The 72,089-nt window shown below is 33.4% G+C and overlaps 4 protein-coding genes and 1 pseudogene across 6 annotated transcripts in view; 2 read left to right on the top strand and 3 right to left on the bottom strand.

Moving 5' to 3' along the window:
- Nucleotides 1–2,128, bottom strand: part of LOC145594323 (protein FAR1-RELATED SEQUENCE 8-like) — a 5,673-nt gene extending 3,545 nt beyond the window's left edge. The window contains exon 1 of the mRNA XM_081650656.1: nucleotides 1,898–2,128. Within this exon, the coding sequence (XP_081506782.1) occupies nucleotides 1,898–2,128 (231 nt within the window). The remainder of the gene's footprint in view (nucleotides 1–1,897) is intronic.
- An 8,659-nt stretch (nucleotides 2,129–10,787) lies between these two features.
- LOC145595406 (homeobox-leucine zipper protein HAT7-like) lies at nucleotides 10,788–13,939 on the bottom strand. The gene is made up of 3 exons (XM_081651813.1): nucleotides 13,751–13,939; nucleotides 12,812–13,296; nucleotides 10,788–11,344 (listed from the first exon to the last, which is right to left on the bottom strand). The coding sequence occupies exons 1-3, from the start codon at nucleotides 13,905–13,907 to the stop codon at nucleotides 10,922–10,924; spliced, it is 1,065 nt and encodes a 354-aa protein (XP_081507939.1). The 5' UTR covers nucleotides 13,908–13,939; the 3' UTR covers nucleotides 10,788–10,921.
- A 19,460-nt stretch (nucleotides 13,940–33,399) lies between these two features.
- LOC145595404 (F-box protein SKIP23-like) lies at nucleotides 33,400–40,870 on the top strand. Its single transcript, XM_081651812.1, has 2 exons — nucleotides 33,400–34,602; nucleotides 40,176–40,870. Exon 1 carries the CDS (start codon nucleotides 33,436–33,438, stop codon nucleotides 34,594–34,596), a length of 1,161 nt encoding a protein of 386 aa, XP_081507938.1. The 5' UTR covers nucleotides 33,400–33,435; the 3' UTR covers nucleotides 34,597–34,602; nucleotides 40,176–40,870.
- Nucleotides 40,871–47,508: 6,638 nt separating this feature from the next.
- Nucleotides 47,509–50,220, top strand: LOC145595403 (uncharacterized protein At3g28850 pseudogene; annotated as a pseudogene).
- Nucleotides 50,221–56,111: 5,891 nt separating this feature from the next.
- On the bottom strand, nucleotides 56,112–64,516 carry LOC145595401 (binding partner of ACD11 1-like). 3 transcript variants are annotated; one of them, XM_081651811.1, is made up of 6 exons: nucleotides 64,362–64,516; nucleotides 63,089–63,234; nucleotides 61,670–61,836; nucleotides 59,947–60,022; nucleotides 57,291–57,404; nucleotides 56,112–56,770 (listed from the first exon to the last, which is right to left on the bottom strand). In XM_081651811.1, the coding sequence occupies exons 3-6, from the start codon at nucleotides 61,783–61,785 to the stop codon at nucleotides 56,351–56,353; spliced, it is 726 nt and encodes a 241-aa protein (XP_081507937.1). In that variant the 5' UTR covers nucleotides 61,786–61,836; nucleotides 63,089–63,234; nucleotides 64,362–64,516; the 3' UTR covers nucleotides 56,112–56,350. The 3 variants fall into 3 exon arrangements, with proteins under 3 accessions (XP_081507937.1, XP_081507935.1, XP_081507936.1); XM_081651809.1 differs by having other exon boundaries at nucleotides 56,112–56,779; nucleotides 64,362–64,514; XM_081651810.1 differs by lacking the exon at nucleotides 63,089–63,234 and having other exon boundaries at nucleotides 56,112–56,779; nucleotides 64,362–64,498.
- Nucleotides 64,517–72,089: the final 7,573 nt, after the last annotated feature.

Below are 72,089 nucleotides of genomic sequence, written 5' to 3'. Positions count from 1 at the left end.
GAAAAGTAATTTAGGTATAATCTTATGTATCTTTGATTTCTAACTCACAAAACATAGCCAACATAGGTTTAGTCACGTGGTTTTAGGAAACACTCATAAAATCAAGCTACAATATATCCAATTACCCATACACAATTTTTACAAAAATTCGGATGTACAATAGAAATTGCACATATGATGTAAAGTTGTCTAGGAAAGATTAAAAGTTAATAAAAATATATATACCATATCAATATAATTACCATATTTAAATGAATAAAACTCAAATCACAAGCAATGAAAATAAGAATATCACCCTTATAAAACTCATTCAATTGTCTATCATGTTTGAAATTATTCCAAACAAGGTTTGAATTCATCTCATACAAAGCTGAAGTTCTGGGCCTCCAGCTTTGTGGAGTTAGGGATTAATATGGTCATTTACCTAAATAATAAGGTAGCGGATGAGTTGGCTAATGTTGGTGTTGTCCTTTAAAAGAAAATTGGTTGTTTTGATTGAATTACCAACTTTTTCTATGAAAGAAAAAAATTACTATCTTTTGCAGAATTTACATCTAATCCGTACAATGAGTAGGGCCTACAATCTAGAGTGTAAGAAATTGAACTTTGAAGAATTTAAAGAAAATAAAAACAAAAAAAAATTAAAAGAAGAATTATCGATTTAGAGCCTATTCACATTTACTGAACTGAACTGAACTGACTGGAAAAAACTGAACTGAACTGATTGAAAAAAACTGAACTAAACTGAATAGAGCTGAAATGAATATTTTATGAGAGAAGGAAATTAGGAGCTAAACTGAACTAAACTGAACTGATTGGAACTGAACTGAACGGAAGTGAACAGGCCCTCTGAATTTATATATCTCAAACCTTGCATCGCATTGTTAATCTGCGCATCTGCGCCATATCATTTAAGATTGTATTAAGTTGAGTGCGTAAAACGAACCTCCCACCCAAATCTATATCTATACTTAGTATTTAAAAACTATAACCAAGAAACTAAGAAAGACACATGTCCTCATCCATTCTATTACACTTCTCTAACCATAGTGCCACATGTCATCTTACACTATTAAATTTTATTGCACCATTTTTTTTAATTCTTTCATTAAACTTATACTTAATCTTTCATACACACTTCCTCTCTTCATCTTCATCTCTCCCATTTAATTCAACCTTCTCCTATTCTCTCTTTAATTTTAGCCCTTCCACCTTCTATTTAAGCCTCTTTTTCGATTAAAGTTCCATAATTTTAATTTCTTTAATCATGTTTCCGATTACATATTATACCCTATAATGACTTACTGATATTTCTTCACTTATCTCTCAATACAATTTTATATGAATAACACGTGCATTGCACGGGCCAGAAGGCTAGTTATAGTTATAAGTGGTTTTAAGATGTTAAAATAGATCAAATTTAGAATATGTATATATATTTGATGTAAAACAAAAAAAGGTTAACCTTTACAATTTGAATTTATATATATTAGATGTTAAGATAACTTTATTTATAATTTGAACTTTTATTATGAGTTAAATTATAATTCTCTCTTTTTCTTTTGGGAGAAATTATAATTCTCTCTTTTATTCTTTGATGTTTTGAATGAATTTTATTTTTTTGATAATAATTTGTTTAAAGTAATTTTAAAATTGTGATGATTGTATGCTTACATAAACTAATCCTTATCAATAGTGACATATGATAATTTTCATTGATTAATTTTACCTGTCATCAAAATATCTTTTGTAGTTTTTATTCCTACATAACACTTGAATATATCTCTTAATTTTTTTATTTTTTTTTTATAATGAAGGGAAACGTTAACAGGTTTTTTTATTTCATGTCAAGTTTTGCTAAGTCTAGGAGACCTTGCGGGAAAGAGTTAAGACATACAAGTTCCGAACAATTAGGCGTGTCCCATCTCTCAACAAGATGATCAAACGTATTTCCTGCTCTACGTACAAGAGAAGGCTTAAAAGCATGAAAAGTATTAGCTAGACCACATGCATCATCAAAAACCAGCCATAGCGGAGAGTAACCAAGTTCGGCCTTATTTACTTTGCAAGTGATATTTGCAGCATCGCTTTCTACCCAAATCTGCTCGTGCCCCATCCTCTTCGCCATTTTACAGACAAAGCGCAATGCAGCAGCCTCTGCAGTCTCAACAGGTAGATGTGTAGGGGTCGTCTTCGTTGCAGCTCACAGAACAGCTCCAACTTCATTCCTTGCAATCGCACCCAAACCTTTCAGCACTACCTACACCTATATGGGCATCAACATTTATCTTGATGACTCCAGCTGAGGGCAGTACCATTTAGGCCATTAGTTAAAAAATGTAGAAAATGGGTAAAGTAGAAGTCATTTAGGACTTATTTAAGCCATTTAGGATGAAAATGCGTCCTTAAACTTAGTAAGTTGCTCTTTTTCTGCGATTTCAAGGCTTATGCACCTAAAACTAATTATAATTGACATGTTATGAGAAAGAATTAGCTCATTAGTTAAAAAATGTAGAAAACGGGCAAAGTAGAAGTCATTTAGGACTTATTTAGGCCATTTAGGATGAAAATGCATCCCAAAACTTAGTAAAATGCTCATTTCAGGTGATTTCAAGGCTTAGCCACCAAAACCTAAGTATAATTGACATGTATGAGAAAGAACTAGCTCATTAGTTAAAAAATGTAGAAAATGGGCAAAGTAGAAGTCATTTAGGACTTATTTAGGACATTTAGGATGAAAATGCATCCTAAAACTTAGTAAAATGCTCTTTTTCTATGATTTCAAGGCTTATCCACCTAAAAATAAGTATAATTGATATGTTATGAGAAAGAACTAGCTCAATAGTTAAAAAAATATAGAAAATGGGCAATGTAGAAGTCATTTAGGCCTTATTTAGGCCATTTAGTATGTAAATGCGTCCTAAAACCTAGTAAGTTACTCTTTTTATGTGATTTCAAGTCTTAGCCACCAAAAACTAAGTATAATTGACATGTTATGAGAATGAACTAGCTCATTAGTTAAAAAAAGTAGAAAATGGGCAAAGTAGAAGTCATTTAGACCTTCTTTTGGCTATTTAGGATGAAAATACGTCCTTGAACTTAGTAAAATGCTCTTTTTCTGTGATTTCAAGGCTTAGGCACCTAAAACTAAGTATGTTTGACATGTTATGAGAAAGAACTAGCTCATTAGTTAACAAATGTAGAAAATGGGCAAGGTAGAAGTCATTTAGGCCTTATTTAGACCATTTAGTATGAAAATGCATCCTAAAACTTAGTAATTTGCTCTTTTTATGTCATTTCAAGGCTTAGCCACCTAAAACTAAGTATAATTGACATGTTATGAGAAAGAACTAGCTCATTACTTAACAAATGCAGAAAATAGGCAAAGTAGAAGTCATTTAGGCCTTATTTAGGCCATTTAGTATGGAAATGCGTCCTAAACCTAGTAAGTTACTCTTTTATGTGATTTTAAGGCATAGCCACCCAAAAAATAAGTGTAATTGACATGTTATGAGAAAGAACAAGCTCAATAGTTAAAAAATGTAGAAAATGGGCAAAGTAGAAGTCATTTAGGCACTTAGTAAAATGCTCTTTTTCTGTGATTTCAAGGCTTAGGCCCCTAAAACTAAGTATAATTGACATGTTATGAGAAAGAACTAGCTCATTAGTTAAAAAATGTAGAAAATGGGCAAAGTAGAAGTCATTTAGGCCTTCTTTTACACCGTTTTGACCTAAGTATTTAATTTTTTGCATATTTATTTACACATGTTTAACTTAACTAATTAATTCTAACATAATTTATATATATTCTAAGTTTTGCAAGGTGCAAAAGGGAGATCCGTTAACAAGCAAGGACCTTAATGAAGTTCGAGACATATTGGCATCTTTCATCACCTTCAATTTGTAAATGTCACATCATTTTGAATTTATACTTTGTTAATTAACTTTTAGACTACTTTATTTATTGTTTGTATAGTTAGTATTGTTTGTATTTATGTATATGATACTTTATTTATTGTATTGCATTTGGTTTTTAATTATTAATGTCTAAATATATATTTATAATTCTTGTTATATATAATTATTAATAATAATTATATTATGGCAGAATTTATAGCAATAATATGGCAGAATATTATAGCAGAATTATTGCAGGAATAATTGCAGGCAAAACGAAGAAAAAAAAATCATATATCCCTATTATTGCCACCGGTTAACCGGTGGCAAATGTCAGATTTCCACAAAAAAAAAAGCCGCGCACTTAAATTGCCACCGGTTAACCGGTGGCCATAATAATTAATACCACCGGTTAACCGATGGCAATAAGCCTTTTTGCCACTGGTTTTGAACCGGTGGCCTTGCTTGGGTTTATTGCCACCCTCCAAATGACCACCAGTTCAAAACCGGTGGCATAGGGGGAGTTTTGAACCGGTGGCTAATTCATATTTTCGCCTAGTGTTCTAATTTCCTCCGCATGCTGTTCTTCACATAGGCTTACATTCATGTCATCAAGCAGGTTCAAAATTCATGGGTGAGCAAGAACTAAAGAGGGAATTAAAATATTGAGCCATTGTACCTTCCATTTCAATTTTTCTGCGTCCTCCAAACCCCCTCCTCATCGAACAAGCCCAAAATTCTATTCATACTCCTTTGACAACTTGCTTTTTGGTGGAAGTATGAAGTGTTTTTATCGTTGTATTTAAGTTCATTTGCTCTAGCATGAGCATGCCAATACGATTCTTCTAGACGGTGCAACTCATCAGATCAAGTTGGCTCGTGAGAGTCCTACATTGTTCAAACATGGCAACATTAGGCATTCTACTTTGAGCTTCTTTGACAGCACTTTCAGCTTTCTTGATCTTCTTTTTTATATCCCCAAATCTCAACAGCCCACGAGGATAACAATTCAGCACACATCTTGATTTGGTTGGCAGTGTGTTGACCCGAGCTACCCACCCACGCCTCCTCCACTACCTGACTACACTCTTCATTTAAAAGCCACAATGCTTCTAATTTAAAGGGTTTTTTCCCACCTCCACTTTCGTAGTAATTCTCAGTGTTCAACATAATCGGTGCATGATCAGACCGATATATTGGATAGTGTCTCACCCCAACAGAAGGGAATAAATTACACCATTCATTATCCGCAAGAAAACGATCAAGTCTCTCTCTTTTCAGAGTAGTAAATAACGTGCCCCTTTTCCATGTAAAAATGCTCCCTCTATACCCCATATCTCTCCCAAACCACATTAATCAATGGCATTGCGAAAAGCGTCCATTAGGCTCTCACTCCGCGACACACCCCCCTCCCCCTCATCATGGCTAATGATCTCATTGAAATCTCCGAACATCACACAAGGAAGGGTACTACTAGCCTTTATCCACCTCAACATAGCCAATGTTAACTTCTTGTTCTCCTGTTCCAGCCAACCATACACCCCCACCGCTCTCCACGAAGGAACATTGTTATGATCACACACATCCACAAAAATATGATGCAAAGAATAAGTGCTTGCTTTCTCATTAATGTCCTTCCACCAAAAACCCATACCTCCGGAATTGCCCCTACTACTCACACAAATACCATCCACAAAACAACATCTATTGCGGATTCTAGCTAATCTAACATCATCAATCATTGTCTCCAAAAGAAAGACAATATTTGGCATCTCTCTCCAACACCAATCTTGGAGAGCTTTAACTGACCAAGGGTTGGCCAACCCTTGGTAGTTCCAATTCAAAATTTTCATTACTCTTCGAGGGTTTGGATTGTACCACACCCCTCTACTTGATTTACCCCGTCACCGACATTATGTTGCACTTCTTTAATCTGTATTTTTTGAGCAAGAACTGTCCTTTTCACCTATCATAGTACTACCAGCCTCTACATAAGCTCACTTTGCATTCCTACTCTTCTGACAATTAACTCCATCATCATCTAACATAGATTGCCCCCCCCCCCTTCACTTCTTGTTTTCCTTTTTCATTTTCCCCCATCCCCACTCAAATTATTTGTGACATCCCTCCCAGAAACAACAGTTTCTCCCATATTAAAAATACTAGGTACTCCCTTCCCACTCACTGTCTCGTTAATTACGATCTCCTCCCTCCACTTTATTGTCTCCCCTAAAACACTTACCTCGATCTCTCTCTCCTTCCCACTCCATCCCCGTCCTTGAAACACCCTCACTTACACCCATTGGCCTCAAAGCAGTCTTGTTTGTTTGGGGATCAGTAACAAGCACAAGTTGAGCTTCCCTCTCCTTAGGGTTAGAATCCATACATGGAGAAAGAGGAGAAGAAAGTTTAAGTTTTCTTGAAGCACCAACAGGGCCAAGGTTGATGGTTTCAGGATCATTGTAAGCAAGGTTGCGACTTGCTTTACCATAACCCAGCTTTGCACATAGTTTTTTCTCCTTCTCCTTTATAGATTGGGTGAGTTAAGACGCCTTTAGCGGAGACGCCCTCGGCCACAGACCGTATTGATAAACAATCTCACAGCATCTTTCATCATCCACCTCTTTCTTTGCACATTCTTTATCTGTATGGTCAAGAATCCCACAATAGAAACAAAAGTCTAATAGCCTTTCATATTTGATATTGATCCACCTTGACTTCGAATCACCCATTGCCAAGAACAATTCCCACCGCAGTGGTTTAGAGACATCAATTAGAACTTTGATTCGAACATACATACTCCAGCCAAGGGGGTCGGACTCATCCATCTCAATAAAATCCCCAAGAAAATCAACAATTTCAGAAAGCGCTTTATGAGATCGCTTATTGAATGGCACATCCGCAAGTCTCACCATATATGAGTATGCTTGAACTCCATCTCAGATGGATGCTCTTCCCCGTTGATATCTCTTAGAAAGACAAGCTTTCCATAAAAAAACCAAGGCATTCCGTCAATTACCCTCTGTTTATCTTCCATGTTAAAGAACTGGAAGATGAATAAATTTGTGTCCACCATATGAATAATAATATAACTAGTGTGTGGCTCGGGCGATGCCCCGAGTTGCTGGTTTGTAATCAACATTCGATTAATTTTTGCTTAATATATTGAAAATCATCTTCGAAATTTAATAATTTGAAAAAAGATTTATGTTAGAAGAACCATATTTAATATTTGTAACAAAATTTAATACAAGTTGTTAAATTATCCTATGATATGTAACGAATAGTACAATTAAGGACTAATTATCTTATCCAAGTTAATTATAATTTTGTTAAATAAATTTACACAATATATGTATAGCTAAGGCGGTAAGCCTTACATAGTAATACTTGTTGGTCTCAAGTTCAAGTCTTGCTATAGACATTTTTTAGAGTCAAATCTAATTCTTGTTGTGGAGGTGACGTGACATATATTGATGACTTGACACGTTTATAGAGCTTAAAAGGGTGACACGTGACACATATTCTGTTTTAGAAACGCTTTTTAATATATAAGTATAGATCTTTCATTCTCCAGACATTCGTTAGGGTTTTCTTCATCGCTTCAACATTAAATGGTTTTACAGTGCATAATTTCCCAACAAGGGCTAATTCAAATTGTTCTTTCTCTGCTTCATAGACACCATGTCACCATCCTCTATCGAACCACCAACCACCACACTTTCATCCTCAGTCAGACGCAACTTCTCCCACTCCTTGATTATGTCATCTGCCATGAGAAACAAGATTAAACACATAAGGGTTAGAATTTAGGTGTGGAATTCGAAGAATAAGAAATTTGAGAAGAGAATCAGGAAAATCGTCACTTGCAAACCTTAGTCAAGGACAGAGAACCCTAGGCCTATATGATTGATTTTTTGAATTCTAAAAAAAAGAAATTGTAAATCTCTTTTTTATTCATTGGATAAAATCTTATCTATAACTTTCCTATGTCGCGCTCTATTACGAATTGTTTCATTAAATCTATCATTGGCATTTGTCAAACTAACTTTTTCACTACTCCCTCCAGTTTTAAGTGTTAGGGCCCGGTTCACTTTACCTAATTTTTGTTGAAGTGAAATTATTTTTATTAAACTTAAATTATTTTCATTGATTCCCTATTATATTTCTTCTTTATGATTTTTACCTAATTGAATTTTTTTTTACTGAACTGAACTTAATTTTACTTAACTAAAGGGCCTTACACTTACTCAAATACGATCAGTTTTTTAGATGTCGCACTTCTAGGTTTAGCAAATTACTCCATTTTATATTACATCTCTCTCCTTCAATTCATGGTCTCATTCAAACTCATTATTACTTTTTTTTTTCCTTTTTATGTCCCTTACTATTTCAACAATGACTCCGCTATCTTTTCTCGATTTTTTAATGCCCCAATAACCCTACTTACATTTCTTAATTTTTAAATTACTTAATTTGTTTATAATTATGTATCGGTTAGTATAACACTTAAAAAAAACGGATTAAATAAAATTCAAGTGGCCACAGAATATGTTTGGCACATATTACATCATCAAAAAAAAAATTGTTTGGCACAAATTAATTACATCATAAACAGCCAACCAGGCAGGTCTCTTTAAAACTCTGCCCACCTTCAAATCTTCCTGCAAAAGAACTTTCTCTCAATCAAAGAACTTTTAATCAAATCATTTTAATTTTTACAATAAGGTTGCAAGTACATACATGATACATGGCATCTTACTACGTATTACATTTATTATGTAACACTGTAACAAGAATTAATATTATTTTATATTTTATGAAAAAGAACGTAACTCAGAGAATCTTTTTCAATTTCATGCCCCCATTCCACATGTCAGAGCTGGATCCCACCTGCTGACAGATCTGCCTTTTTTTCCATTTTAAATTTCTTTTTTCTCTCTTTTTAAAAAAAATTGGTTAATTAAAAAGAGACCTTATGATTAAAAGTCGTTGACATTAATTAATTTTATTTAAACTCTACCAATGAATGAGGGGTTTATCTATTGATTTTAATTAATAAGGCATACATTGTCCATAATTACATGTGATTTTAGTACACGAAAAGTGTTAATTTTATTTATATCAAACTTTAACTCTCAGCTTAAATAATATGAAGTGTTATAATTGAGGACTAGATAAACATTTCACAATGCTATTTTTCTTGTTTTGTTGGTCTGGATTCACATTACTCCCTTTGATCCTTATTTATCTTCTCATTTACTGATTTCTTGTTAAAGTTTAGAAACTTTGACCACTTTAATAGTTTTTACTATTTTATTTATTTTTTAAAAATAAGACATTTTAATGTAAAACCTTGTTACTTGTTTTAATTTATGTGTAATTTAGTAATTAGCTTGTTATTAACATTAATAATGTGAAACTAGAAAAGCATACTCCGTATTAGATAATACATTTAGATGAAAAAAAATGAAAAGAATGACTCGGTAGATTCTTATTTTATAAAGTATATCTAAAATTTAAGACCGATTCTCATCTATGGAAAGGTAAGCTTATAAACTATATACTTATTTCACTTTTTTTTTATTTTTAATTTCACTTCTTTTCATTTGTATTCATATACTTTTTTTACAAAAATTACTTGCAAGGTTATAAGTTATATTACAACTAGAGAGTGTTTAATTGTTTTTAATTCATTCTTTTAGCATATATATCCTTTAATTTTTAAAAATCTGCATAAGAAGTAGTTTGGTTGTAATTTGTAAGAATATTATTGAAACAAAAGCGCTCATCCCTTTAATTTCTTTTCCTTTTGTGTTGTTCAACTCGTTTTCATAGAAGTGTTTTTGTTTTTTCATTGTTCAACGCACTTCTATTTTTTTTCAAAAGGTTTTGTGTGAGACCAGACTCACGTGAGACCGGGCTCAATAACAAAAGTCCAATAAAAAGGTGCGGGCTAACTAAACCCGATCGCGAGGCCCGCAACACCAAAAACATGATAGTGGACTCACGTGAGTCCGTCTCACCCAAAACTTTTATATTTTTTTTATTTGTGGCAAACAACTCTTTATCATCTTAATTATTTCACAATATTAATGCATTTTCACTCTCTTTTTCTTACTTCATCAACTTATTTCTTACACTCATCAGCTCTTAAAATTTATTCTCTCTCCAACTTTACACTCATTTTCCTACGCTCACCAACTCATCTAGAAACAAAAATATGCTCTGAAAAAACTTGAAAACATATAATATTGAGATACGAGTAACGTTTACACTTTTAAGTCATTAAAGGTCCAATTTGAAATAACAACATGAGTTAACCAAGTAGTAATAATTAATTTAACTTTATCTCATTGACAAAGAGTGATACAATAATATAAAATTCACTGCTGATTGAGAGTCTGTTTTGTACACCCAGGTGTACCGCACTCTCAGGATTATTTGCTCATTAATTTTTGCTCATTTCTCCCAAGTGTATGGTACACCCGGGTATATATGACAAATTCTACTGGTGATTGGAGTTCCGCGATTATTCTACCAAATAATAATCGTTATTGATAATAATTATGAAAATATAAGACGAGATGATGAGACAACAAAGAGGCAATATTATTTAGGTAAATATCCCATGCAAATTTGCAAATATCATAGAAAAATGAGACTTTTTATTTGTAAACCTTGTAAGGTTAAAAGAAAGAGTGAGATTTACTATATAGTACGTACTATACAACAATTATCAAAAAGCAACAAATAACATACCATAACACAAAAAAAAATATCACATATATAAATTTAAAAAAATTCTAATTACACATATATAGTAAAAGCTAGAATTTCAGGGCCAATAATTTAACGTTTGATTTGGAAGGCTAAATTTTTTTTTTTAAAGTAATATATTAGAAAATCTAGCTTAGCATTAGCAATTATAAGACTTTATTATATATAATAAAGAAATTTTGCTTAAATCGCTTGCATTTTTTTTGCATGCCTTCCTTGCATACATTGCATTGTCTTGGCTTACTTAATTAAGATTTTGTTGTTGTTCTGGCCAAGCCCAAAAGGCCGGTGGTTGATTCTCGATACCGCCATTTCCGCCACCACCACCACCACCGTTACCGGCACCGTAGATGGTGCAAAAGGTATCATCATGAAGTTGTGGGTCAATTTTGGGACATTGAAGGTCCAATTCTGGCTTAGGAGAAGAGGTTTGTAGGAATTGGGTTATACTTGTTGGCATGAAGGAATTTGGAGGGAATTGAAGTTTTGTTGATGGGTTCGTCGATAACGGACTTCCGGTTCGAGGCGTGACGGTTCTTGAGGCGTTGTTTAGGTTCATGTCTGAGCTTATCTCACTACCATTGTTGCTCCAGTAGCTCTTTGTGTCTGCATTGTTTAGGTTAATTGCTCCATAATCTGCTGGTTCTCTGTTTCTTAGTGTTATTAACTGCATGAAATATTAACAAAATACAAATTGTCAATAATTAATTAGTAATCTAGGGTAATTCTGTTAAAAAATTGAACCAAATCAAGTCAGAACAATATTTACTCCTATAACCCTAATTATGGGGTAAAGAGTAACATTTCCATTTTAAGTTGTCTAAATAATTAGTCACTTTCTAAATATAATTATATATTAAGTTTTGAGTTTTCATCGTGTTAATGATACCTTTAGCGTACATACATACCATGAATAAGAAGGAATGACGAACCATTTCATTGGTAACCTATAGATACAAGCATATATGATTTTAAATTGAAATTTTCTTAAAGACGACCCTTGCTTCAAATTAGTGATGATGAATTAAAGGAGCATTAATTAGTTGTCGTTTTAAAATAAAATTTATCTTTTATGTTAGTTACGACTCATCTCCGATCCTGCAGTGTGGATCGATGATATATACATAATCATCCTCTGGGAAGGGAAGAAGTACTTCGCATTTAAAGTAAAAAAATTAAGAAAAACCATACATATATACCAACACAATCATTTTGATACTACTAGACAACATATACAAATACTTTTGTTTAGACATGCAACATTATTCCTCATAACAATGTTACTATAACAGGAAATGATTATCAAAAAAGGAATATAATTCATAAACAATGTTTCCATATATAACTGAATTATAATACTTTAACCATTAATCAAATTAATTGTCTGGTTTTTTTGCCATTATAAAACACTACTTATTATACAAGAATTTCACAATGTTAATTGTAAATTTGTAATAGACAAAACCTATTATACTATAATTTACTGTACTTGTCTTCACAGCAAAAAAATAAAAAATAAAAAATAAAAAATAAAAAATAAAAAATGAAAAAAAATACAGTATATTCTATTCTTTGGTTTCTAAAGTTTATGATATTATATTAGATTGGTGGCGGCGCATTTTAACTTTAAACCCTTCCACTCGAGTAAGAAGATACTTTTGATATTTGGATTTTGTGATATTTAATTATAAAAATACACTAATAATATTAGGTTTGGTTTTCTGGCCATGTTGAATGCACATGGAAGTTTAATCATGCAAGCTTATTATATTAATTAACTAAAACAGTCACACTTCATCCACAACAAAGAGAAAATCTTAGGTCTTCTTTTCTATAATCTTTTCCATAAACATAATATAATTGCAAAATTTATATTTCATATTTATATAAACATATGATAAACCGAGTTGACCTAATTTTAAATTTGGTATTGACAAATTAGAAGAATTACATAATTAAATCCGAATACTTATCGTTGCATTATAGCAGAGTAATTTGAACTACTAATGATATGACTGCTAAATTTCAAATCGAGTTAGTATCATGTCATGTTATTACAGCAGAGTATGTAATTTTGAACTAGTGATATGACAGCGAACTAAATTTCGAATTGAGGGTTAGAATTATGTATTACCTCAGCATGTAACTTCTTGTTTTGAGAAAGGAGAGAATCATTATCAGCCTTAAGAGAATCAAATTGTCTCTTCAACACACTATAATCTTTCTCAAGTTGCTTTGTCTTCCATCTTGCCCTTCTATTTTGGAACCAAATTGCTACTTGTCTAGGCTGCAATCCCAAAGCCTTAGCAAGCTGCACTTTTCTCTCTGGCTCAAGTTTATTAGCTTGTTCAAAATTCTTTTCCAATGTTTTCACTTGCTCCATGTTTAGCCTCTTCTTCTTCTCCCCTCCTCCTGGCCCTACCACCACCACTTGCGACCCGTCATCCGACATCTCGTCTTGATCTCCCCCTCCGCCGTGATGATCGTGTTCGTGCTCTTCGTGACCGCCTCCTCCGACTACATCGTCTTGGTGTTGAGTGTGGTCTATTTGATGTAGATGGTAGCCGGAAAACGACATCGATCTGTTCATCATGGCTAGGGATGGAACTCCAGGAGCACCTGTAGTTAAACCATAATAAATATATATAATCAGAATTATGGCTAACTAGCTATGCTACTCTTGGTTAGAAATTGTTGTTTGATTTTATACTCCGTAAATGAAATGAATGAGTATTAGTAGCATACTCGGAGTATGCTACTAATACTCAATAGAACTGCACCGTACGATATGAATATAAGTACAACAATCAATCTTGGCTAATAGCGGATCATACCGCTATCATTGCCCAAGATTGGTTGTTGTCACTACTACAGTATTAGATACTGTAGATCATATGTAGGTGCAGTTCTGAACAAAAATTATCCATCTGACAACCCACATAAAAAGTATACCACACTTATTATTATGAATAATGTCATGTACGACAGTACAAAAAAGTAGGGAGTCGACGACAATGAACTTTGAACAATAACTAACGAATCCAATGTTAAAAAAAAAAGAGAGGGGATCGACCTTGGAATTCCTGATGAGGAGGACAAGAAGAAAGGATGTTAAGCGAAATCGAAGGATCATGATGTCGATCATCATCCTCGTTATTGAATTCATGATGATGATTATGATGTGGTTGATACATCATGTAATCCTGAGAGAGAAATGCCATCTCTCTCATTTTTGTGAGGGGAGTCGCAGCAGCTGAAGACAGCAGGTGCGGTCCAGACTCGTATTTAATAAAAACGAAAGGGAGTGGAGAAGGAGAGAAAAGTGAAGTCTAATAAGCAAAGGAATTGAAAGAGGGGGTGGTGAATAAGAGGGATGATGATGATAGGAGTAGTGTCTGACTTTTGCATGTGATTGAAAATTTTTGGTGTGGAAAAGGATGTGTTGTGTGCAGCGAAGCAGAGAGAGAAGAGGAGGTGTATTTTTAGAGGAGAGAGAAAAATGACGTTAAATTAATTTTTTCAGAAGATCAGAATTCTAAGTAGTGGATGTGACTTGTTATACGTTGTAAGAGTTGTTTGCTACTAGTATTTTTATTCACAATAATATGTACGAGTAATTATTATTTTTCAGCATAGATCTAGGAAATATCTTGCTATATATGTTCAACTTGGACCTGCCATTACTTTTTTTTTTCTTTTCTTTTTTTTTCTTTTTTTTTTTTTACATTAACTATTTTTCTTTTTATTTATGATAAGTAGACAAGAGGGGAGAAAAGACACTGAATTATATGATTGGTATGAGATAAAATGGAATGGATCTTATAAAGGTCTAGCCATGATTGAAGTTCTTTGGGAATTATGTATAAGATTTCCAATTTTTGGGAACATATGTTATTAGATCATACAATTGGATCGGAAGTGAAGAAATTCTAATCACCATGCAGTAGAAATTATTGCCGACGTAGTGTATGTTATCACACATATATTACACTTACGGAGTATTAATTATTTCATGCACTCGTATGTAATGTGTTGATAAAATGATTGATTTGCGGCATATAAAAAATTTAGATTATAATATTTTCAAGCAAAATGATAAATTTGAAAGAGGTAATTTCAAAAAGAAAAACTAACCTCCTTTAATGAAAACCATTTATATATGTAGTATGTTAATTTTGAAAATTTTAAAAATGTTATCTTATTAATTAATCTGTTTGAAAGACACTTTAATTTAGGAATGAATTATTTTATTCTATTATCAACAAGTAATCTGTGAATTCGGTATGAAAACTTATGGTACTATCTTTAATTACATGCTACAAAGTAATGATACAACTAAGATTTGAGAGATAATTGTTCTTAAGAAGTCATAAATTTGTAATTTTAATTAACATCTTATTATATGAAAATTAAGGATCTAATAATAGATAAAATAAACAAATTTTGATTCCCTAATGAAACAAAAGTAAAACCTAGTACATACTCCCTCAACCTACAACAAATAATATAACTCTACATGGATAACTTAATGATGATTTAGCTTAGGTTGACAAACCTAGCTTAGCTAAATAAAGGCTTATTCATAATTAACATGCATTAATTCATTCATAACACAAGTCATTAAGTCAGAGTATGTTTTGCATGCTATCCAATTTTACCCCTACTTTAATTTAATTTCATCCCACAAAAAAATAAAAATATAAAAAGAAAAATAATAATTGTGAAAAAAAATTAAAGAAAAGAAAAGAAAAAAGTCAGAGCATGTTTTGCTGTGTTTTAAAGGAACCCCATAAAAATTGGGACATGCAGGCAAAGGCAATATCGTAGCACATGAAATATTAATGTGGGTATCAAATTTATAAATTAAAAAATAAAGTGCATGAGATCAATCGATCCCATGTTTCGTCACAAACCACTTCCATTAATCGTAGAGTTATCAATTTATAGCATTTTTTGCATCATATCATGTGTTGTTGTGAGTGGAAGTTTTTATTTAATTTTAATTATAGAATTCTATGTAAACCTACCATGTGATGGGGTACACCTTCATTAGCTTCATCTTAGCTTCACCTTTTTTTTTTGGTGAGGGGTTTATAAGTAATGTTATAGGCTAGGGCATTGATGACTTGATGTATGTATGCAGATGAAATTTGATCAATGTTTGAGTATGATTTGTAAGCACTTTTTTGTTTATCTTAGTAGGATTCTATTGATGTGAAATAACATAACGTGTCGTATGTAGTTTCACTTTTTTATGAACGGGTTGAAGAGTGATTAATTGCATTGCATATAAAAGATATAAACCATAATATCATTGAATGTTTTACATCCTTGGTTAGGTTTTGTGACTTCTTGATGCATGGTTCCTCTTAAAAAGACATGTGCGTCATGATGGGCCAAGCCGGTTGTTGGAGTCATGTCACGTCGACCATACCAAGAACACAAGCTATGGAATAAAACAATTCGTTTTCATTCAAAAAAAATTTGCATATACTTACGAACCACAGTAATAAGCATTAATTTTTATTTAGTTGATTATGTTTGTATTGGTCCACGGGAGTCTCATGTTGAGCCATTTTATGCTTTATAATGCACCCTATGCACCGCTCACATAAAAGTCGTTTATGGCCTATCAGAAACGAATCAGGTCATGTCGTGTTGGATAAAGTGAAGTCGTTTTGGCCCATTATAAGTTCTAATCAAAGCCATGGTGCCCCAAATCTGGTGAAATAAGGGAACTCCCCACCCCTCCCTCATAAATATGGACCTAGCTAGGGTTAGATTAATAGTTATTGGTGCAACGCAATTAGTGGCATTGTGAATATGTTTAAGGACTTTGTTGGGTGATCTGATCATCAAATTCTTTAAAAGAAAAATTAGGAGTGGTTATAAAAATGTATATTGCATTACCAATTTTGCTGTAAATAATATTTTATAGGAAATTCTAGGAAAATTTGTGCAGAGACTTTGTGCAGAGACGCAAGCTTGCCTTTTCTTTTTAAAAGTTGTTTTTTTTTATTTCAGTAAAATAGGAGATTTATATCAAAGGAGATTTTGAGTTTTGACTTGAAATAACATAACCCTTTTAGCGTGTTTTTTTCAATTGAATCTCCCTAAACTTAATTATTATGGCCATAATATAATTATAAAACTTATCTAATTTATGATTCCTATGGTTTTTGAAGGGTGTTTTATTAAATTTTGTAAGCATATATGGAGTACTTAATTATTTTGTATCCATTGAAATTTTTACTCATTCCCTCAAACTCATTTAATTACCTTCACCTAACTAATAGTCCTTATTGCATAAGATGGGTTTATTAAGGAAAAAATGTAATGCGGTATAAATGTCATGTTGTTAACTATAACAAAAACAGCGGTCACCATCATTTTTCAGGTGTAAAGCTTGTCTTTTGGTAATTTTATTAAATTATTCATCCGTATACATTGCATGGTACGTACATTGTTACACATCATTATGTTACCTGCAAGGCTGCAACATACAATTCCCTTCAATCATAAGAAAGTAGTTTTATTTATTAGATTTGATGTCATTATTACAATCTTGAACAGTAATGGATAATTATTTTAATTAGTTTACTACTATAAACTAAACTTATAGATCAAACCCTTTATGTAGTTTAAATTAGGTGTGCATTAAAGTTATAATGTATATCATTAGTAGTAATGTAATTAGTAATTTAATTAGCAATGTATCGATATTACAATTAATGTTAGATATACAAATTTGATTTTACAAATTACTATCGTACATATACGACTTGACACATGATTGTTGTTGAGAAGATGGTAAATATGATTTGACATATGATTGTCGTTAAGAAGGTAATTAATGTTGATTTTTTTAAAAAAAAAAAAAATTTATCCCCGAGGACACACTTTCTCTCTTGTAAGTTACTTAACAATTCTACCTTGTAATTAATCAACTATTATTCTAATTGGTGAATACCTAGAACAAATTTCTCATTTAAAAGCTTGGGAATAGAAATAATCAATTGAAATCAAATCCTTAAAGTTAAAATTGTAAGCAGGCTCACCAATATACAATTTTAGGTATCCATTTATACATTTAATTTTTAATTTATTTAGGATTCAAGGTATGTTCTATTCAGCTTAATTTCAGTTCAGTTCAATTCAGCTTAATTTCAGTTCAGTCCAGTTCAATTCCTAATTTCCTTCTCTTATAAACAATTCATTTTTGCTCTATTCAGTTCAGCTCAGTTTAATTCAGTCAGTAAATCAGAACAGACCCTCAATACTGATGATTAATTTTTTGGGGTTTCACTAACTAAGTACGGAGTACATACAACTAGCTAAAACCGAAAGCACCGATTCCAATTTCGGGTACACGACACAAACATAAACAACAGACTAAGACCCACATCATTTTCCTCGAATTCAGAGCATTCAGGACGTAGGATGAAAGAATGAGGTTAAGGATGGTCCTACGTCTACAACTTCATAGTTTCCCAAAATACCCTTGTAACCATCACATGCCACTGTTCAATTTTATAAATCACTAGGGACGTTCAATCCATTTTGGTATTGGTTGGATCCTTGCATATATTGCTTGCTTGCTACTTATTGCAACTAATTATTAATTATAATGAAATAAATATTACATACATGTTTTTTTATTTCTTGTAATTTTTTCACTAAAAAAGATGCTCTGGATCTCCTCCACTATCCATATGCTGTCGTTGTCCCATGTGCTTTCCTCCTCCAATTGTTATTTGTTCCTGCAACCCCGAACTTTCTATTCCTAAACATTTCATTAATTAATTAGTGATTACTTTTTTGTTTAATTCTATTAATTATTTATGTAATCTATAATATAATAATAACAACTCAAGTCTAACAACATATTCTTCCACTATTCCTGATTATGTTTTTTGTCATGTTAGGAGCGGTGGCCTACTATTGGTTACACTATTCCTAGATTTCACACTATAACAACTTATTGATTACATCGTGTATGATGTTCTAAGGGTGTTACCTCACCTTTACATCAATTCGGATTTGAATCAAGTCAGAATACTTCAATTGAACGTACATCTTTCTCTACAAAATAGTGTTGCATGCTTTTATGAGGTTTAAAATTGAGACCTTTAGGTTAAATTGGAACATCTACCATATTGGTTATTCTTGGACTCAACTCAAATAAAAATTGAATCAATATTGGGTGATTTGGTTGAGTAGATATTGGATCAGATAAGCTCACAATCAGGTTGTGTCAAATTTTGAAAGAACAAAAAAAAAATCTATTTATGAAAAACTATAAAACATTTTTATGATTACTAGTTGTTGCACCCGCGTTTACCCTAAGATTTTGTAATTGTAAGAGTCAAATTTTTGTATATTTATAATTGTCATGATTTATGTGTTGATAATAAGTGATTTCAGCAATCACCAATTTATTAAATAAGAAATAATGAAAGGCAATAACAAACTAAAAACTAAGTCTTATAAGCCGGAACCATTCAAGGCCCTTATTTAAACCAAATTAGTCGACATTATAACCAATGTCAGAGCAAACTAAATACTTCGTACAATAAACTCCCTTGATAGCAATAACCAAGCTTAAGTCTATCTCTTCATTCATTTCCTGTCACTACTCACTACGATGTAAATTCACATACACCATGTCAGTCAAATACCTGCTGTGAGGAAACTGCTCCCCAATAATACAATTATAATAATTGGATCATTACATGGTTATTTAAAAGGTGAAGGTCATAACTAAGAAAACACATGCACCAAGTTAAAGTATGTAATTAGCGATGATGAGTACTTACAAACTACGTACAAAGATACATTAATATAATTTATCTTTCTAATATCTATTAATTATTACTAAAACAAAACATGTTGATGTCATCCTTTTTTGAAATGTCTTACGTGTCAGACTCTTATCATACTCTTATTAAAAACTAGATAATATCCGAGCCATGCTCAATTTTTAAAATTATTGATACTTGAAATGTAGAAGTTTCTAGAGAAATAATATGAGTATAACATAATAGTCAATGATAATAATAACATCTGAAACAATTATATTAGTAAATAAAAAATACTGAATTTTCTAGGTAAATGAATGACAAAAAAAAAAATAATAAAATAAATAATAAAATCAAAAAAAAAAAAAAAAAACTTCAATTTAGTATTAGTGTAATAGATAATTTATAATATAATATAGTAATCTAAGGTTAAACATAAGATTAAAAAAAAAATATATGATGGCAGCAATTGATTTAGGTGGGAAGATTTTTTATCATAACTTTACAAGTGTACAATTTGAAGAAAGTATGTTATCAGCGGTTGTTACTTTATTAATATTTATAGATTTTCTCTATAAATTTACATATGATGTCATTATTTATGTATTTATTTATTTATTGCCCTTTCATTTTACTTGTTAGAACCTAAGACCAAGTAGGTATGAAACTAAATTTTAAAAAAGGATTATGTACATGTTTATTGAATATTAATATAACAAACTTTTTCTTCAAAAAAATTTTTAAAATTTAAGAGAAAAAGTTATTAACAACAAAATAAATGAAAGAAATTTGAAAAAAAATACTTATCACTACCGTGCAACGCGAGGGTGCTAATCTAGTAATTCAACATAATAGCTTCACTAATAATTAATCTTTATGTGTCCAAAAAATCGTTAATCATGCAAGGCATTCAAGACACACTTAGGCCCCGTTCTTTAGAGCTACTTTGCTCTGCTCTGCACTGCTGAAATCTGCTCTGCTCTGCTCTTCTTAAAAATAGTACTTAAAAATAGCTGCTTCAATCTGCTCTGCTCTGCTGAAATCTGCTTTGCTCTGCTCTGCTCTGCCCAGAAGCTCTAAAGAACAGGGCCTAAGACTTGTTCATAATATGACTTAGCTTAGTTCAATATATTTATTGGTCTAGATTAAACAATAGACAAGGTTGTAATATGTTCATCTCATATTCTCATTTAAGAACATCATATATAAAAAGAGATGGTGAACAGGCGTGATTCCGTTTTCATTGCTAGTATGAGATCTCAATTCTCAAGTAACAATTCAATCAATATATTTCACATACGTTTTTGCCTCCAAATCATCCTTGTTTGCATATTAGTACATACACATAATCACAAGGTAATTTCTACATACTTGAAAATAGTGAATAACCCTATTTTCTCATTATTGGAGTTACCCCATATTTGTCAAAGTAACCTTATTTACTATACCCATGTATCGGCGTGACCTGTATTACTAAAATAATAACCTTAATAAATAGGTATATGTGAAGTAGTCACACTATGTGGTTAGCCACATATAAGATCGGAATCTGTGTATAGCTATCTAGTAAATATAAAACCCTATAATGAAAAGGTTTAAGCCCAAAATCAACACTTTACATAATTTGAAATAACCACAAATAATAAAGCTTTAACATCCCAGATCATAAAATACGTAATATTATTAGTTAATACGTTTAAAACCCTAAATACTTAATCAATAACTATATACTAAAGGCGAATAAAAAATGATACGTGGCAAAATTTGGTTAAATAATTTCCCTCCTGTTTTTTTTCCCCTTTTTTTGTCAAATTATCTTAGGCAATTTTAATACACTATAATATATTCTTTCCTACTTAAACGCGATCTTTCCGTCCCAAATTCAATAAAACATTTTTGTAACAACTTATAGAAATTTAAGCATAATAATATTATTTAAAAAGATATGCATAATCTTTAAAATAATTAGTAGAATATTGAATTTTTTCATACTTATTAAAAAAAAATCATAAAAAGTTCTTGAAATAAAAATATTTATAAATTTTGGTAAATTCGTGCATTGCACGGGACCATAAGCTAGTTAAACCTACTTTTAAACCCTTACTTCGTATTTTATACAGTGTCGGCCCTGAGGGTAGGCGAGGAGTGCCTAGGCCTAGGGCCCAGCCAAGGATGGGGCCCATTTTTTGTTTCCCTATTATTTAATTTAATTTTGGTAAGAAAGTTTTCCACAAGCATTAAGCAATACGAAATACGAAGTATTAATGTAATTTTTTTTTTTTAAACAAGTATTAATGTAAATAAGACTAAAGAAAGAAAAAAGGTCTTAATTCATTTTAAACGCTTCACCTTTTTCTAGGAATATGCAAAGTTTAACCTCGTTCAATGAAAATTGTTGGTTTTAACCAAAATAATTAAAAGCTATGGAGTACTTGATTAGTTGATATAGTTTACACCCAAACACCCAATATTATTTCTTCTTGAGTAAAACTGATTAAACATATTCTAACTAAAATATCAATTCACATGTTAATAAATTTGTAATTCTTAATTGAAATTCATCAGGTTGAGCAACCACCCATTTGATTATATGCATCTGCTAAGTGTTTACTACTTTACTAAAGTGGCTAAGTGCCTAAGTGGCTTTGCATTGCTACCTCTTTCATTCCATTAGGTAAGTTTTAGAATTTTTTTTTTCTAAAGTTTAATTACCTTTCAAGCATAAGTCAAATGAAAATTAAGCTTTTGATAATCTCTAGGCTTCTTTTTTAGTGAGCTCCATTTATAGAATTATTTCTGTTTATTTGCATGTTTTAATATTAGCATATAAACCTCACATCATGATTAACATTGATATGTCATACTTTTAACTATTCTAACTTTAGCTAAATCTTAACTCTGTTGGATTTAGATAATTATGACTACTTTATGAAATTATAAGTACAGTTTAGTCAACTCCCATATGCAGATGTGATATTGTTCATTGACAAATGAATATACCTTAAATTATTTCATTAATAAATTTTTTGATGTTGTAGTTATATAGCGTTAATTTGCAATTTAAAATGCTAATGAAACACATTGGATTTAAAAAAAATGCAAAATTAAAGTTAATTATTTGTAAGTGAATCAACATTAAAAAAAAATAAAAACATATACAAAGTATAAAATACAAAATATTATAGGGGCCTTTTTCTATTGTTTTGCCTCGGGCCCATAAAATGTCAGGACCGGGGCTGATTTTATAATTTGAATAATATGATGTTATCACATTCTAAATTTAAACTAAAATCATATGTATATTGACGTATAAACATTTCTTTGATTTTTATTTATACTAAAATCATATGTATATTGATGTATGAACATTCCTTTGATTTTTTTAACAATGGAAATAGATTAATTGCATAAAGATTAAAACCTTAAAAAAAAAAAAAAAAAAAAAAAAAAAAAAAAAAAAAAAAAAAAAAAAAAAGGAAGGACTGCCTGGCCCTGGACTGGACTGTGCTCTGTGCGTTCGTGAGAGAGAGACTTTGTAATTTCTTTTTTTTTTTTTTTTTTTTTTTTTTTTTTTTTGTAGACGTAGAATTGTGAGGGTTTGGGGAGCTAATGGTATTTGGGCTTAGGAGTTTCCTAAGATAACTATTTGGGCTCAAGGTGGGCCGGGTGAGATTTTAAAGGAAAGAGAGAATTGTTTTTTTTTTTTATTTTTTTTTTTTTGGTAATAAAGATAAGGTGATGAACTCTACTTAACCCGTATCTTTCACTGGTAAAGTCAATCCAGCTCTAAAGACCAACGCTTAAAACTAGAGGAAAAAGGTAGCCGAATTCTCTACTCCAAAGTAATTTTAATTGATGGGACTTGAACTAGTGATTTTAAAATCGTAAGGTAAGTACCCCTACTAACTCCACCAAACATGTTTCGTTAATAGGTTTAGCAACATTAGAATGAGCTTGCAAACACTTTTACTTACTCTAAATCAATATTATGTACTCTGTAGTACATAAAGTAATTTATTGGAGAAAATTGCATCAAAGTAGTTAAATTCATAGTTCCTCCATTCCAAATTAGATGACATGTTTCTTTTATTATGTTTTGACATATACTATTGTAAAATAATAATAATAATAATAATAATAAATATTATTGTTTACAACAATTTCAGAGTATACAATTGTGTGATGTCTTATTTTATTTATTTAATTTGTCTCAATAAGTACTTAAAATTTATTGGACATTTAATTTGCTAAATCAAAGTAGCTCTACTAAAGTTTCGAACATTGCTCAGCTACACAACATCTAACATATTTATCGTCTATATGCAAATAATTATAATAACATACGAGTATCATACTAACAAGCATAGGACAATAAGGTCACCAGTAATAATTCTTCTCAAAGGACTAGTCATACCGCGGGCATTGGAACCCATAGTATAGTTGTGGTACCCATTTTTTGACTGATTAAAATTAGAAGTCAAAATCCCACGTAAGTCGATAATTTGACTAAAAAAGAAATTAGAGTCGCCACTCTATTTTTGCCCGAATAGAGATGGTTTTTTTTGTTTATGATCGTTTTCAAGTAGAAAACGACATTGACTCCATTAGGTGAGGCACTATATAAGTATGGTCTTTTTGGAAAATTAGAGATCTAAATACGGGGTATAAGTTAGGAAGATTGAACGTTTGGAACTCGTCTCTTCCTCTGTTCTAACGAACAAGCTCTTACTAGTACGTTGTTAATTGGTTATGGTTATTCACATACTTTTCCTTAGGCTTATGCATAAAAACACGAAAATTTCCACATTGTCAATCACACTCAAATGTAAAATAAAAGTGAATTAAACCTTACGATATATGGTGGGTTTGAGCATTAAAGTTGCCCTATGTACCGTTCATATTTGAATCCACTCCCGGATCAAAACCCTACGTAGTTCTTACGAACGTCCATTTATACATGGTCAAAATTTCATACGAGGTTATAAGAAGGTTTATATTTTTTGGGAGAGGTGATCAATCCGTATAGGGTCATTTGAATGAGACTGAGCAATTTTGCTTTCAAGATGAAGGTCAATTTATCAAGGTTAAGGAAGTCACTAGAATCAGCGACACCATAGGAGTTTCTTTGAGGAGAATGATTTTGTTTGTAAAATGCGTTTCAATTAATGACTTTATTTAGGGTTGACCAACTTCCAAAAAAAAGATTGTATGGGCTTATTTGAGTGTGCTAAAAAGGAAATTTTATTTGGTATGAATCGAGAAGAATACAAAGGAAACGTATTTGGATTGTATGAAATTGACTTATGCAAAATGGACATTCCATATGGCTTAAATCTGAATGATAGGTAGTATATTGAAAACCTTAATCATGTTAGATTACGTAAGCGATCTATCAGAGATAATAAAACTTTAAAAGTGTAATTCTCTGCGGCAAATAGATCATCTTATAACCTATCATGATTGAATATCCAATTTTACCCTCTTATTTAAGTATAAGCCATAAACATAACTCGAAAGATTTTTTTATTAATAAAATGATACAAGCATGCAAAGCCATATTTCACTTAATTAAAAGTTAGTCGTCTCTTTATTAAGAAATGCATGAGGAAATTTTGCTCTTCCGAATGGTGATGGAATTAAAACTTAAACAAGATTAATTTAAAAAGTATGATAAATTTTATTCCAAAATAAATGAATTATTTATAGTGCTCCTTTCATATAGCCATAGGATGAATAAGACTTTTTTTTTTAAAAAAATGTTAGTCTTAAAGCGATACATCTATGTCTCTTTATTATATAAGATTAATATTAACTTGAGGCATGAGTAATTTATAGCTTCCTTAATTTAAAATATATTAAAAAAAATACCAGAGGTATATAGGGTGACACGAATTATATAATAATGTTCATTCTTTTCTTCCTTAAAATTCTTAAGGGTTTAAAGTTTCCCTAATATTTCGAATGCCGTAACTCATGTTTTAACGGTCAGATTTGAGCATAAGATAGGTCTTTGGAAAGGTCTTCAAGTATTCTATAACATATCAAAAATTGGGATTCATCCAACGGTTGAATTAAAAGATAATGATTTTTCTTTAGAATCACTCCAGTTTGGGACGTTCATGGGGAATTGGGTGATAATGGTCAAAATACTCCTAAATTGGCATGATCCTTTTAATGGTATGTTAAGGACAAACATGTAAATTCTCTGTAGAAAATTCTCCCTTTTTAGAAGTCATTTGATATGCCAAATAAAAAAAGTATTCTTGGTTGGGAAAAACAGCCTCAAATCAGTTTGACATTTTAATACCTTGTTTTGTAAAAATCATAAAAAAAATAAAAAAATAAAAAATAAAAGAAAAAAGAAAAAAGAAAAAAGTATTCATCCTATGATAACGTGTGACCCCAATTTACAAAGCTTAAGGAATCTACTTTCTAGGTAGTCAATTCAAATTTTATTAATAAAAAAGGATATAAGTCGAAATTGGAAAACGGACAAACCTGTAGTAAGAAATTTGTGGTGTTTCTAAGCCTTAATGTCTGATTTTTTGTGGGTTGGTTAAAATTTATTTTTATAAAATTCCAAGTCTCATACACTCCTAAATACATAAGCTTACTATGAAAATTTTATCTCTTAATTTTATTATGAAAAACGATTTTTTACATAAATAAAAATAAAGTGGTTGATTGTGGTATTTTGCTAGAGTTCCATCATTCATTCTTTAGAGCTTCCTTATGCATTTTGTACAATTATCATTGCTTCCATTTCGTAATCTACATAATGATGATACATACAAAAAAAAAAAAAAAAAAAAAAAAAAAAAAAAAAAAAATCAAACAAACCATGTATACTCACTCTCAAACTCGCTCGCAGTCGGTCAAATCCTACTTGGTTTCCAAATTAGAAAACCGGCACGTATAGTGCCCTAGGAGGTTATGGAACACACAAAAGTAGAAAAGTTAGTAAATGTATGTAAAAAATAATATAAAATCACAAATAAAAATAAAGAAAATATTACCTTTGACTTTGAGTAGCTATCTTGAGGAGCTAGTAAAAGTAGTGTAAAAAAATGATCGATTTAGTTTTTAGGCCAAGTCTTTCTACAATATTTTTTTAATATTTTTTGAACTGAAAATAAAAATTTTTGATTACTTTTTTTTTTTATATCTAATTATAGTGATGAAATAATTTAGACTTCTTTTATGAGTTTTTTTTTAACTGCTTTTTTTGATTTTTTTTCCTCCCCCTTCTCGTGAAGAGTGGGTGGTATATATATGGGAGCAAATGGAAGCTAAGATACAAAATACAAAGAATATACTGTTATACGAAATAAATACTTAAGAATACAAGAGTTAGGTATAAATTGTGACCAAAATTTGTCTTAATGAGGTAGAGAACAAATAGAATTAGCCTACTACTTGGACAAATAGAATTAGCCTACTACTTCATGCAAAACTTAATTACATATTTGACTGAACAAATGACAATATTATTAATGACTAAAAATAGTTAAAAGTACTAATATAATTTTAATACAATTGTTAATTAGTACTACTTTCCTTCAAAGAGTGTATTTACTCTTCGTATTTCAAACTTACCATAGCTAAACAAGACTATTACAAAACTCACTTATCAGAAAATAACAAGGAGAACTTGTTGTTTACCATTGATTGTGGATGGTCATATCACCTTACCGTTTGGGAAGAAACACAGCTCAGTGATACAACGTATTGTCATATCACACCATTTTCTGATTTTCGTTGCTAAATTACAACTACGGCTTACCATTTTCTTTTTCCGTAGGGATTTGACATATCAAGTAAGTGGTAACGACAAAGGTATCTTTGCTTAGAGCCACTCTTTCACTGTCAAATATTGTCGTCATTGCAATAACCAGGAAGAGAAATAGCATGCGTAATTACACTTTGTTATTTCTGAGTGTATAAAACATAGGAAAAAAGTGAGTCATGAAAGTATAGCGGTAATGGTGTTTTGGTGGGAAGTTGAAAGGAAAGAAGAAGATGTAATATGAAGTAGTAGTATGTTATTAACAAAGTAAAATGGTAGGATTAAAACAAGTCAAAATTAAATAAGTTAAACAAAAGCAAAAAAAATAAAAAAAAAATAAATAATAATACAAATTGGGGGAGCCGTATTACATGCATGCATTGGAATTGATTTTGTATGCATGCATGAATGCATGCGGCTTTTCCATTTATCAAAATATGCTAAATTGTCTTTTGTGATTTGTATTTTCCTTTTTTTTTTTAAAAAATGATTGAAAATATTAGAATAATAATAATAATAATAATACTACCTCCGGTCCAAATTACTCGCAACTTTGGAATATTTGATATCTCACAAAAAATACCCCAAAGTTGCGAGTAATTTGGACCGGAGGTAGTAATAATAATAATAATAATAATAATAATAATAATAATAATAATAATAATAATAATAATAATAATAATAATAATAATAATAATAATAATAATAACAATAGGATACATAAAATCAGTAGCATTAAACTTTAATCTGGGGTCAGAAAATGATACTATAGAAACGGTCACGGTTTTAAAATTGTACAGATTAAAGGGTCAATATTTGATACTCTTGACCAGGATATGTCAAACGACTGATTATTACATACGTCAGTGGTAACAAGATTGTTTTTATTTTATTTTATTTTTAAAAGATATACGTACTACTATTATTAGACTAAACGATTACACAATTGGGATATGATAAAAATACGGATAAGATTTATTCCATATAAAAGGGAGATTCCCCTTATCCGAAATCACCCTTACCTAAAAAAACACACCCCTTGCCTTTTCCTCTTCGGTTTCCATGGCTCCCGGCAATCAACACCGTCAAGCTCCATCTCCGTTCGACGAGCATTTTCAAGTGCTAAATTTATATTTAGCTTTGATTATGGCATTAGTGGTGCTACGACGTTATGATTTTCATAATCATGAATAAATGACGACTTGAAATTTCCGGCACGGAGTGTATAAGGTTCGAGTTGTGCTACAAATTAACCTCGTGTTTCTTTCGTAAATTAGGAGTACAAATTGTAAGGGTTTTGTATACTCCAAAATTATAAATAAACACTACTTGAATTTGTCTTTTATGTCTAATTATTACGGTTGTCGTTAGCAAAATTAAATTTGTTATTATAATTATGAAATTACTGAAATTACATAAAATTTGTTAGTTAATTGAAAGTAAAAAAAAATAAAAAAAATAAAAAAAAAGGAAAACAGGGGATCAAAATTTGGTGTCTACAATAGTATAATAATACTCTCCCGTATTTTATTATGTACTCCATTTTTTCGAACATGGAGTTTTAAGAGAAATAGTAGAAAGTATTATTTTACAAAGGAAGTGGGGTTGATTGAAGAATTTAAAAAAATCTGAAAAAGAAAAAGTGAGTATAAGTAGGGAAAAGAAAGAATATGAAATTATCACATAAGAGGACCACTAGTAGAGAAGGAAAATAATATTTATTACTTGCTCCACTTTCTTTTTGTAGTTGTATTTTATTACTTGCTCTATTTTCTTTTTTGAAAACCTTCTACAATATTCTCTTTACCTATGAAGAATTGCTTTCCAAAAGTACTAGTTGCAAAGTTTGATAATGCTTTTACCTATGAAGAATTGATTCATTGACGATTGCAAAAAATACACATTTAATTACTAAGGTGATAAACTTGGATTTTCGAGCTGATTCTTACAAGCTGACTCGTCATTGTAGAACCACATATTTGCGTTTAACGCCATATACTGATTAGTAGAGGTATTTAACTTCTATTTTAACAACGTTAAAGCTTCACTAACATCTTCTTCATCCCCATCCACCATATTTTTCTAGCACCATTCATCTCCACCCACTACCATTTCAAAGAAAACCCTATGAACAAATGGAGAAATAAGGGGCATAATCAACCCCAAAAGGTAAGTAATAGAATGTAGAATAACTATTCTAGATATTTTGTTACCGTTGGATATATTTTGTATATATTTTGTAATTATCTCTTGAGATTTCCTAACGAGATTCAGACTCATACTTGTAACCCTATATATTGAGATCAATGGAATTGACTCCAATATGAGGAGTTTTACAATATCTAACATGGTATCACAGCCAAGGTTACAATCCTAATGACAGGCTAAAGTCGTATCACCTAATCAAAAATAATTACCTAAGTCCACTAGCTTATGTAGATAGGGAAGTAGGGTCGAATCCACAGGGAAACAAGTTTTTCTACTCCTAATTAATTAATATAATCTAAATTATTAAAGTAACCAATATTTGTTTGTGATAATAACCTATACTACGAAGATTATGAGTAAGGAAAGTAGTAGGGAAGAAATCAATAATAATAAAACCTAGGGCATAGGTTCACTAATAAACAATATTCCAGGGTAATACATAACAATCAATCATCAATGCATCAATTAATCAGATCATAAAGGGCTTTCGCTACGTATTACAATCACAGAATTAATTTACCGGTATTAAATCTCATCTCTCGAATCTCGACCTAACCATTTATAAATTAATCTGCTTATTGAAACTAGGCCTTAATATTAATTCTCATCTCTCGAATCTCGAATCAATATTGCGTAACTCATACAATTAAACCAGTGCTAATTTAATTGCATAGTATTAAATCAATCAATAGGAAATTAATCTAGCATTGACAATCAATAATAATAAATTACCCCTTCATATTATTTATTAGATCCCCATAAACCCTAGAAAAAGAACTATTCAGACATGATTAAAACTAAACCAAACATAATAATTAAACAAGACATGAAGAAATTGAATGAATAAAATACTGAGATTAATTAAGAGAGAAATCGTACCAAGACGGCGGAATTACAATGGAGTTTTAGGAACAAGAGAGAAATTAAATCTAGAGAGAGAAAGTCTAAGTAGAGAGAAGGAAAATAAAAACTAGAGTAAGAGAAGTGAATAAGAGGTCCCTAATCTTGCCTAATAAAATTACATTAATACTAAGCAAGATTATTCGCTAAACAAAACTGATCGGAAATAAACAAAGTCTCAAAGCAACTCGCGCCCGGTCGGGCAGTGGCTCGCCCGACCGGGCCCGTCCTTTTCATCTGTGAAGTCTTCTCGCGCCCGGCCGGGCGCGTGCTCCGGGCGCGGGCTTCCTCAACCGTTGCTTCGCCCCGCCCGGCCGGGCGCGCCTTCGGGCGCCCCTATTGTGGTTTGGGCGAGGCTTTTGGGCCTAGAGTCTCATCCTTTGGGCCTCCGAACTGAGCCCTTAGTCACCGATTGATACCTCCGATCGGTCTTGGGCTATCGAACGTGGTCGCGGTCTTCCAATACTTGTAGATGCTCCTCGAAAACCCGAGAAAATGCTCCAAGTACGCAAATTCCTACAAAACTCAAGCAAAACTACCAAAGCACTGGAAAACACAAATTAGTAATAAAAGTGGCTCGAAGGAGCCAAAAACACTACTAATTACGACCAAGGGACGGGGATAAATATATATATAAAATGAACACATCACCTAACTTTCGCAAATTTTTCTTTTTTTTTTTTTACATTCTTTTCCCAAACCACAACCCTCATCCACGCCTCTTCTTCCCTAGCCTCATCTAGCCCGCAACCATGACTAAGGATGGCGAGTCTTATTCGTCGTCTAATTTTCATCCAGCTTTTAGTGTCAACAATATCAAAAATATAATTCCTTTAACTCTTGATTGTGAATAAGTTCAATACTCAAATTGGGTTGAATTTTTTAAATGTCATGCTCATGCTTACAATATCCTCGATCATATTGACCCCAAAACCAAAAGGCCAGCAGATTTATCTGATGATATGTGGAAGAGGCTTGATTCAGTTGTTAAAAAATGGATCTATGGCACAATCTCTAAGGATTTACTCAAAACGGTATTGTGCTGAGGGGATACGGCGCAACAGCTTTGGGATAAACTTAAGGAGATCTTTCAAGATAATAAAACTACGAGGGCGGTATATCTTGAAAATCAGTTTAATTAATTGCACCAGTCTAAATTCTCTAACATCTCCGCTTATTGTCGAAAATTGAAGAACTTAAAGGATCAACTTGCTAATGTTGATCTACCCGTGTCTGAACAGAAACTTGTTATTCGCTTAGTGTCAGGACTAGTGAATACGGATTTTGATACAGTTGCTACGATGATACAACAAACGACCCCATTACCTTCATTCGCGACAGCAAGGTCGCGTTTGTTACTTGAGGAATCGAGGCGTGCTAATGACTCTTCGTCACAAGCGTCTTCTTTTGTGGCTCAGTCCGGCAACACAGTTGATTCTAGCACCCATCACCAGCAGCAGGCGGCGCCGGCCGGACAAGGTGGCAACTTCGGTGGTCGGGGTCGTGGTCGCGGCCAAGGTCGTGGCAATGGTCGTGGTCGAGGGACACCACAGCAGCAACAACAACATCATTAACAACAAAGTGCTCCACAATGGGGGGGCCCCCTCAAAACTAGAACGACCCACATCATCAGGTCCAGCAAGCCGCCCCTCAATGGGGACAGGCGCCCTAACCGTATCCTCAACATTAGGCTGGGCCTCGACCAGCTAACCCAATACAACAGCAACGGCCTCCACAGGCCTATTATTCTATGCAGCCTCAACAATCACAACCCCTTCCAATTCAAGCTCGGAGTATGGTTCGACCATGACACCAACAGAGCTAGTCAATGCGCTTGTAACGATGGGATTTCAAAACTACGATCCATCTTGGTACATGGATTTCGGAGCCACTTCTCATATGACAAACAATGCCATCAGTTTAATTTAATTTCGGATCCATCTCTTACATACCCCTATTTAATTTAAGCACGAACATCAAATTATATTCAAGTGGGTAACGGTCAACGTTATGACAAACAACGTTGGGGCATGTACGGATCTTACATATTCCTTCTCGACATCAGTTTGCAGACATTTTCACGAAAGGCCTACCTCGACAATTTTTTGTGGATTTCAGGTCCAATCTTAGCGTACGTCCTCCTCCCGCTACGACTGCGGGGGTGTGATAGAATATAGGATTAATATACTAGATATTCTGTCATCGTTGGATATATTTTGTATATATTTTGTAATTATCTCTTGAGATTTCCTAATGAGATTAGGACTCATACTTGTAACCTTATATATTGAGATCAATGGAATTGACTCCAATCTGAGGAGTTTTACAATATCTAACGTAAGGATATTATGTTTCTCCATTGAAGCAGGCATTGAGCTTTTAAAATATTCATTGGAATAAAAACCGTGAAATAAAAACCGTGAACAGTCGAGTTTTCGTTACTAACGCACAAATTCCAACAACTCCAACCTTCTCACCGGTTCCACAGACTCCAACCTTCTATGAGAGCCTCGCCTAAACTCAAACCTTAACATTTCTTCGATTTACTCTGCTATTGTGTGTTTCGAAATTATTTATAACCCTTTTGAATTTCTCATTGTCAGCAACCAATTAATAACGTCTTCTATGTATCTTCATTGTAAATTACAATCAGGTAGCCTAAAAACTTTTGTGATAACGTGCTGAGTTCACTCTCAAAGTAACTACTATTTCCCCTGTCCAGTCAAAAAAAAAAAAAAAAAAAAACTTCTATTTCCCCTGAATTTTCTCCCTAATTTGAGAGATTGCTCCAGTTAATTTCCGTAGTAAACAAAATTCATTTATCATGTCAAGTAGCGATTTCGAGTAAAGTTTTGAGAAGATGTTAAAGTAATCCGTAGCAATTTTACTCATTTTCACCGCAAAAGTTACACAATCACCCCCATACGGAGATAAATTTGCATTTTCTCCTAATTTGATGCTTACACTACCCAGAATTTGCCTTATTTTTCTACCAAATAGAACAAACTTTAGGAGATTTAAAATAAAACATCTTTCTAATTTTTCATCGGAAAATTCATCCGGTGAATGAAGCAAACGATGTCCACAATTTCCGGCGACATCACCGGCGTCGGGCAGAGCTCACAGTGGCCCGACCTTCCCGCCGACATTCTCTCATCGATCGCCGATCGTCTCGACCCAAAAATCGGCACTCTTCGACTTCGCTCCGTTTGCAGGTCATGGCATTCTTCCCTTTCTCCTCTTCCTTCCTCCATTACTTTCCCTCTTAAGCTCCCTTCTCCCCTCTCCAATGGCGTCTCAACCTCCCCTTCTCACCTCTCTCTCAGTAAACGAACCGTTTATCTTCTCTCTCCTCCTCAAATCTTCTCCAATGGTGGTTTCCTCATCAAGGTTGAGGAGAGAGAAGGTAAGCGTAATGGGTTCTCTCTTTTCGACCCTCTTTTGAGTTACGCTAAGTTTCCTCAACCGAAATTGTGTTTGAATCTTATGGATTATAGGGTTTCTGTTGTTTGTGAATCGTTTGTTGTTAATTCTGATTTGGGGTTGTCGCAGAATCCTTTTAAGAAGGTTGTTGTTGCGAAGAATTTTGTTGAGAATGGTGATTTTGTTGTTCTGGGTTTGAGATTAAGTGGGGAATTGTTGATTTGGGGAATTGGGGATGAACAGTGGACTGAAATTGGGGTTAATGGGCGTTGTTTTGATGATATTATTAGTTATAATGGGAAATTTTATGCTACTGCTGATAGAAAAGGAAGGCTTGTGATGATTGATTCTAGGTTGAAACCACTTGATTTGGTGCCAAGATTGATGTATGGTAGTGGTAAATGTACATATTTGGTGGAGTGTGATGGGAATTTGTATGTAGTTGATCGAGTTGGCGTTGACGATGCTCGTGATTTTAAGCTTGGAGTGTTTAAATTGGATGAAAAGGGACGTTTTTGGGAGTATGAGTTGGACTTGAATGATTGTGTGTTCTTTGTGGGTGGTGATGCAAATTTTTCATTGTCTAGAAATGATTATTATGGTGATATAAGAAATGTCATCTACTTTAAGGGTGTCTCTGTTGAAGATGATGGTGATAGAATTGGTGGAATTGATGAATTCACTAAAGTTTTCGACATGAAAACAAGCTCTAGTAGTTACTTGGTAGAATCTGAGAGTTATGCCAAGCTTTATTGGCCGCCTTCTAGTTGGTTCAGTCTGGCTGTAGTTCTTAATCTTCGCTGATTTAAGGTATGTCATGTCACATCAACTTGCATTTACCTTTGTTGTTGGCTTTGCTGATTCTTATGCTTTGCAATTGACGCTTGTTTGAGTTTTTTCATGACTAATTTTGTTTTCTAAATTGTTGTTATGTAATGTCTGTTTGTGCGTTGTGACTATACTACAACGGAAAAGTTGCTGAAATATGATTATTTGTTAAGGCTTTGATTAATTGATTGTTACGTTGTAGAGAACTAGTACTTGATTGTTTTGGCTTAATACATGTTACAATAGTGTGCATATCAAAATCCCACCCGGCGGCTAGGCCTAAATATTTTGAGTGGGCTCTTTACCAATTTTTTCTCTTGTAGTATATGTAGTCTTGTGAGTCCCAGTGGCCAGCAGTACCATAACTATACCTCCTAGATTGGATGGGATATCACTCAATAAGGATTAGGTTTGTATAATGCTTCGCTCAGATGATGATGAATTAATGACTATGAATACGATAGCCACACAGAACTTTAGTCATTTTTATTTCTTGCCTGGTTGTTTAAGATGGAGAATCACTCTCTAAGATGTACTCATCTCATGCTCATCCTAAAACTATTGGCAAATTGCATTTCCTGCATTGAATTTAGGGTGCTTAGATAATGCAATTCGGAATGTAGTCGTATCTTTGTCATTGGTACGTGAAAAATTCCTTTTAACTTGTAAGTTTTTATCTACAAAGTACTTCAAAGTCGGAAATTCAAACACAAAAATACGGATCTAGGAACATGACATGTGTAAATAGGCTGTAAAGAAATCTCCTCCTGGGTAGGCTTTGGGGAACCTCATCCCTTTCTAGCTCTCTCTACTATGTTCGCCACTTCTTGAACTCAGATTTCCAAAATTCCGTGTTCACTCAAACTGTATGAAAAACTTTTAAATCAAACACTCAGGTGGTTTGTGGATAGTGGGTGACACAAGTCCAAGTTTAGTCTTGTTGACTTGTTGTAACCCCTATTTAATGCTGTAGGTTATATGCAGCCTTTCATGTAGGTGAAACCATGTAGCAACCCTTGCTTGAGGCTTCTTGTTTTGTGCAAGACTATGAGTGTATTTTTATTATTAATGAGCCTGCTTGTGGGACCTAGGAAGAGATAAATTGTCCTAATAGAGATAGACATCCTGTTTCTTTATTCATGTTGGAGGCATTGATACACATTAGTGTAAGACCCTGTACTTATCACTTTAACTCCAGTACCGGGTATATAAGTTCATATAAGTACAAATACGTTCTGATAATGGTCTATAAAGGTTACCTAAGTTCCATTTAAAATAAGATAAGTTATAATAAGATCTCATTAGTTTAGTTAAGTCTAGAAAAGTACAGAACTTGAAAGGGTCAATAAAGGTAATCTGCTTCCCAATTCTTCCTAATGGCCCAAGCTGCCTGTGGAGGCCAATCTATGTATACTAGTAGGTGTTAGCTTCATAATGTTTGTTACTGATATTATCCTCGCAAGTAGAACTCTATCAAATTCTCTATGGTGTTTAGAGTTTAGACCATTAGTGTCCCTGCACTACTCCTGACAAATCTTAAAAATTTGTCTAGCTATAAATAATCTTTGTGGCCGATATGTATGCCATCCAATGAGCGGCCATTAGCAGCTGTGTCGGGTAACCGTATTAAATTTTTTTCTCAACTTCACTATTCCAGCTCATGGTCCTGGCAACTGTAATGTCAACAATAGCCAATAGTGCATGCATTGTGAAACAAGCAACATTTCAGAAAAGCTTCAAGTGCTTATAGATGCTCAAATGGGTGCTGCCCTGTCTGAACTCTGAAGCTAAGAAAAATCTACCATTTGATTTATTTCGAGAAGCATACAGAAAACAAAAATGTACAGTATTTGTATGACAATAAATTAGATGCAATAGCTGCTCTAGCGACAGATCTTTGGTAAATCTGGGGGTGATACAATGTTGCTTGTATAAAGCATATAGGAATGAAGATGAAAATTTGGGGATTGTAGATTTTTAGAAACTATAATATAAACAATTTGGAAATGGCAATGTAAACACTAAAGCAATTAGTTATTTCTTTTGCGTAAAAATGTTGGCCTTTTTGTCTGTAGCTACTAGCTAGCAGTAATACGCATAAAGGGGGTCTTAGAGTGGAAAGGTCATTGTGATCCTTGACAAGAGTGTTTTTTATTTTTAAAATAATTTTTTTATAAATTTTTTATTTTATTTTATTTATTTATTTATTTTTTTTTTTTTTGGTTTCGTAAGAGGGTTGTTGTATTAATTTAGTTTCTGAGTTTCCTAATTTGAGTGAAAGGAAATGCAATTGTAATGGCCTCACCCCTTCCCAAGATAAAGGAATAATTGTGTCGTTAGACAACTAAACCTATATCAAATAAATTTATAACACTCAACTTAACCTAATACGAGTATAGGGCAAGAAGAGGGATCGAACCACATGGAGAAGCATATAAACACCACATTCATCACTAGAAATTAAGCTATCTCGAGACAAAGAACGGGAGTAACTAAGAGATTAAACTAAGAGCGAAATGGATTAAAATCAATACAGCTAAAACACCAAGGGAATGGGTAGATGTAGATGCCACTTGAACATGCAATAACAGAAGCAAATCGATAGTGAACTAAACATGCATGAATATCGAAGTAAGGTCCAATCTAGCCGTCTTCCGGGGTTAATTGACTTCTCTTAACATAGCCTCTATGGTTCCACACTAGAACCATATATTGGGAGGTGCAATAAAAGAACAATCGATAATAATGAACCTAGCTAAGTCAACTTCCGTTTCATATTAGCAAAGATTCACCTTTAATCAACTAACAATGTGCACTTGTAAGAAGATCAAAGAATATCAAGCATGTAAAGATTTTAATCACACTTAACTTATCCCAACATTATAAGCATGAACAAATAACAACTACACCATCCCCACACCCTTGGCTAAGTGACTACTTACAAATCATGTTGAAAACAATATCAATCATCAAATCAATAAGCATCAACATGATTAATAAGCAAAGAAAGAGAATCAAAGTAAACAGACAAAATCAAATGCAAAGGTAAAGAGAAAGAGTAAGAAATTGCTCATTAATTGAAGTTGAAGATCTACAAAAGATTGAACAAGCTCCTTCTTTAAAATCCAAGTTCGTCAATGAAGAAATTCACACTTTCTCTCTCTACCAAATGAGAACTAATGGTGTTTCTCTCTCTAGAATAAGCTAAACTTCAGAAAATTAAAACTAAGTTAATCTAATTACACCAAAACGTTCTAAAACGGGACTTATATAGTCCGTACCCAGCTGGATGAGGTAGGGAAAAAGTCTGACCGAACATAGGGTAGGTTCGATCGGACATCAGGGTAGGTTCGGCCGAACCATGGATAAGTTCGGTCAAACTCCCCTAAAAAATCAGTTTGAAACTGCCTCATGCGTTCGGTCGAGCAGGTTGAGCCACACCTTTGTTCGACCGCACCTCCTCTTGAACTTGTTTTCTTCAGCTCCCTTCAACTTAAGCCTTCTCCTCCCTGAAGATCCCGGTTCCTTCAAAACACAAGCATGGAAATCAAAGTAGAGAGTAGGCAAAGGAGGCAAAATCTAGGAAAAAGGATGAATAAAAGAAAAGGGAATTAAGTGCAAGGAAAAGGATGCAAACAAGCCGCAAATGTGGGAAAATAGCCATTAAAATGAACCATAATCGTGGCATAAATGCCACTCATCAACTTCCCCCACACTTGCCTCTTGCTTGTTTTCGAGCAAGGAAAACCAAAACAAAGAGACAAACACAACAAACATAACATGACAAGGTTTAAGAAAACCACTCAAGCTCTTAGGTAGAAAATGCTCCATTTGGACTCAAACGATAAGACATGCACCAAAGAATACTCACCTTTCTTAATTCAACGAGGGAAAACACGTTTCAAGATGTTCATGGTTGAAAGAGACAAACCTAAGCTAAGCATAGAGAACTAGTGATTTCAATTTCCGCCCTAGCCCCATCTAAGACGGTCCACGTTCTCTCCACTAGCTTCCAATCACCCCCCTAGTTAGCTCCTCATGATTCCTCGAAGGAACGGAAAAACAAGTATTTATGTGGAATCACAAGGTCATCGACATCTCAACTATGCATACTCTCTCTATAAGGTTGAAATCTATCTCCCTCCACCGGTCAACATACTACACCCATAAAAGGGAGGAGAGTTGCTGGTGGTGGCAAATACCCTTGAGGCCGTGAAATAAGGAATAGTAAGGAATGATTGAGTCTTTGATTAATAAAGCTTGAACATGATTACGATGGTGAGAACTTTCGAGAGGTTCTCTCTTTCTGAAACAGTGAAACTAACCAACACTCTTCACACTCCTCTCTATTCAGTATCTCTCCTTTTTAATTACCCCTTGTCCTCAGGTGACACCACCACTAACATGAATTCTTCTGCTGAAAACAACAAAACCTGCACCACTACCTTGAGTTCTCATTCCTTTTATTAGTTTATTGGTGGCCACCACCTTTTATAGCGGGTGGCTTGTCCTGATTTGTCCTACGACTTGTAGAGATTCTGTGCAGTAGAGGCTGTTAATGAACTCCATAGCATGCTCTAGACTTGTTTTTCCTCTACAAGAATCTTGATCTTTACCAAGGATTTGAATATTAAGCCCACTTATATACAGTGCAGGCATGTGGTGGCTTGTGAACTAGTACAGTTCATCCTGCTACGCATGCTGTGTGTCATGTGCATGGGCTTGGCTCTTAGCTAATCCAGCATGGCACGTCGCGTGATATGTGACCCATTACGTCTGACCCTGCACAATGGTTCAGCACAATCCACTGCCTATTTGTAATTTCAGTTTATATACTGATATATGTTTCCTAGTTTTAAAGGAAACAGAAGGAAAATTTTAACCATGGAAGAAACAGAACATGGATATTTGCAATAAATGCAATATAATATTTGATTATTATAAAAAAAATTAAGAGCATAGCCTCAGTTAGCCCCTCTCTACTAAACGTATGTAATGTAAAATTCATGTTTTGCCAGGAACAAGGACTCACAAAGTTAGAGCTACTGCTCTGTAAACCTTATTTCATTTGTGTCAAAGACAACCGTATTAGAAGAATTTGCAGCCAACTCTGAATGTTTCATCTAAATTCATGTTTGTGGTTCTTAGGTTTTATTTATTTTTATTTTATTTTATATTTATATTTTTTTCTTTTTTTTCTTTTGTTTGTGGCTTTTGAGTTAGCTGTCTGTCATTGTAGAAGAAACTCCCATGCGTTCATAGCTCAACCATCATGATGCATGATAACAGTATTATAGCGTACTTGTTTGATATCTAAACACTAGTTGTTAATCAATATGCTTCTCTGGATAATTCACATGTTGCATTTTACAGGATTATGTTGATACTGTAATAATACATTTTATGGGATTAAATATTATTATTCTTAATCTTTTTCATTAACTAGATTGCATTGTCCTTGCCTTTTACTTACCATAATTTTGATCATAGGCTTTGAGTGAGTGTATTTTGAGTTTCAATATAGACTTGACTCATTGTGTAACAACTGCATGCAGGTGCCCACAATCCCACATTGTCTTCTTCTGGACAAAAATCCTGATTTCTTGCAATTTCTTTGGAGTGTGCTGTTGGTGTGAGCCTCCGAGCTCTGGCGATAAGTTATTTCTTTCTTAGTATAAATAGTTTGCTCTATATATTATGAAGAGTGGACTTGTTGAGGAATTAACTTGAAATTCAAGGATGTATAGTATGGAACAAATCATTGAGGGCTAACTTGGACAGCCTACTTCATCATCTTGTAAGCAAAATTCGTACATATTCCCTCATTCACTCAGAGGAACAAATTAAATCCAACTCTTGACCAAGGTCTAATCACATTTATATCCTTCATCTTTTGTCAAGGGCTTTTGAACAATATCCAAAAGATGTGGGATGTTGGTAGAGATTCTTTTTTTTTTTTGGTGCTTAGAGAGCCACTAGGGCGAGTGATGAGAATCGATCCCAGGATCACCTGGAACCGAGAGGAGAGCTTTAACCAATTGGTAGAGATTCTTTAATTCTAGGGAGAATACATGATTTATAGTATTTACGGAACCCTTGCTTGATGAGCTAGAGTTGGAAATAAATATTGATGTTCTTCACTGAACATGTTTGTGTTTAATACATTAAGTTTCCTATTAATTATAGTAATGACTCGTACTACTTCTGTCACATATTATGTGCAACTTTTGAATATTTTATCTTCCATATTTCATAAATAACTAGTTATTGGCCCGGACGATGCCCCGGGTCATTATAAATTTATTACTTTAATCGAACTATATATATTTTGGCTTGTTTGTCATTGAGAGCTTAAATGGTTTTTTTTTTTTAAAAAAAAAATTTGTTGCTTGTATGAACTGGTTTGACTTTAAGAATAATTTTTTTGCATTAAATCAACTTGTTGTAAAAATAAATAAATAAAATAAAATAAAATGATGAATCAAATCTTTATAAATTTGATGTCAAAATATATACTACTCCATAATGCACAAAAATCTTTTACTCTATAATTACAATTTTATGAATTAATGCACAAAATAAAAGTGGAGTAATGTTTAATTTCTTACAAACTTTATTATTGCGTAATTATTATGGAGTTACATCACAAGGGAAATTGTTATGCATATGAAGAGTTTATCAATTAAACTAATCATTATACATGGAGGTTAATGCATGGAGTTTTCAATCATTAATGATATGGTATGATTTGGCGACACATCATATGCCAAATGGCAAAATTGGTGACACATGGCAAAACAACATGTCTTGCCATGAGTTTTAATATATATATTGATTGATATTGATATTCAAAAGTTGCATACAGCCACACAATATTATATAACGGAGGTAGTATATGTATTTATATTTAATGAAATATTTATTTATTTATTTATTTTTGACGATTTCATACCATAATTTATTTAATGAAATAATATTTTATTTATTTATTAATTGGTCGTGCTAATTATTTTCTTTGTCAGTGATACATAATTTTTACCATTGCACTACGAAAGATTTATACTCCTGACCTAGTGCGCGATTTGATGAAGTTTTTTTATTTCTTGTATAACTGTGAGGAAAGGTCATATCTAACCATAGTGTTGTTTTTCAGATTGTTTATAAGCTATAACTCATATAGTCATATACATGGAGATTATGCTCTGTTTTTGGCGTAACATCTGCACTTCTGACATAATTGGTAAACTTCTCCAAATTTTAGAACTGAAGGATGAGAATATGAGATTGGTCTCAAATCTCAATCCAAGTGGTATTATTTATTAATTGGATTTTATTGAGGAGGCATCATGACCTCAATGTCTTGATAATTATCCCACCTTAATACTGTGTTAGGTAATGATAATGAAAGCATTTAGTTTGTTGGTTGTTCGAAGCTTTCACCTTGATTTCTGTCCATTGTTGTCACATTCAGTTATTCACTTCAACTGTTTCGTAATAATTTGCTGCAATAAAACTAAACCAGTACGATTTTATCTTAATGGCTACGAAAAAGAATAGATATGTCTCTTTGAATTATATGTACAGAAATAGATCCAACACGAAGTATCTAAATGAGCTACAAGGACAATACAAATTACAAATGGGGATAGGGGATTTGAACCTGCCGCAGTCTACCGGCCTTCAGGCCCTTCACATTCACGCTTGACCTCAAGAGAGTTAAAACTACATCTTTAGCCACTGAAGCAAAGCCATAATGTATTGCTGAAATTAGTTTTATACAAATTGTGATAGGTCCCTGGCCTAATTGGATCCCAATGTAGCTCTGCAACTAAATATCAACCCTTTAGCAGACTAACAGTTTAGCAATATAACTTTGGTAAATGCGAAATGACTAATACCAGTAGATACTTAAAACTACTGTTTCATCCCCTCGTACCTACATCCATATAAAGTTCATATAAGTACTACTTCCATTTCAAATAATTTGTAACGGTTAGATATATCTAATGGAGGATTGATTATTAATTTATTATTATTAATCATTATTATTTTTAGATTTTTTTTTTTATTTTTATTTTTTTATTTTTTATTTTACTTAATGAGCTTTAGAGAATTTATAAAATTTGAGCAAGTTTGTGTTGACAATGAAAAATTCATTCTATATAATATTGACCTTATACTTATGTCAAGTTGACAACTTAAGTTTGATTCACATATTTAGCCCACTATAAAGCCACAAAATGGGCCCTACTTCCTTACTTAGAACTTAATTTTTTCAAGGAAAACTTTTGTATACACCCGGTTTTCAGTAATTTACTGTACATCCGGTACACTTTTGTCAGATTTAGTGTCACTTTTGTCAAATTTAGTGTCACTTTTGTCAAATTTATCAATGAAGCATAAATAACTCTTATATATGTCAGGGGAACTTTTGTACGTTTTAGTGTAACTTTTGCACATTTTATTGTCACTTTATAACGGATGTTCAGTAAATTACTGAACATCCGTTTTATTTAAAAGTTTGTGTTTTCTCAATGGTATCGCATGCTTTGGAAGCTATGCCAATTGCCAACCTCCTACACAAATTATTTTGTACATCATCCGTTCCTAAATTACATTCCTACTTCTATTATTTATTCCTCACGTAATAGAGAAAAGTAGAAATGTAATTTAGCGACGGAAGGAGTACTTATTAATTTATTAACTTATTTTGCTGAATTTGCTTCCTATAAGAAAACAAATAATGATAATAGTAAATAATACTCCGTATAATGATAATGATGGTATGTTTTATAGATATTCAAACTACAAAGTAATTAATAAATGAAAATACAAATTAATAAAAATAAAATTATTAAAAGCATACTTCGTATTAGTTATATTAGCATAAACTAAGGGCCTATTAGTTATATTAGCATAAATTAAGGGCCTGTTGAGCTAAATTGAAATGAATTGAACTGATTGGAGCTGAACTGAACTGAGATGAAATGAACATTTTATGAGAGAGGGAAATTAGGAGCTGAACTGAACTGAGCTGAACTGAACTGAAATTAAGTAAATGTAAACAGGCCCTAAGTGAGAGAAAACTCGAAGAGAGGTTAGATATATTTGCATAAACCAAGTGAGGAGAGTGATGTCCTTAGTTAAGAATAAAAATTATGAGGTATGTGGTATGTGGTATGTCAAGTTATTAGTGGAAAATGGGGTCTAAAAAGGGAAAAATGAGAAACAATTTATTTTCATTTGAAGAATGGTAAGAATGGTTGAAGTAATAAGTGACCTTGTCATTTAAATTTTGGCAAGCTACACCACATTTTCATTGTTGGAGGTCCCCTAATAAAAACACCCTTTAAATTATTATTATTATCAAATTTATATATTGTAAACCATAATGAATCCATCATAGTCTAAAAAATAAAAATACATATGTTATTTTGAATTATTAAAAAATATCTCATATAAGCCAATAATAAATCATTAACCAAACAAATCCCTAGACATAAGAATTCCAACTTAGGAAAAAATAATAAAATTATACACACTATAATATAAATCCACTTTATTTTGAGAAAATCAATTAATTTACAAATGATTGAGTTGCTTAAGCAATATTTAGTGGAGTCCCAACACTTGTAAAGACGGAAACATTGAGCAGACCAACATTCCACCCAAGTAACCCTTCGCATGAACCATCTTTACAGGACACCCTTAGTTGTTATGGTCAATTCAATCAACTTGTATCAATTAATTAATTATTAGATTGATTTAATTAATATATAATCTAATGCATGCATAAAAATATGATTAATCCTAAACTTTAGACTTGGATATAAATATTCAAATAGGCAGCCCTTTTACCCTGATATTCGGCTAATATAAGTGGCAGCACGTCAAATTGAATGTTTTTTAAATTAGCAAGCTATAGGAGCAGCCACGTTATTAGGTTCATATGTATTGACGTTCAATTGTGGTCTTATAGGACTATAGGAGTAGTGATTAAAAAAATCCGGCCAACCACAGGCCAAATATCGGGTTCAGGGCTGGAACGTTCATTAATTTTAATTAGGTGGGTTTTAAAGTTTTGATTAAGTAACGGTTCTAATATTTTATCCTGTCGATTTCAAATCTAAAAGTTAGAATGACTTGGGTAAACCAACACGATATGTTAAGTTATAGCACGGATGCACATGGACTTAGGTCATGTTTGAAAACTTCAGCACGATATGATAAATTGATAGTGGACTCAATATGCACTACCAAGCCTAGTTCGAGCTTAGGCCAACACAAGACAAAACACCATCTCTAGGCCATAATATCTTTATTTTATAAACGTTGTTCGCTATAAATTAAATTGGGTAAAAGTTAGAATGACTTGGGTAAACAAACACCATATATTAAGTTATAGCACAAATGCACATGGATTTAGGTCATGCCATAACCATCATTTTGAAAACTTTGGCACGATATGATGGATAGATAGTGGACTCAATATGCACTACCAAGCCTAGTTTGAGCTTAGGCCAACTGTTGAAGAATAATAGACCTCTTAAGTATCACCACATGTAAGTGGTCCACGTTGGTTGAAGAAGAGAGAGTTAATCACTATTGGTGCAAAGACTTTCTTTGTCCTTTCCTAATCGCCTATTGCTTATACTATTGATTCACTGTCTATACGCCCATCCTATTATCATCTCAGCAGGGCATTTTATGGTAATTTATAGATTCATATTCATATTAAAGATATGCCCGAATCGAAAGAAAGACCAGGGACACTTTATAAGGCTAAAGGAGCTATTCCATCTATTGCCATATGGTTTTGGGATGGAACCTCCTTTAGACTTGTGAAATGGACTTTCTCTCTTGGTTTGCGGGTGCGGCTCAAGCCCGCATTTAACATGGTATCAGAGTCAGACCCACGATATGGGACCTTTAATGGCTAGAGTTCACTGCTGGGTCAAGAATTGGTCCATGTGAGGGGAAGTGAAGAAGCACTCTAGCCCGAAATATCACATAAGACAAAGATAAAAAGGGACCTTACATGTGAGGGGGAGTGTTGAAGAATAAACCTCCCCAGTATCACCACATGTAAGTGTTTAACATTGGTTGAAGAAGAGACATTAATCACTTTATAAGGCTAAAGGGGCTACGCCTTCTATTGCCATATGGTTATGGGATGAAACCTCCTTAAGACTTGTGAAATGGACTTTCTTTGATCTCTTGGTTTGCGGGTGCGGCTTATGCCCGCATTTAATACCAACACAAGACAAAAACTCTCAAGGCCATAATCTCCTTATCTTATAAATGTTGTTCGCTATAAATTAAACTTAATCATTTTTTTTAGGTTTCAATAAGTAAAGATAGGTTTAATGTTTAATAAATAACACTCAGTTTTAATCAATGAATTTATGTAACTTAAAATAACAAATATAAATAAATTAAGTAAAAACACGTACTTGTATAAGTTATTACAAATTATTTTCAATAGTAAAAATATTTCATTTCTAATTTTTTTCAAAAGTGATAATAGAATGTAGATTCTTAGTTTTTTTACGAAAACTATTAACAATATTCAAAATCCATTACAGATGGAAATATTTCGAGTTGGTGCTTCTAATATTTCGACTTGCTAGGCCAACAATAGAAATTATGTGTTAGATTTTAGTCATTGAACTCCAATAGGAGGACATGTTAGGTAACAAGCAATTAAATATGGCTAGTGATGAGTTTATTTGCGTGTAATTTCTATTGTACCACTTAATGCTAAAAACAAGAGTGAATCTATAGTTTAGAATGAAATTTGCATCTAAAAACTTTACAACATAAAAAGTTTTTTTTTTTTTTGAGAGATTACAACATAAAAAGTTGGTAGTATCACTAGTCGATCAATTGAATGGAGTGAATAATACTCCCTCCGTTTTTTTTTTATATGCATCACTTTGACAATTACACTATTCACATACTATGGTTGACTTAATTTTTTCACCTCTAAAAAATAAATAAGTATTATTATATTATATATTATTAGATTTGTCATAATGTCTAGTTTCATAATATAAATTTGTTACAATTTTTACTAATACACAATTAAAGATATTAGTGATCAAACTAGCGTCTCGGCAATTGTGTCAGTCAAACCAATGCATATAAAAAAAACAGAGGGAGTACAATGACTAGCACTTCTAGGCCGCTAGCTACTATTTGCTAGGTGGATTTGACAGATAAAGTGGAGTGCAGTGAACTAACCATATTTAATTTTGTGAGGAAGAACGTAGAGAGATTAATAGATTATGAATTGAGATTTGAGGTTTAGAAATTCAAGTGAGTCAGTCAGGGGTTAATTGATCAGTCATAAATTACTCAGTCAAGGGTTACTTGATCAGGGGTTACTCAGTCGGTCATAAATTACTCAGTCAGGGGTTACACGACCGATTAAGGTTTACTCGGTTAGTATTTTCGTGTGTGTTAGCCTATCATATGGTGTGGCCAGCCATACAGAAAATGCTCTTTATTTTTAATTATGTATTGCACCAAAAATACACTTTGTATCGAATTATGTAGATGGTATATATTTCAATGCAATTATGAAAATACCATTTTATTTTGACAAAATTTGCTAATCAAGAATTTTGTCCATCAATTCCCCAATTGTACTCTAAGTTTAAAAAATTAATTGGATAGGATTAAGATAATTTACAATCTAATCACTAATGGATGTCTTAGAAGAAATAAAAAAAAAATCGAAAGCAATTAGTGGAGGGAGCCTTTCAAGCAATAATTGCCGCACTTGCCGTCTTAACAACCATCGTCAAACTATTATTTTTGTAACTTTGTACTTCAATTTATTTATATTTATTTTTTATTTTATACTTGAATTTTAAATTCCAAAATTTCCCGTTGACAGCAAAAACCATAATATATATCCTCTTGAACTTTTCCAACGAAGATTTTCCCTTCTTCCATACCTCTTAACCACCCAATTTACACCTTCTTTTCTTTCTCTTTATATCCCCTTTCCTTCTATTTTCTAGCCAATTTCTAAGAAAGGGTTGCTAGTTTGCTACCATACCATACACACATACACGATTTCGGATCAATTTCGGAAAATTTTAATTTTGTGTAATCTTTTCTTTTTTATTCTCTTTACACAAAACAAACTACCCACCATATATTTCATTTTTTAGAATAATCTTCATTATTTCATTCTCAAACTTTCTTCATTTAAGTTCTTATTTCAATGTCCAAATCAATTTAAAAACGTGTACGTTTTTTAATTTTGGAAACTAATTGCATTTAATTTTCTCACCTTACCTCTTTAATTAATGGATCTGAATCTAACTTCATTACCCTCTCTTTCTTCTTCTTTGTTTTTCTCTTCTTTTATTCATGATTTTACAGCATAATTTTTTTCAATTGTTATGATACAATTTTTGATGATATTTGCCAATAAATTTATCAATTCTGTACACTACTTTTGAGAGGGTATAGTGATAATTATAATTTCTGAAAATAATACCCATTTGCTTAATTGTTATTAATTCTAAGATTTTGAAGCTGGGGTTTTAAGCAATCCCTAAATCTAGGGAATGTTCTTCTTATCTGTTCGTCAATCTCAATAATAAAATTTATCTCTCCTTCAAAAATCCTCTGTTTTCTTCCTCTGTTTTCGCCTTCTTAATTGATGCAGAGTTTATAGGCTTTTCAATCTTCGATTCCATCATACCCTTTTAATCTTTTCGGGTTTGTTATAGATTCGATTTTACATAAGACCGTCTTATACAAGTTATCGTAGATGGGTTGTGCGAGTTCAAAGCAAACAAAATGTCGGCATTGCAAGACAAAGTATTCACCAATGAGTAGAAGAAGTTTTTCTATGAATGTACATCACCCACCAGAAAAGCAAGGGGATAGCTACCATATGGTAGCACTCACATCATCCACTTTAGGCTCTATAAGGCTTGAGAAGCCGCTTGATCTTAGTTTTTCGGCCGGGGCCGAAAAATGGGATGATCATTTTGAGAGGGATGAGGTTGATTTTGATTTTAGGAAGAATCATGAAGAGAATATTGAGAAAAATAAAGATTTTACAATGGGTATGATTGAGGCAAAAGCTTGGTCTAAAATGATTGATGAGAAAATCACAAGAGTTGTACCGAAAACCCCAATAAGGACACCTCCGGGCGAGCCCGAAACGATCAATGTTCGTGAATTAATGGAAGGTCTTGAAGATAATAACACTAGTCCTTTAAGGGTTGTTGGTGAGAAGCATGTTCGGAGCTTTTCTTTCCATGTTTCAGTCGATTCAATACCGCCTCTTGTTGATTCTCCTAGAGGGTTACAGAAGAGCAGGATGGATTCACCGAAGAATGCAAAGGCTTGGTTTGATGCTCAGGAGAAGGATGATAATAATGTGAATTCGATTTCGAAGGCTTTGGTGTCTGAATTTGATCCTGAAGTTATTTCTATGTTTAGGAAGGCGCTCGAGGAGTTGTCTCCTACGAACCCTTTTCACCTTAAGGCTCGTGATGGTGTTCGCGAGCAGCAGAATTTGATCAAGGATGATGTGGGATTGTTGCAAGTCGCCGACAATTCGAGTGGAGATGATGATGGTTATGCTCATGTTAATGGCTTTGTGGACAGGATTATAGCTGATGAAAAGGATGATAGTGCCGAGGAAAAGGATGATATGTTGAGTTCACCGGATTATGGCTATGTTCAAGGTAATGGGGTCAATACTATTAAAGAACGGGTGATTTTGTACTTCACTAGTTTACGAGGGGTGAGGGGAACATACGAAAATTGTTGCTATGTTCGCCTTATTCTAAAAGGATTAGGAGTTCGGGTGGATGAGAGGGATGTATCGATGCATTCAGGGTTCAAGGAGGAGTTGAAGGAGCTATTAGGCGAAGGGTTTAAGGGTGGTTTGCCTAAGGTGTTTATTGGAGAAAGGTACATTGGTGGAATTGATGAAATTCGAAAAATGCACGAAGATGGTAAGCTTGAGAAAATTGTAGCACATTGTGAAAGGCTAGAAGATGATGGTGGTAACCTAGTGGACGTGTGTGAGGCTTGTGGCGATATAAGGTTCGTGCCATGTGAAACGTGCTCGGGTAGTTGTAAAATCTACTATGAACACGAAGAAGACGAAGATGATGATGATGAGTACGAAGAGGACGAGTATGGATTTCAAAGGTGTCCTGATTGCAATGAGAACGGGCTCATTCGATGCCCTATTTGTTGCTATTAAGCTCGACTCGACTTGACTGGACTCGATATACACATATGGTAAAGATGGATTTACCACTTATGTTTATTGCTAAAAATTTTGTTCACTTTTGTGAGATCATTGTTGTACAGTAGGGAGTTTGATATAGTATAATGTCTAAAGAAAATGTTTAATACAAAATTAAACATGAATTAAGATTAAAATGTGGACTAGTGCTTTTAGCAGGGTATTGCCGTATTGGTTATCCCTAGCTAGTCAAAAAGTTTGTGCTTAATTTGTACAATTAGATTATAATTGAAGGTTGTATTTGTATAATTGTATACAACCTGATAAAATTACAGTAATTAACCGTGAAAGAAAAGGTTTTTTTTTTTCCTTCTGAAATTGTTGCATTGGTTTTTGATAATTTCCTTGTTATTTTAGATAAAATACAGTACAGCTGAAAATGTGACTGGATTTTGAATAACTTTTGTATACATCCGGTGTACAATAATTTACTGTACATCGAGGGTCACTTTTTATCAAGTTTAGGGTCACTTTTACAATTTTTTGGGTAACTTTTATCAGTAAAGCATAAATACTTCGTAACTTTTATTTATGTCAGGGTAACTTTTATTCATATTAGGGTAACTTTTGTTCATTTTAGAGGTAACTTTATAACGGATGTTCAATATTTATTGTACATCCGATTTATTTAAAAGTTTGTCAAGCGTTTTCAGAGGATTTATTGAGTGTTAAAATGATTGATTTGGCTCTAAAATCAATGATTTGCTCTGGGATGTACATTGAACAGCACCTGGCTCAAAGCCAAAAATTAAACACAAAAAGAGGTGGGGATGATGGGGGTGATCATTAGAAAAAACCACTTTATTTTGGGTGAAAAATTCACTTTTTATTCTCGTTTAGTAATTCAATGATCACGTTTTATTCTTTTTTTTTTTCTTTTTTTTTGGTTGCTTAAGTTGATATAAAATTCGTAAAAACAAATTTCTGTACAATTTCCACAACATAAAAAAATTAGCACCTGTAGAGTGTAGAGTGAGCTGAGTTAAACTAAACTGAAAGCAAATTCAAAATAACACAGTCTTACTTGCGTAATAAGTAATAACCCTCAAGTGAAAGCTTCTATTTCCTCCACTCAACATCCCCAACAAAAAACACTTTCTACCCTTCTTGCAAAATAAGTCTTTGATGTTCTAATCAACAACCAATAAAAAATTGTAGTAACCCTCCCAATTAAAATAAATTGCTGATGTAAAAGATATAGAGTATAAACTTAATTTGTTCTTTACTTTTACTGTATTTTTCTATTTAGCTTGTCTCTTTGAATTTGTCCAATATCATGATTAAAATGATTATATAGACTCACTACTTAACTTTCATATTGATCAACTTTACCAAATCAATATCTAAGGATGAATATTAGAATATATTATACATACATCGATTGATCGATGAGACAAACAAAAATGGACGAATGCATTCACAGAATTATGATTAGTTTGAAATCTTTGAATGTGAGAACTAATTTTAATACCGTAAAATATAAATGCAATTTTTAATCAAAGCACTGTAGTAGAAGTAGATTATTGTCTAAGCTTTTCAGAAATCCTAACTAAATTATGCCAGCCCGATAATCGTCAAACTTGGCTCAAATTAAATTAGAATACTCGTATATCATATGGCTGGAGACAAACACGAGATAAAATAGATTATGTTTGTATTCAATGTAGTAATATTTATATTATTAATTAAAAACTAAAAAGATATGGTCAGCCTTATTTGTCTAAAGTGTATTAAAAATAAGCAACAACTTAGAAGACCATTTCCTAAGGAAGATGCTGCACCATTAAGACGACCGTTTCTCAATTGTTGCTAGTGCTGTCAAATTTCAAACCGAAACCGTTTAACTGCCCGAAACCGACCGACCCAAATGAGAACCGAACCGATTAAAAACCGATTTTTTTAAAACCGAAAACCGACCCGAATCGTATTTTAGTAAACCCAAAACCGAATCGACCCGAATAATGTTAAACCGTATAAGAACCGAACCCGTTAACAAACCGAACCGAATATAAACCGAACTGAAAGAAAACCGAACCGAAAAAGAACCAAACCGTATCTAACCCGAAACCGGTTCCAACCCGAAACCGTTTAAACTGGCAAAAAAACCGCTTACACTGACGTTAGCAAACTGCTACCCATTTGCACCGAACCATTTAAAAACCAAACTGTTTGTAAACCGAACTGGTTATAAACCGAACCGTTTATGAACCAAACCGCTTTTAAATCGAACCGTTTACAAACTTTTTTATATAATTAAATGGATTTTTTTTTTTGACGGGAATATAATTAAATGGATTAAATATTAGAAATCTTAGAATATTTTTTTTAAAATAGCAAGGCAAATCATTCATTAAGGATAATCAGTGTTCACAAACAAGAGCAAAACAAGCAGGCTCAGGCCCTGCCTCAGACTATTAGCAACACTACTGCCTCTAGTCATGGATATAAATTATTAAATAAGAAGCATATAATAACCTAATTGTAAACACAATAATACATTAATACACTAACTCTTATAATCTACTTCGTAATAAACTAGTAAGATCAGTATGACTAAACTTGAAACAGAACATAATATGTATTTATAAAATCAATGAGAATTTGTTTAGAATATGATGCCTAAATAGTAAATATGAAATGATTCGCGACTTTATATAAAACTTGTGAACACAAAAGGTTAGCAAGTACTATCAAATTTCAAACCAAAACCATTTAACTGCACGAATCCAAACAACTCGATAAACAATTTATTTTTTGAAACCGAAAACCGACCCGAACCGTAATTTAGTAAACTTGAAATGGAACTGATATGAATAACGTTAAAGTGAAACTGAACCGAAAAAGAACCGAACCAGTTAAAAACTGAACCGAAAAAGAACCGAACCAGTTATAAACTGAACCAAAAAAGAACCGAACTATTTCTAACCCGAAACCGTTTCCAACCCGAAACTGTTTGAACCGGGATAAAAACCGTTTACACCGCACCGTTAACAAACCGCAACCCGTCTGCACCGAACCGTTTACTACCCGGACTGTTTACAACCCGAACCGAATTAAAACCGCTTAAGAATAAACCGAAACCGAATCGAACCGATAACTATTTAAACCGAACCAAAACTGACCCGTGAGACAATTAAACCTGATTCCAAACCGACCCGATTGAAGACCGAACCGATTTCAAACCGAACCGAAACCGAACTGTCAAACCGTTTTGACAGTGCTAATTGTTGCTATTTAATTGTCCCTTTCTTAATGACGTTATCTTTACACCAAGAATTTTTTAGTTGAGTAAGAATTTGTGTGTGCGTGTTTTACTTTCTAGAATCTTCATAGTTGGGCCCCGTACTACTTTTATGTTAGACCTTAGACGTAGTCATTGTGTGAATTGTTGCCTTCCTTAGTTTCATATTGTGTGAAATGTTACCTTCCTTAGTTTGACATTTAATAAAGAGAAAAGTTGATTGGTAGGCTCGTAGCTCTTCTTCTATGAGGGCAAGTTTGTTATTGATAAGGGAGGACTCGAGCTCGTCTCGAATCTTGATTAGGACAGATGCTATATAAACTATTATTCGATCAAACAATTAGCAATTAGGTTTGATCCATAATTGATCGTGGGTCTGATCGATATAATTGTTCTGCCTATATGTATTTATTTATACCACTTTTTGTTTTGACATGTATGTGTATTTATTTAATTCTATTAACCTTTCCTTTATTGTATTTTTTGCACTCCCCAGCAAATACTTGTTAAGTTAGAATACTCCCTCTGTCCCTTAATTACATTCCTATTTCTAGCATTTATTTCACACAAAATGAAGAGAAGTAGGAATGTAATTTAGGGACGGAGGGAGTACATTTTTTTGTTTTTTGTTGGTTTTTGTTGGGTTTTTTTTTTTTTTGGAGGGGGGGGGGGGGTGTTTGTATTTCATGAATTTTATGTGGAATTAGCTAAGTTTAAACTATATGGGGGTGTTTGGTATGTGAAATTATGAGGTAGGGATAGTGACAAGATGTGATTGATAACAGAAATGTTATGTTTTTGTTTAGAGAATGTGGATAAAAGGGGGATACTGATAGAGAAACTTTTGATGTCTAGCAATATGATAAAACAATAAAATTGTATAGACACGATGGTATAAGAGCTAGATAATTCTTTAATAGATAAGGATGGAACAATAAAAAATTTAAAAAAAAATTTTTAAAAAAAAATGAAGGAAAAACGTAGTTAAAGGGAAAGAAAATAAGTAATTACTTATGTAATATTAGTCCTTAATTATTCCCAATCTATAATTTTTAATGACCCATATTAGTCCGACTCCAGCCTCACACAACCTTGATCGTGACTCAAACTGTTAATAAGTATTAGCAATCCATTTATAGTTCACCCTGTTTATAACCAACACGGACCTGCCCCGATCAATGACCGGGGCATGTACTGACCTAACATCATCATAAATAGTATGGTATGAGTACTATGTACACGTTTAAAAAATACTAAAGTATTCAGTGGAGTAGTACGTAGTAATAAATTGGGGAATGCACGTTGTCACTATTATGATATGATAAAGCAAAATAAGACACTATACAAATTGCGACCAAAGGCATAGGCTGCCACTCGTCAAGGAAATATGTTTGTGATTTTGTCAAAGAAGGCAGGCAAACATATCACAGGGGACATTAGACTTTGAAGTGACATCATAAGTGTTATGGTGGATCTTTTCATTTGGTAAAAAGTCAAGCCGTAATCTTCATCAACATAACCTTATACTAGTTCTATAGATCTTATTGTTATTTTTTTTTTTTTTTTTTTTTTTTTGACGGGATCTCATTGTTATTTAGCTCCCTATGTTTCAAAAAAAATTTGATTTTTTTGAATGGATTTTTTTTTTATTTTATTTTGTTTTTTTTTTAATTTTATTTTATAGTTTTCTCACTCTTAGCTCGATGTTTCTTAAAAGTCATAAGCTAATTTAAAATTTTCTTTACAAAAAAATATACAAAGTAGAAAAAAATAAAATAAAAAACATTTTAATTAGAGTTTTGATCATGTAAAATGTCTAAAAGTTACTCAAAAACTAATCAAAAGTTTGTAACAAAATTGCCCGTCTAACCTTACTTGTTAAGTATAAAAGAACATTTCTTCAAAAAAAAAAAAAGTATAAAAGAACACACGTCTCATTTCAATTGATCTATATAACCTTAAGTTTATGGGCAATAATTTGCCTGTTAATAGGCAGAATTATAATATTATATAGCCGGCATATTAATAATATAGTGAGTATTTTTTTTTTTTTTTTTTTTGACGAGAATAATATAGTGAGTAGGTAAAGGGGGAATATGATTAGGAAATTAGTTAGCCATGTGAGAGTCAGACCTTATAATTGTCGGCTATATCTTAATTTATGCACGTACTACTCTTCCTTTTTTATTTTTGGGATATAGAATCCGTATATTAGCCCACCCGTGATGAAGATTTGAAATGGTGTAATAATAGGGTTTAAGTAGCCTATTTGTAAGAACAAAAAATTAATTAATAAATAAATAAATGAAGAAGATTAATTTATTTGATAAGTTGTGAGAACAAACATCAAATCTAATATCGTTTCACTGAGAATTCGAATGGTTTTTAAAGGGTTTTTTTTTTTTTTTTTGAAGGGCTTTTATAGGCTATTAGAATTTAGAAGACTACTTGAATCACCTAGAAGGATACAAATATACCATAGAGGTAGAATGAACGTCTTTAAAACACATCAAATAACGCAAGTTATAATTCAATGCCTAGCAACTTAAAATTATTTTCTTTCGCTCAAGCAAAATAATAAATCTATTACTAACAACTCGTGGTCGATGGACAGCTTGAGCTTGAGTTAGATAATAAGACTCTGGTAACGCTAATAAGATTCAACTGTTATAGAAAGCAACTTAGCTTGTCGGCAACACCAGCGCCATAGCCATGAGTGTGCATAAAGTGATAGAGTTAAGGGGCATCTGGGCATGCTCGCATGGGTAGCAAATAAATGACCATTTGCCTGTTTTTGATTGTGATGATGACTATGCAGAAATGCCTGAGTAATCTACCATATAATTCAGTAACACATTACATGATTATATACATTCTGAAGTATCGCTAATTGTCCAATGTTGATGACAATATTTACTACGGATTAACAATTATACTCGTATTTCAATATGCTCATGCAGCTTAGCCAACACTAATCAAATACAATAGATTCGTAAAAAATATTGTATCATGGTGCCATCTCATATAGCTTCCTTCACTTAATAGGAGGGTTTTCGTTGATGAGTACAAAGGGTGGGGGTGATTGAGGATATATGGAGGTATCATTTGCACAATTCACAAATCTCGATGACTAATTAGCACTCCCTCAAATCCAATATGGGAATGCTATACACCTATACATTTTTACATACAGGACATGTTTATTTACTACCAGCGTGAGAGCCCAAATCAGCTGCTGCTTTGGCTGCTCGGCTGAGAGCATCAGAAACCCAAAGAGCTCCTTTAGAGAAATAGCTACTGTTAACAACAGCAGTGGCAGCTGAAGCTGCTGTTCTTCCAGTATACAAAGCAGCAGATTTTGTTGTCTCGGAAACATTGTACCTCTGATCCACAGACTTGACAACTTCCATACCTGCATAAAGTTTTGGTGTAAGCCCAATTTTATTGCTCAGCTCGGCTACTTTTGCAGCTGCGGTAGCTGAAACATGATGAGAGTCATCAAAAGCTTTTGCCCTACTCAATGCATCCTTTCCTAAATCATAACCCTTGGCTATCATCGTCGTGACAACTTCTTGTGCCACTGTTACAGCTTCTCCTGGGGTAGAAACAAATGCGTTGCTCTGAGATACCTGACCAGATTGAAAAAGAATGTCATACACATGCAAATACGCAACATTAATACATATATAAATTATGGGAATAATCATTATTATCATAATTTAACAGATGAAATAGAATTTGTGACCTTGATGTGGAAAATTGATAAATCCCTTTCCTGTGTATTTATAAATCCCAATTCTAACGTATGCATATTAAGAATAATACTAAAAACTGAGTGAAAATAGAGGGAGGATTATTTCAAAACATCTCAAAAAAGGAACAAGGGAGGTTAAATACAGAACAAAGAAGAATTTATAAACCCAAAAGAAACAAAAAGACGTGAATACCAAGAAATCATTGAAATATATATGCAGTGTTTTCTCTAAATTAATCGACCAAACACACAAAAGGACATCATAATATACAGCCAAATCAAATGCAGACTAAATGTTGTTGTACTCTTCAAGAGGCAACAAGCCAACAACCAAACAAAAAGATGTATAAGATAACACCAAAATAACTACAATCAACAGCACATACCGAGTCAGTGGAAGTATCTGCCCTTCTCCATGAAGCGTCACTAAAAGGATCATATTCATCTACATAAGATCCCCAACGAGTGATGCACACACGTTGATCAACAATTGTGGCTCCCTAGACAAAAAAAGGCATAGAGAATAAGCTAGGAGGCAGAATGAAAAAACAAAGTTAATTAAGAGCTCAAAAAAAACATTTATGGTACAGAATAAACTCATCCGAAAACATACAAGGAGACAGCATTAAGCATACACATAAATATATCAACATATACTCCCTTTGTTTCCTAAAGTCATCACTCTTGCTTTAAAACTTATTCAGTTTAAAAAAATATATAATAATAAAAATAAATAAAAAAAATAATAAAAAAAAAAGAAAAGAAAAGACCCACTTGGCCACTTTGACACTCTACACTAAGCAAGGAGAACATTATGAAACAAATGCAGTACATAATAGCAATTCCAATCAATTTAATGTCCCCCCAAAACTATAAGAAAAGGAAAATAGTGTAATATGTATGACTTGCAGAATTTTGATCAGTTGAAAATGCTACTGGAATATGGCAGCCAAGTAATTATGTTACTTAGGTGCTTTACACGTTTGCAATAAGGTTGGTTCCATAAATTAATTTCAATAGAATTTGTCCCTCAACACTGTCACAGATCTTGATCACAAAAGCCAAGCCAAGGGATGTGATATGAAGACTATCACATAACTCAAACATAAAGTCTCCTGCCTGTTAAGGCGTTCACTTTTAAATTCAATAATTGAGGGTTACTACGCAGCCTCATGTCGAGGTTGTAAAGTTGAGGGAGGTGGGGGGTGGGGGTTTTGAAATGAAAGCAGTATCACTTCGAGTAATTCAGATTTTCTTTACTCTCAGTGCTCAATCTTATAACCTTTGATGAAGTGTGAATGGATAGGTGAATCCATTATAATTCTTTTTTTCTTAGAAATCTAGAACCACAAAGGCAAGAATAGCTTATACAAGTAGATATTAAAGAATTTCAATCCAATTTATTAGGGATTTCTAAAAGATTAAAGTCTGAGGAATGAGGATAGACCAAAGATCTTGAGAAACAAACCAGTGGGATAGCTCAAAATCATGTTAGATGCTATGTTACTCGGACTCGGGTACCCATGTCCGACACGGGTACGTGTCCAAGTGTCCGACTCGGCTATTTTGTGAAAAAACTAGGTTAGTTCCCGTGCCATGCACGGTACTTTCATTAATTGATTTTAAAAACATGACAAAATCAAAAAATGATAAAAATATTATTTGTTGATTTAATATTCACATTTTACTATTTAAGCCCGTAGCTTCTATTACATGGTTAAAAAATCAAGAAATTAATATATAATTTTTTTTTTGTAATAAACGAATATAATTTATAATATGTCTTTCATTTCTTAAAAAAATTGTCCACATCCACATGTCACAAATTACTTGTATGTTAAGAATATTATTTTTAATTTTTTTTGCTTAACTTATTAGTTGTCAATATTTTTTTTTTATTGGAAAGCTAAATCAAATCTTCTACTGTAGTATATTTCATATGTAATTATTACTTATATATAGAAAGATTTTTTCCTTATATAACTTTTTTTTCAAAAAAAAAAAAAAAAAATAAAAAGATAAGGGACACACTAGGAAATGACACGTGTCATTACTGGTGTGCCTTTTAGCATATAGTATTGACTTTTCATTAATTGATTTTAAAAACATGACAAAATCAAAAAATTATAAAAATATTATTTGTTGATTTAATATTCACATTTTACTATTTAAGCCCGTAGCTTCTATTACATGGTTAAAAAAATCAAGAACTTAATATATAATTTTTTTTTTTTTTGTAATAAACGCATATAATTTATAATATGTCTTTCATTTCTTAAAAAAATTGTCCACATCCACATGTCACAAATTACTTGTATGTTAAGAATATTATTTTTAATTTTTTTGCTTAACTTATTAGTTGTCAATATTTTTTTTTTTGGAAAGCTAAATCAAATCTTCTATTGTAGTATATTTCATATGTAATTATTACTTATATATAGAAAGATTTTTTCCTTATATAACTTTTTTTTCAAAAAAAAAAAAATAAAAAAAATAAAAAGATAAGGGACACACCAGGAAATGACATGTGTCATTACTGGTGTGTCTTTTAGTATATAGTATTGATTCTATGATTTTCAACTAAAATGAAGTGTCCATGTGTCATACCCATATCCGAGGGTCGAGGGTCCGACACGGGTACTTGAGGTAAAATGAAGAGTCCGAGTAACATAGGTTAGATGTGAAGTTAAATTTCCTCCAGACCCAATGACTATCATAAAACTATAAAAGGCATCATTTAATACTGCATAAAAGTCCAAAGGTCATGTTTTTCACCTCAATATACTAAACAAATAAAAAATGAAACAAGCATGAAAGCTAACGATGAATTTCCAAAGAAGTTAGAGCCAGATACCCAAATATTAAATGACCATTATTACAACCTATATATTGTTAAGCACTCCTGCAATGCAAATATTAAGCTCATAGTTTTATACTACATGAAGAACATAAGCAACCAAAAAATCATGCAATATGTACATTAATCCAAAAGCAGTCCATTATTAACGAAAAACTCAGAAGTTTTTAGAAAGATGTACATACACTGAGCAAGGCAGCAGTTTCCAGAGCATAAGAATCTTTGAATGTCACATAAGCAGTACATCCATATTCACCAGACCTGGATCATTGTAACAGTTGGCATATCAATGATGATTTATAATCCTCAGAATTGCTAGCTGTAGAACTAAGTAATGAGTGAAAATACCCTTCAGAAAAGGAAAATGGATACACATGATAGAAAAAGTAACCCACAGAATCAATATGCAGAGAGAAAACACAAAAAGACTAAATCTTAGCTAAACACTATTTTCTGAAGGTTACATTGCATGTATTTGTATCCTCCCAAATTTTGTCAAGAGTAATTTCTCACTATAAAAGCTCAAAGAATTATTTGAAGGGAATAAATTTGAAGAAAAGGAATCATCTCCCCTTATGGTATGCAATTTGCATTTACGGTAAGATAAGAAGTCAAACATGACAACTTTGCAGCTTAGTTTCTGGGATTCCAAACAAGAAACATGAGGATAAGTCTTTCTCAACTCACATAAACAGGTTAACTGCTATCTTCTTTCCAATTAATTGTGGTCGCTTCAGCATGCTATGTATAGCTTTATGTGCTTCCCATCCCATCGCACCCATCTTCAAGACGATTTAGTCTCTTCATGCATATTCTCAAAACACAGACAAAATTTGCATCTACGATAATATTAACTAGTCCTATTGAGTAATCATTTCTTATATTTCACTGTATTTGTAGATGCTGCCTTTCGTTTCTTAAGTATATTAACCTTCACTGTCTATTATATAGGTGTCCAATAAATGCATGGCTACCATCAGATTAATTCTTTCTTATTTTTTTCACAGAACATTATATGTCCAACCACGCATTCCTTCAACTTTCTTTTGCTGCTCTGACAATTGACAACAAAGAAGCGTAGAGGAGGATATTGGTTTCAACTTTTCAATGTGTCATTCCACTGAAAACAGAGCAGGAAGGACCAAATACATTTTATACAATCAGGTGTCTCATCAATCCTTGTCTATGACACTTGACAAAGCATTCCTGGAAGATATTGTGGGTTAAAGTATGAGAGAAATCAACTTATGAAGCTGACAAGGTCACAGGGGTAAAATTTTGAAGAATAAACAAGAAAACATGTTCCTCTTCTTCCTGCAGTATAGGAACAATGGAGCAGAAACAGCAGAAGTATTGCGTAACTTGTGTGTAGTCACCCTACATCAGTTGCTGATTTTAGGAGAGCCATCCGGTCTGTTTTAAGACCTAGACCAGGTATCTATGTGGGGATCAGAACCTGGTTCAGCTTGATTATTTGGGCCCAGAGAGCTGAAGGATGAAAGATAGAAACTTTTTTTTTTTATCAGTCCAAGTCAGGTACAGGATTTTATTTGATATGTAATTGCCATAGATGTCTTGAGCCACTTCACCAAGAGCTTCATTAGTTTATTTACCATATTTTATTATTATTATTCAAATTTTTGTTTTTTTATACGTTTGCAGGGTAAACCTAATAGTTCAAAAGACAACCAGAACATGAAACAAAAAATTGCAGAAATCATATAAATGACAGTTTTCACTAAGATTTCTTCCAACCCCCCCCCCCCCCCCCCCCCCCCGAAAGAGCACTAAGAAGTATAACCTATGATAGGAAATAGGCAAACAATATCATGGGAATTCAGCAAATTAGCATGCTGTTTCTGGTAGAATATATAACCAGACTAGAAGAGCAGGGGACATGAAAGATACCTGATGATTTCAAGATGTTCAATAACACCACAATGTGAGAAGAAGTCACGAACATCTTTTTCTGTTGCTCTGGGAGACAGGGTAGTTACCTCAATAGTATACCCACCAGGATACATTGGTTGTTCTCAGTAAAGTAATATCAGATGCCTTAGTCTTAGTAGAGCTTCCTGAAAAACCAATCCAGTGGAAATTTGCACCTTCTATAAGTGATTAAAAATTTAACAGGGTATCAATATTATAATATGGCAAAGCCACTTTTAAAAAACTACGGTACTAAGAGACATGTTACTGAATTGACAGTCAATAACTTGCATTGACAAAAAATAAAAGGGTGATGGATTGCTCCACTAACAAGGGTAAAGTTAAAACGAATACAGTAAAATTACTCAAGAAGCCCTCTATTTGACAGCTTGTATTGATTAGCTAACATGCCACAATTTTAATAAAATTTGCATTAAATGTACTGCTACCAAATTTTACCAAACAATTGGAAATTTAAAAAATGCTTCCTGAATTAGCAAGATTAGTATCCTAGCTGATGCACGAAAACTTGAAAAGGCAAAAGTAAAGAGTATTTCAGAAAACCTCAATGCTAATTTAAAAGCTCTTAAGCAAAATTTCAACAATCCCCTAATTACTCAATAAGACCTCTATTTCTAAGCTTACATTGATTAACTGAAATGCCATAATAGTGAGAATTAGCATAAAAGCACTGCAACCAATTTTTACCAAACTATTGGAAATTTTATCATTAGCTTCCTGGATTCAGAAAATTAGTTTCTCATAGGATAGCATTTTCAATGCACAAAAACTTGAAAAGTCAAGGAAAAATATTTTAGAAGATCTCATTGTTACATTTAAAGCTCTTAAGCATATTTTCCCAACCCCCCAATAGATTCATCAATCTCAATGACTCCCATCTAAATTTTCTTAGGTCTTCTCATTCCCATCGCAATCTCATCACTAAGCACTCTTGAATCCTCCTAACTGGTGCATCACTATGTTTTCGTCTTACATGGCAAAACCACCTTAAGTGACTCTCCCTCATCTTATTCTCAATCAATGTAACCCCTCATCCCCCCTAATTATGTCATTTATCAACCATAATTTCTTGTATGGCCACAGATCCAACACAACATATCCATCTCCGACACATTCATCTTATGAACATGACATTATATAAGCAATATCTCCTTTTGGATAATACATATAATTCTCCGTTCAACCTATGGGGCATGCCACATAGAAAACCCATAACACTCTTCTACTTCGATCAACCAACCTGTTTTGATTATATAAGCAATATCTCCTTTTGGATAATACATCCTTGATAATACCATAAAGTGGACTCACAAACAGAGTTGATAATACATCCTACATAAAAATAAATAAATTGAAAATTTGAAAAAAATTCAAAACCTTGGACAATATTCCATCCATCGGTCCCTCCAAGGTGATCGTCAATGCCTCCTACCTTCTAACCCCACTAACACTCCATGTATTATTTCATCTTACTTCACATCCTAAAGCCTTGAGATTCCAAAGTTTGTTTCCACGCTTCCAATCTACAACAGAGTATACTAAACATTAAATTATGTAAATATCCAATCCTGCTCAAAGAACTAAAGTAACCTTGCTACGGAACCATTCATTTCTAATTGCAAAACAAAGCCCTATCTTCAAAACACAAATCCTAGATTCAATGTCCAAATTTAGCAACCTTAAATTAACCTTTCTTTTCATAAAACCCTAAACCCTATTCAAAGGTTCTTAGTTCTTTAGACCTCCTCAACATTGCGTTTAGTTTAGCATATAAAATATCTTCTTCAATCAAAACCTCACAATACTACAAAAGGCTTATAACACATCAGCTACATTTCTATACAGTAAATTGATGAGTGAATGTATTAACAAAACTGGTCAGCAAAACGCAATTCAAGCCAGTATAATAACAACCCCACCCCTACTCCAACCTCCAAAAAGCCACACAATATCCACATAACCGTACCCAAATCATAGCTCTTCTCCTTCCATTTGTCCATCATTTGCTACACCTTCCTTCACATTTTTTTTTCCTTTCCAGATTTATTACTTCAACTATTGTTGTTCATGTTAGTATGTCCCTGTGTTACTCATACTGATTAGGGTACTCTTGTTGGACATGTGTACTTGTCCAAATATCTGATTCAGCTATTTTGTAAAAGATATTTCATGATTTTAATGTCTGATTCAGCTATTTTTCCATGATTTCACCCAAATTAAGGGTCCGAGTATCTATACCCATATCAAGTGTCGAAGGTTCAATACGGGTACTATGGTGGAATGAACATTAGAAAATAGCATCAAATTAATTAGTCTAACAAATTTTGACCCAATCTATCAATCAAATACACAAGCACAGCCAAAAATTCTCCCTCAAAAAACAAATGAGGGGGGGTATGATCAATCAGCAACTACAATCACCAATTAAATAGATCAAAATTGAAATCAACAAATAATAAAAACAAGAAAATGGGGTAATTACAAATAAAGCAAAAAAAAAAAAAAAAAAAAAAAAATTAACACTAAAATTAGTAAGAATAGCAGAAGAACTATGAACCCAATTAGACAACAATCAAGAAAGGAAGATTGCAGAAAGTAAAAGATGTTAAGATTCAAAAAGAAAGAAAGAGATAAAGAAGATTCAGAGTACCTGCCAATAGATGCGTAGTTACACAGAGAAGTGAGCAGTAGAAAGAAGAGAAGTCTCTTGAAAATGTTGCGAAATTTGTGCAAACCGTCAATTCCGTCTACGGTCCACTTTGGGTAAGAAAATACTTTTTTTTTAAAAGAGAAAAAGACTTTACGGGAAAATTACGAAATCAATGATCAATGATTCAATAGTGCCGACTTCCAAAATGCTCTTGCAAATCAATCAATATTCTAGGTGTCGTTTAGTTGCTATGGGAATTTACTTCCCATAGGAACTTGTATTTCATGGAAATTATTAAATTCATACATCAAAATCATGGGAATTGTATAAAGTTGTTTGGTTGGCATGACGGAAGTTGCAAATCATGGGAAATTTGACTTACTTAGGGGGAGTTAGATAATTAACTTTCCATGTTTTGTGGGAAGTCACAATTCCCATGAATTTGCAATTCCCTCATATACACTTTTTATTGTCAACCAAACAACTCATGCATTTTCAAATTCCTATGATTTTCCACTTCCCCCATTTTATTTGTGTAACCAAACAACCCCCTAGTTTTATATTCATCTGTCCTTTAATTTTTGCTCCATTGCCATTTTTTAAGTCACACTTTAAAAACTTTGACTATTAATCACCGTTAGTCACAATAAACGATAATATGATCATGAGTGATCTTTTTAGATTCGTCTTATTGTATATTTTATTAATATCCCATTTTATAATTTTTACTTGTATAAAGAGAGTACACACGAATGCAAATGAGGCAAAAAAAATAGGGACAAAGAGAGTACACACGAATGCAAGATGCAGAATCACTCTAAGGACCTGTTTTGTTCAGCTTAATTTGAGTTCAATTCAGCTTCAATTAGTTCAGTTCAATTCATAATTTCCTTCTCTCATAAACAATTCATTTCAGTCCAGTTCAGCCTCGATCAGTTTAATTCAGCCCCAATTAGTTCAGTTCAGTTCAGTTGTTTCAGAAATCGGAACAGGCCCTAAGATACACTCACCTATAACACGAGAATCTACAATTAGCAAGTCAAACTTTTTGAAAATTTGGAATAAATTATGACTAATTGCAACATAGTACTACCTCTATTTCTATTTGTTCTTACGACTAACTATTGTCATGAGAGTTAGGCAATTGGAAGAAGTGAGGGAGAGATTAAAAAAGTTTTTTTTAATGTATTTTTTTTATTTTTTTAAGGAATAGGTTAAAAAAGTGATTGGGTGTAAGAAAAGTGAAAATAAGGTAGGAGAGAATGAGTGAAAATAAAAAAGAGTAAATTATGTGGGGGTAATAATAGCAAGGCAGTTGAGAATGATCTCTTGGACCAGTGGCCCAGAGGTCTCCTCGTATCCTTGAGGTGCGAGGTTCATTGGGCACAAATCTCATCCCCGCCTTACCCCTCCGATCTGGCATTGCCAGGCTTTCTATGATACGAGCTCCGATTGATGATCCATCTACTAAATGAATTCCTAGGCGGTCGAGGTTTCAATTGGAGGAACCCTTATGTGAGCATTGATGATAAAATTGGTCAAGGACTATGCTTTGATGGCTACAGGGTTCAAATACTAATATAAAGTCTGACAATTTTTTTGATCAATACGCCATCCTTGATTAGTATACTTCGTATGAATGTATACTTCGTCTGACAATTTATTGTAGGAGACTTCAATGTGAGTGATTTTTTGTTGTATTGACGAATTTGCAGACCTATTCAAAATACGTAAACGTATATAGGATTGTATCCTACGTTTACGTAATATCATGCTACATATTTGTTGCCCTTGATGATTTGATGTTAACCCAAGTCAAACTTATGATTGGACTAGTGTCTTGATAAGTTGTGTAGTTTGATTAGACAAGTTACAGGGTGGTTCGAGACAAAGGAACTGGAGCCTAAAGAAACAGAAGACTAGTTGCAATGTTCCTTTGCAGGAACAGAAGCTTCGGAGTAGAAGCTAGAGAATGAAGACTCAGAGCACAGACTTCCTAGAGAATTTATAAAGTCTAAAGTATTTTATATTTTAGGTTTTATGTGTGTGAAAGTAATTAGAAGTTGGATACTTGGTAGAATGCGCATAAAATTTGGTTAAAGATAGTTTTTAAAGATTGCTTGATTATAGGAAAGTTTGTCTTGAAAAATATCTTTTTAGAGTTATCACTTAAATAAATATCTTTTATTCTCCAGGAAAAAAATCTTTCAAGCTTGTTCAGCTGACTTCCTAAACTTGCGCAAGTATTGTTGATAAAGTCCTCGATCTCCACTAAACGAAGAAACTGCTTCTAAGTGGTTTAACGTGCCGTGAGTTTTAGGACATGTTTGAAGCACTGGAAGTAGTGGAGGATGGTGGCGTTGATACACAGCAGTAGTGGCGTAAGTGGAGGAAGTTGTGGCTTTTTTATCAAGCTAAGTTTTTATATAAATATTAAAGTTATTTTCTGAAAAACATCACCCTTGCTCAATTATATTTTCTATCTTCTTTGTTTTCTAAAAGAGTCAACAGTCGCATTCTACTTTAGTTGATAACTTTCTTATTTTCTTTCATTAGAATATTTCTTGTAAAAGTTGTAATTGGGGATCGGGAGTTAGAGTGAACTCTAGGAGAAGTCAGAAGAAAAAGAGATAGAAGAGCAGCAAGTAGAGGGACTTGCTGCTGGGAACTTCAAGTTCATTGAGGAACTTGGAGATAGAGTCTTTAGCTTGTAATAGGTTGATTTCCCTATTCTAGTAAAGAATCTTTCCTAAAATCCCAAGTGGCCGTGGTATTTCCTCTTGTTAGAGCCAAGAAGTTTTCCATGCTAAAATCTCTTTGTGTGACTTTGAGTTCCTTTAGCTTAGTTTTCTTAATTCCGCAAAAAGTTAGCTAATTTCTCCCATACTACAATTCAACCCCCTCTTGTAGTATTTTTCTAAAGTAACAATTTTAATTATTTATATGTTGTGATTTAGGTAGAATCATGTTTAGGTTGGATTTAAACCTTGGAATTGTGTTGAATGTCGTTCGGAATTGTGGATTATTTGGCTTTGTGAATGTCATACCAAGTATTTTGAATAAGCATAATTATTGATGATGAACCATGAATTTTTTTTGAAAAATATAAAATATGATGAGTATATTTAACTCAAATGTTGGAGGATATTGGTTTGATATATTGACAAATAATTTTTGGTGAGGTTCAATTATTGATTTATTGGGTTCTTTATTGCTTTTGAGCACATATTTATGGATAAATCTATTGATTAATGCGTTGAGCACGATATGTTGGATATTTTGGATAAGTGTTTTAATGCACTAGGATGTTATATATGTATCGTGGGTTAATAAAAGGACCACTATATTTATATATTGTATGATCACGCATTGACTATTCAAGAAATTAAATTTGAACTTATTTGATTGCTTGAATAATCTATGTCGAATTGTTGTGTGTGTGTTTGTGAAATGAGTCATCATTTGTCTTTAAAATGTAAATTAAACGAGGATTCACACTAAAACTCTTGGAACGTATGTACCTCTAGTAGAACATATGGGGAGATGATTGTATATTTGATCATAACTCCTACAGGAGGAACAATACATTGTACTTTCCTTTTATTATTTATTATTATGGCCTTGTTTGGCAATTGGCTGCTGGCTGTTGGCTGTCGGCTGGTTTGATTGGCTGGTTTGACTGGCTGTTTGTATTGGCTTTTTTATTGGCTGTTTGACTTTTTATTAGTTTAAAAACATGTTTGGTAAAATTGGTTGTTGGATGTTATTTATAACTTAGATAGCCAAAAGTCAAAAGCTACTCCAAGTAGCTTTTTCATTTTGGCTTAAAAGCTAGCTTTTCAGCTGGCTAAAAAAGCCATTTACCAAACACAATTTTTAGATGTTTGACCAAATGAAAAAGCCAAAAGCCAAAAGCCAATCAAAAAGCCAATGAAAAGCCATTTACCAAACAAGCCCTATATGTAAGAACATCTGTCGCTATATGATTGACATGGTTAATTATGTGCCTTCTTGGTCAGCTCCCGAGTTAGTTAGCCCCACTATTTAGGAAAACGAATATTTTGATTGGAAGCTCATTCGATGCATAAGTTAATTTATATTAATTAATAGATATTTAAATGGTAAGTTTAAATGTGTTGAGTGGCAAGCATGCATGTATATTTACTTTATTGTTAGGTTCGTTGAGCATGTTAGTTTGTATACATTTAGTTAGTAAATAAACTCAACTTTTGTTGATTCATACTTTATTTGTGTTTGTTGGTCTTGTCTTATCTTGGCTCTGTGATGACCCATTTTGGTGAGTAAATTAAGGCTGTATAAGGCGAAGTTGCAGATAGTTGAAGCATGAAACATGTGTTCTGTTATTATTATTATAATTAAAAAAAAAAGTGAATAGTAATAACTAATGAAACTGAATAAGCGCTCTCATCATATTAGTGTTTTATAGGAAGTATTTAGTATATCTTGTATATCTATACTTAGTATTTAAAAACACAAAGCACAATTTTTTCATATGACATATGGCATCACAAGTCACTCAATATCATATATGCCACATGTCAGTGATCTGGCAATCCTGACCCAGACCCAATGACCCGACCAGACCCATGATCTGAAACTGACCCAGAAATGACCCGAAACCAGAAATCGACCCGACTCGACCCATACCCGACTCGAAAATGGAATTGACCTGATTCTGACTCGACACCCGAACTGATCCGACCCAAAGTTAACCCGACCCGAAATTGACCAGAAGTGTTTGACCCGAACAAACCCGATACCCGAAATTGACCCGAACAGACCTGATATTGACTCGAACAGACCCAATACCCGAAATGTCCCGAATTAAAATGATCTTATAATTGAAAAAAAATGTCTTGTGCCAAATATAACTCAAATTGTTCATCTTCAACCATAGCTCAACTCATAAAATGAAATGTACTCTGTATAAAGTTATTGATTTGAGCTTGATCCACAAATGAAACAACCCTAATATGACCTGACCACATTTTGACTGACCCGAATATGACCCGAACATACTTGACCCGACCCGAACATACCCGACCCGAAATTGACCCGACCCAAACTCTACCCGATACCTAACCCAAAACCCGAATCGACCCGACCCGACTCATACCCGCCTTGAATGTTAGTTGACCCGAAATGACCTGATCCGAAAGTGACCCGACCCAGACCTAGCCCGAATGACCCATTTGTCAGGTCTACATGTCACCTCCCTGAATATTTATGTTTAAGGGCTTGTTCTCATTGATTGAACTCAGCTGAACTGAACTGAACTAAACTTATTAGAGCTGAACTGAACTGTAATGAACTGAACTGAACTAAAATGAATATTTTATAAGAGAAGGAAGTTATGAGCTGAAAGGAACTGAACTGAACTTATTAGAGCTGAACTGAACTGAATTGAACTGAAAATAATTGTATGAGAACAGGCCCTAAGTCTTTATGTATTCTACAACTTGCAAATTCAAGTAAGAAAATGAAATGTTTCATTTTCACCATGATAAAATAAAGTTATGGAAAAAAAATATTTCTTTCTCTCTCTAGTAGAGAGTTTCTCACTATAGAAATAGAGTTAGTTAGTTTTTTTACTTTTTCCTTTTTTACTCAAGCGGTGGTAGCCTCCAATTATTTTTGTTTAATTACAATCAAGGTGTTTTTGCGGTAAGCTGTGCCTGCGGATTACTTTTGTTGCCCTTGGCCCTGTGCTGCCATCTGGCAATTTTCATTGGTGCCTCCTTCAAAGGCCAATATCTTTTATTAGTGTAATCATTCCTTTCTAACAGAGTTTACCCTCCGTTTACAGTTTTAACCCTTCTTAGTCTCTCTTCCTTGATTCTGTTAGTTTTACAGTGTGTTTTAAGTTCAAGTTTAACGGCTCTGCCGTTTTGGATTACGGGAAAAATTAAATTACGGCTCTAATTATTGCTTCTCCCAAAGCTAATCTGCATGCTTTGGTCGCTTCCACCAAGACACGAATTTGAAACGCCTCCTTGTCATGGTGGCTTGTATAAATAGAACTACTCTCCTCAACCACTCCTCAGTCTCTGCTCCTCCCTTCTCACCTCCCCTGTCTTATTTTTCTACTCTGTTTTTAACTCTTTTTCTCACCTAATCATGAATTCCCAAGAAAATACTAACAATAATATTAACAGGGCTGCTCCCCTGGCTGAAATTGAAGCTTATAGAGTTCAGGGGAGTCGAGCCTATTGGCAGCAATGTGTGTATGGTTATTTGGTGGATTACCGTAGCCTTAGTGTACACTCCATTAGAAGCTTTATCAACTCGAGATGGAGAAAGAGGGGGCGCATTGATGTGTTCAAAATGAACGATCTTTTTGTCTTCAAATGCTCAAATGATGAGGACAAAAGGGACATGCTTGAGATGACAAAGGCTTGCTTTGATGGAGCCCTGATGGTCTTCTCACCTTGGTGGCCAAACCAAGTGCCCCAATCGGTCAGATTTAGAAGAGCAAAGTTTTGGGTAAGGATTTGTGGACTGCCATGTGAGTACCTCAACTCACACATGGCGGTCACAATTGGTGAGATGCTTGGCTTGCCTTTTGAAGTTGACATGGAACCTGAATTCGTGCCAAGGAATGATTATCTCAGGATTAGTATCCTGCTCAATTTTGGTGAACCTCTCATCCCGGGGTTCTTCCTAAAACTCGATGATGATGCCGTCATTTGGATTCAATTAAGGTATGAGAATTTATTCAAGTATTGCACTAGGTGTGGTAGGATTGGTCATAAGTACACAAGATGTACTAGGCATGAAGATTTGATCAAAATTGATATAGATCACAAAATGATGGAATACCTCTCTAGGGGTTTCCCAACTATGGAAACAGAGGACGGCTTCTCTATGTTCACTCTAGACCTCCGAGCCACTCCGGCGTCGGAGCGCACTATCACAACCAGGGTAAGACTGGTGGAGGTCCCAGAGAGTCCACCCTCGCCAAATTTCAGGGCGTCGGATATTATGGTCGATTTTGACCTTGGCATCCAAAATGGTGGAAGGACTGTCCAACCAGGGCAGCAATTCAATGCTATGGGGGCCCCTTTCAAGGCGCCGGTGGTGGGTCAGGTGAACAATCAACGGGAAGCGGGTGTTCAACCACCGCAGCCGCTGCAACATGCAACTCAAAATACCGCCGCGGCTATGGAGGTGGAATAGGACAGCAGAATCCCTAATGGGGATCCGAATGAGTCGGGTGCTCAAGGAGCAGGGGTGGATCGGGTGGCGATCCTTACCAAATTGCAGCGGCGGCGGATCAGGGACAATCTGCAGATACCCAGCAAGGAGATGACGTTGTTCCGGTGGATCTGGTGCCCCAATACGGCCCGGTAATAGAAAGAATCAGGTTCAATGTTCTTATGGGTTCGGCGATACAATCTAGGGTGGAGCTTAATAACGAAATCGCGGCTAGGAGGGTGGACAATTCCGGCTACAATCAACGGTTTTTCGTGGAGTTTGATTCCCTGAACAACCCAAGGGCTATTGAAATTAGATAGCCGGATTCGCCGGAATACGAACCCATGGATTTTCAGGGTGATGATGATGACGACGCGTTCCCACCAGGTCAGATTTTGGAGGATCCATTAGATCCATGGGCAGGGGAATTTGAGATCGAGGTTGACGAAGAAAATCAACTCGCTGAAAACAGCTTAGAAGCTCAGCCTAGCCTTCAACAGCACGCTGTAGAAA

This window comes from Chenopodium album, chromosome 19 (genome assembly GCF_948465745.1).
Source record: "Chenopodium album chromosome 19, dcCheAlbu1.1, whole genome shotgun sequence".
NCBI lineage: Eukaryota > Viridiplantae > Streptophyta > Magnoliopsida > Caryophyllales > Amaranthaceae > Chenopodium > Chenopodium album.
Note: the sequence above shows the minus strand (reverse complement) of the source record. Positions and strands in the feature narration are given on the sequence as shown.

What these genes read in the sequence shown, in the direction of transcription:
- LOC145595401 (XM_081651809.1), bottom strand. Translation starts at nt 61,785, where the DNA reads ATGTATCCTGGTGGGTATACTATTGAGGTAACTACCCTGTCTCCCAGA. An exon ending in AAACTGCTGCCTTGCTCAGT is followed by an intron (nt 57,405 to 59,946) that starts GTATGTACATCT and finishes TTTTTTGTCTAG; the next exon opens with GGAGCCACAATTGTTGATCA. An exon ending in CAGATACTTCCACTGACTCG is followed by an intron (nt 56,780 to 57,290) that starts GTATGTGCTGTT and finishes CAATCTGGTCAG; the next exon opens with GTATCTCAGAGCAACGCATT.
- LOC145595404 (XM_081651812.1), top strand. Translation starts at nt 33,436, where the DNA reads ATGAAGCAAACGATGTCCACAATTTCCGGCGACATCACCGGCGTCGGG.
- LOC145595406 (XM_081651813.1), bottom strand. Translation starts at nt 13,907, where the DNA reads ATGAGAGAGATGGCATTTCTCTCTCAGGATTACATGATGTATCAACCA. An exon ending in TCCTCATCAGGAATTCCAAG is followed by an intron (nt 13,297 to 13,750) that starts GTCGATCCCCTC and finishes GTTTAACTACAG; the next exon opens with GTGCTCCTGGAGTTCCATCC. An exon ending in ACAAGAAGTTACATGCTGAG is followed by an intron (nt 11,345 to 12,811) that starts GTAATACATAAT and finishes TATTTCATGCAG; the next exon opens with TTAATAACACTAAGAAACAG.